Source organism: Dysidea avara, chromosome 2, assembly GCF_963678975.1.
Source record: "Dysidea avara chromosome 2, odDysAvar1.4, whole genome shotgun sequence".
Lineage (NCBI taxonomy): Eukaryota > Metazoa > Porifera > Demospongiae > Dictyoceratida > Dysideidae > Dysidea > Dysidea avara.
In genome coordinates, this window is record NC_089273.1 from 44,528,441 (window position 1) to 44,600,529 (window position 72,089).

The following is a 72,089-nucleotide window of genomic DNA, read 5'->3' on the forward strand; positions in this document are numbered from 1 at the left end:
AAAACTGCTATGACATAATGACTATAGCTCAGCCTATAGCTTCTGAGGGACTATAGATATGCCCACAAACCACCTGCTGTAATGTGCCTACCAAATCTTAGCCCTTTTCAGGCTATTGGTATTATTTGTATGTTGCAGTTGAAGTAACACTGCTCTATTCATATTTTATCATATGTGACCCAGTCTGAGAAAACCGGTCTTATCGCCCATGTCAGCAGATTCGATTTTTCACCCAGGACGCACAGCTACATGAATAATTTAAACTATCTAATTCCACACTTAAACTCAGCTAGACTTGAGTGGTCTGGTTTTGCTGGCTGCTTTTCCCGAGCCCAGTGGCAATCCGTACGTGTGGTGTGGGGCCTTAATGGAGCTCTGGTCAGCCTGGGAATGACTGTATGTGGCTGTACAGCTCTGTGGTGTTGAATAAGTACCTCTGCTGTAAATTTCCTTTCATTTTAGCCAGTTTTGAGACTTCAATAGCTCAAAACTTGGCCTAATTCATCCCTTGGCCTTCCTATTCAATTTTTGAACACCATCTTGCCCGCCTTCTAGGTCCCCCGACTCCCACTCAATTTGCAGCTCGCCTGATACAGTCAACCTCAGTTTAAAAACTATCTAAAATGGCGGGAAACTTAGTTGTTGGCTACTTGTACAGTGGATGCTCTGGAAGGTAAGGAATTGGTGTAAAACGTGTGAAAATTTGGTGCACATAGCTTCAACCATTGGCGAGCTACAACACACTAAATACTTAAAACCGGCATTTCTCGATACTTTTAAATGGGCGGTAAGCCCGGTTTTGTCAGACTGGGTCACATATGAAGAATTTCTATGCACAAAGAAAGACACACAGCACAAAAGCATAATACATTTCTGAATAACATAAAAACAAGCATAATAGGCAGAAAAATTGGGAAATTACAAAAAGCATAATAGGAAAATTCTGGAGCATAATAGACTCAAGCCTACTCACCAGTGGCATGTGCATTTTGGTATTCCGATGAGTGTGTGCTCTCTGCACCTTTTCCTTTCCTTTTATCTTCTGGTTGTCATCTCCTGAATGCATTGAAAACATATCGATGGGCTCATTTTCCATATTAACACCATGCTTAGATGCAAAAAATTAAGAGTGCTTACGTTACTATACGAAGTAGTAGTGGACATCGTGTATTTCATAATAGATTCAAGACCATGCATGGAGACCTCTGTCATGCCTTTGAATAATCTACCTTTTAGCCTATGATACCAGCTATGCTGCAGTCATTTATTGCCTGCACAGCCAGTTGGGGAAGGAATACAGAGTGCCTTCAGAAACCCATAACACCCATATACCAGACCACAAATACAGCTTAGAGCTTCCTTTTGCAGAAGTTTAATACAGACCTGGTTTCTTAGGTACATAGTCAATGATCACTTTTAGCATAGAACTTTTTCTCAAATGCATGGGAAAGTGGAAAGATGCCAACCTTTCTAATCCTTATTGTTTTGTGCTACTATACTATACTATACTGCTAAATGATGCTGCTGTATTAATGAAAACAGTGAAATTAATATTATAATTTGTTTTTCTTTTAATTCTAGGTACATGAACTGAACGCCTTAAAAGAGTCCAACAAAGAGCATCTAAAAAAGCTTATAGTTGTTAAACTTAATGGAGGCCGAAGTAGTATGGGCTTACAAGGACCAAAGAGCAATTTGGGGGTTCAAAATGATGAAACATTTTTGGATGTAACTGTTAGGCAAATAAAAGTTAGTATAATTGTTAATCTATAAATTATTGATGTTTATTGACTGCTTCATGCAGTATTTGAACAATAAGCATAGATGCGATATTCCTTTACTTCTGATGAACTCATTCAACACTCATGCTGATATAGAGGAAATAGAGAAGCGTTATAAAAATGAAGTATGTTTGTTTATGTTTAACCAGAGTAAATTTCCAAGGTTGAGTCGAGAAACTTTACGACCAATTCCTACATCAGGAAATAGCCCTGATGAAGAGTAAGTATATCTTTTGTTGATGCTAAGGGGTCTTCCACACACACCCATTTTTTCCAACTTGATGATTCATAACTTCAGGTTGGAAAGGCATTGACTTTTTTTGAAATTTAGTCAGTAGTAAGCACCAACATAGCTTAATGGATGGAGAGAATTTCAGGTTTATGTGTGGTAATTACTTGAATGCTAAGTTATGGTCTACCAAGTTCATAGAATCAGATGTGTATGGAAGTCCCCTTTCACAAATCCAGTCACATATGTTACTTTCTGGTGTATTGCAGGTGGTATTCACCTGGACATGGAGATGTGTACAAATCACTGTTAAGATCTGGAATGCTTAATAAATTTATGAAGGAAGGAAAGGAGTTTATGTTCATTTCCAACATAGACAACCTTGGTGCTATTGTGGATTTAGGTTTGTCAGTTCCATAAATAGCACCACAATTAGTGAACACTTGTACAAATATAGGAATTCTCACTGCACTGGCTGAAATGGAGAACTCTCCTCAGTTTATAATGGAACTCACTAATAAAACAAAATCGGATGTTAGAGTATGTATGGTATATATACATATATGTGTGTGTGTGTGTGTGTGTGTGTGTGCGTGCGTGCGTGCATGCATGTGTGTGTGTGTGTGTGTGTGTGACTGGATCTGGGAAAACCAATCTTATCACCCATGTCTGCAGATTCGATTTTTAACCAAGAACACAAAGCTACATGAATAAACTATCTATTTACACAATCAAAATCAGCTAGAATTGAGCAGTTTGCTTTAGCTGGCTGCTTTTTCACAAGCCCAGTGACGATTGTATGTGTGGTTTGGGGCCTTAATGAAGCACTGGTTAGCATCGGGATGGTTGTGTGTGTGGCCGTATAGCTCTGTGGTGTTGAATGAAGACCTGTGCTGGGAATTTCCTTACTTCTAAGCCAGTTTTAAGACCTGAATGGCATCCCTATGCCTTCCTTTTCTATTAAAAAAATCTCTAGCCCTCCTTCCTGGCCCCACTTCCCTCCCATTTTAGAGCTTGTCTGATTCAGTTAACCTCGTTTGAAAACTGTCTAAAATGGCAGGAAACTTAGCTATTGGCTGCTTACACAGTAAATGCTTTGGAAGGTAAAGAACTGGTGTAAAATGTGAAAATGTAGTACACACAGCTTAAACTATTGGCAAATTACAGCACACTAAATATTTAAACCGGCATTTCTCCATACTTTTAAATAGGCAATAAGACCAGTTTCCCAGACTGGGTCACATATAAAGTATAGTTGTATGAAAGTACTAGGAATTTCAAGTTGGATTAGGGATAAAAAAAAAGTAGTGAAACAAGTTAATAACTAAAAGTCAGTGTCTATAGTATTGTATTGCATTCATTAATATACAGCCTCTATAGGAGGAAAATGAAAATTTTTCATAAGAAATAATTGTAACCGGATCTGCAATAAATAGTGCATTTTGTAATTTTTTATTAGTGAATATTAATAATTATTTATAATTTACATAGTAAAATATAATATGTTCTGGCATATTCTCAGCCTTGTTTTTCAATAACTTTTGGAGTTACAGCCATATAAATTAGTTACAATGGAAGATCGATTGCACAGCAAGTATAGACTAAATTATCAAGACTCATGGTATCGAGTCTCACGACCTTGATACTACGAAGCACACGCCCATACAAAAGACATGCGGCCACTACTGTGAGTTATTTATGTGTAGGGTTGGTTTCACAATATTAGCGCTGGATTATGCAGCATCTATCAATAGGTTTGTATTTTGTTGCATGACAAAAAATTCTTTAGGAGTCTTCATCATAATTTTATTGTGACCTCATTAAAATAAAAAGTAGGCCTTGCTAAAATAAAAATAGTACATGAGTATTTATACATATTTCACTACCATATGTTGCACCTACCACCATGTTATACCAGCCAACATAGCCATGTTTTTGCAGTCCACTTAGCACTGACTAGGCCAGCGCTGATTATGCCAGCATAATTTGGGGCATAATAGGTAGCCAAAAGCATTGAGCATGATGTCAGCATAATAGGCACAATATTTGTGCATTGGTTATCAGAGAAGCTGAAACTGCCTATTTTTCATGATGCAGAATTGGATAGTGTTAAAAATGGCAAAAATTAGATTTACAGCTATGTTGTGAAGAAAAAATGTGACCGGATTTGCGAAAAGGGGTCTTCCACACACATGCAGTTTATGAACTTTCACATTCCATAACTTGAGATAGGATAAAGTTATTGACTTGAAATTGTGTCAGTAGTGAGCACCACTATAGGTTAATGGATGGAGGAAATTTTGGCTTTGTATCTGTCTTTAATAGAAAGTTATGACCTTCCAAGTTCATAGAATTGGATATGTGTGGAAGACCCCTTTTCACAAATGCGGTCACAAATGTGACCCAGTCTGGGAAAACCAAGCTTATCGCCTATTTAAAGGTATCGAGAAATGCCGGTTTTAAGTATTTAGTGTGTTGTAGCTCACCAATGGTTGAAGCTATGTACACCAAATTTCACACGTTTTACACCAATTTCTTACCTTCCAGAGCATCCACTGTGCAAGTAGCCAACAACTAAGTTTCCCACCATTTTAGATAGTTTTTAAACCAAGGTTGACTGTATCAGGCAAATTGCAAATTGGGTGGGAGTCGGGGGCCCTGGAAGGCGGGCAAGATGGTGTTCAAAAATTGAAAAGGAAGCCAAGGGATGAATTTGGCCAAGTTTTGGGCCATTGATGTCTCAAAACTGGCTAAAATGAAAGGAAATTCACAGCAGAGGTACTTATTCAGCTCCACAGAGCTGTACAGCCACATACAGTCATTCCCAGGCTGACCAGAGCTCCAATAAGGCCCCACACCACACATACGGATCACCACTGGGCTTGGGAAAAGTAGCCAGCAAAACCAGACCACTCAAGTCTAGCTGATTTTGATTGTGGAATTAGATAGTTTATTCACATTGCTTTGTGTCCTGGGTGAAAAATCGAATCTGCTGACATGGGCGATAAGACCGGTTTTCTCAGACTGGGTCACGAATTAGTTAAAGGTCGATGTACTCTAATAGAACAATCACCGCTTGTTGAAATATCCTAATAGAACATTCACAGATGCTTTAAGTACTCTAATAGAGCAGTCAAGACACAATTTTATATGAGCACATTTGGAGCATAATGGGACACAACTGGGTATAATTGGAGCATAATAAGGGAAATTTTGGAGCATTGTCAAAGCATAATAGGAAATTTCAAAAGCATAATAAGCTCAGGCCTATCACTGACATTATCTAATAGGGGTGTACTGATTATTGGCTCGGTCGATATATCGGCTGCCGATATGGAATTTTTGCAATATAGGTAATTGGTACAGTTGTTTACGTTGTACCGATATTTGCTTATGCGTATTGATAATTATTCCTATTAATGCTGTTCGCCACATTTTTTAATGTGAACTGAAATGTCTTTGTCTTCGTGTGGCTCTCCTTTAAGTCCAACACTAGAACCATCGTCGTTATTGTTGGATATAGTTACTGCCACCTCAACAGCCGTTTCCTTCTCAGATGAAACTGTCACCATGACTAATGGTGCTGAAGAACCGCTAGCTAGTGCAACTGCTGTGACTTTGCCGCTTTCAACGCCTGTTGCTCTTAAGCCAAGACTTAAGGCTGTGTGGAGATCACCAGTGTGGGAATTTTTTAGTGTGTGCCAAAACAAAAAAAAATGTGGAATGCGAGGAATGTTCAGAGGCAGTATCATGAGGTGGAAACAACAGCAAGGCATTTACTGCTTCAAATTTCGTTAGCCACCTGAGAGTTAATCACCCACTTGTGTATCAGAAATTCTGTAAAATTAAAGACAAGAAGTAAAGTCAAAGACAAGATGTAAGGAGGGAGAGGGTGGAGTCAGGAGGTTTCACAGCCTTGCATCAGCTGACACTGCAAGGGATTCAAGATCACATTAAGCCATGGGACATCAATGATCCCATAGCTAATTTAAAAGTGATCAACAAGAAATTAGGCAAATTGATCGCTATGGATTGTCAACCCGTCTGTTGTAGAAGATGTAGGTTTTTTACGATTTGTTGGTGCATAGAGCCTAGGCATAAAGTTCCTAGCAGAAAATATGTTACTGAAACTGTACTAAGAAAAATTGAAATGGGGATCAAAGCAGAATTGATGAAGAAGCTACATGCTACTGGTATAGAATACCACAGCTTTATACTACAGATGGGTGGAGTACGAATGTTGCTACACATTCCCTGTTGAGTCTGACGGCTCATTGGGTTGAGCAAGATTTCACAAAAGTATCTGCAGTGTTGTGTGTGAAGGAGTTGGAAGGTTCACATACTGGAAGTGCAATTTGTGCAAAATTTACTTCCATACTTTCAGAGTGGGACATTGAAAAAAGCAGTGTACACTTAGTATTACGTGACAATGCTGCAAACATGGAAAAAGCAATGTGAGGTGCCACCATTCCAAGTTATGGGTATTTTACTCATAGCCTCCAGCTTGTAGTCAAGGATGGTGTGCTGGCTCAATGATTTGCTTGCAATTTGTCAATGCATCGTAGGCCACTTTAAGAGGTCTACATTGGCATATGGAAAGTTTAAAGAGATTCAGAAGAGCCGTGGGTTGCCTGAACATCAACTGAAGCAAGATGAGCCAGCTCATTGGAACTACATGATTCAGTCAATTGTTGAATAAAAAATGGCAATTGCTGCATATGGTGTTGATGGGTCAATACCTGTGCTTACTGCTTCACAACTGGATATTGGTTCCAAAGTTATTCGATATCTTGTCACTTATTGAAGAAATAACAAGAATTATTTCTGCAGAAGCTGCATCAATATCCCAAGTTATACCACTTGTAAGAGCCTTAACTAAGGTATTAGAAAAAGAGGCTGAATATATTGGTGTTTGTGCCATGAAAAGCAAAATGCTAGATTAACTGCATTCAAGGTTTGTTGATACTGAAGACAAAGATTTTCATTCTACTTGCTACATTGTTAGACTCAAGATATAAAGATAAGTTTTTTAGCAGTGGATCAACACATTAATTCAGCAAGAGGTTGCTACTGAAAGAATATTTACATGGTAAAGAGGAGATTGAAGTATATAAACCTGCAGCAAAACAATTAGCTTCAGAAGAAGAAAGTAGTAGCAGCAAGCTTTGGGGTTGTTTGTCAGAAATCATACAAGAGTCCAATCAGTCTGCATGTCAAGCCACACCCACTGGTGAAGACATAGAACCTAGTGAGTCTGAAGTTGACCAGTTCCTTTCTGCCCCCTTGCTAGATTTTAAGAAAGGCAACCTCTTCAAGTGGTGGCAAGATAATTATAAACATTATCCAATATTAGCAAAGGTGTCACGGAGATATCTTCCCTCTCCAGCAACAAGTGTTCATTCAGAGCGTCTTTTCTCTGGTGCTGGTGAGATATACGATGAGAAGCAGTCTTGGCTACAGCCAGAATTAGCTGAGTCACTATTGATGATTAAGTACAACTTTACATTAGTTGGGAATGACTATACTTACAGCAGGCAGTAACTATAATATAACAGTGTGAGTGTACCTTATTTAATTGTTTCACTGTCATATTAAACATACAAAATAAAGTAAATACAGATATCGGATCCATACAAAATAAAAGATATCGGATCGGTTATATCGGTATCGGCTACTTTTAATATCGGATATCTGCAACAGCAAAAAAAAAACCATATCGGTACACCTGTATTATCTAATTCTTGTTTGCCATGCATGTGTTTTCTTCAACCAAACCTCTAATCCATACAATAACTTTTAAAGACATGACATCGACACAAACTCTAATGTCTGATAAAAAAGTTGTGACAGCATGTTGAACTGTAAGTTCCCTAGGGATGACATTTTAAGCAGAACATTTTTAGATTCCAATTAGTGCCACACCTCATGCAAGCATTTATAATTGCCAGGTGTTTTATAAACAAGGTGTCAAGAGTATTTATAATCACCAGATGCCTTATAAACAAGGTGTGAAGAATGATGTCACTAGGGAAGGTGTTTTAGGCATAATCTCTATTTAGCTTTTAATAGATTAACCACAAAGGTAAGGTAAATACAAAAGACAACAAGCCTTTAGGGTTTACCAACTATCACTTCTATGTAGTGTGCACCATGGAGCTTGTGTTATGACTTTTATTAATCATTATGCACACACCATGGCATAACAAAATTATGTAATGGAATGTGATTTGCTGTGTATTAGCTTCTGTTGTGGCTTTCAAGTTTTGTAACAGATAGCTGGAACGTGTTTCGTGGTTTGCCGGTGACTGTGTACATGAGTGGGGGTTGTTCCACACAACTTGCACAATAGTCAAATTTCATGGATAAGATGGCCACGAAATCCATGAAAATTTCTTGCCTGATGGTAAACATACGACAATGCATGCTATTACAACACATAACACAACTTTAATCAACATCAACATCTAGACATTACTAAAAATAGTTTAACACCGGTGATGATTTTTGGATGTCTGCATGATGACGCAGGATTAAGTGAGACCTGTAAAGGAACAAGCAGGCATGTAACTGAACTTTACCTAAAATTAAACACATGTGTAACTAACCTGGAACATTGGTCGCAACACTAAAGACACTTGCTTGGACATCTGAAAACACAATTGGCCTACAAAAATCAACAAGTGAGCATTAAATACATTACGCATAAAATCTGGATACAGGAAAATATCTTTATAAGCACGACATGTAAACTGACCGAGGTATTAGTTTGGTGCCATCATAACAGTACCACTGATACAGTAATAATAAACAACTATATTCCTTAGTATGTATATAGACTGACCTGGAAATTCACTACACCCTTGATATCATTACAGTCGATACAGGTACAGTTGACAATTGAGAACTATAAAAAGAATACACAAGATAATACAATTCCTCTGTGTGTAAACTGACCTGAAATTCATGAGATCCCAGTTATGTTTGTACCATGACCACATCCAACTGCTACTGCATACTATAAACCTATTACCTGTAAGAACTGACAGGCAGGCATTAAATACAACACACCCAAAATCTATGTCACTTTTTACACAAATGAGGATTTACAAATTGGCCCAGCAGTGACCTTAGTAAACAGCGTCCTGATTAGACAGGCTTCTAGTTAGGTAGACCAGTATGCAAAGTGAATTAGTATTTTTTGTACAAGCATCATGTACATTAAGCTTACTTCTTCCACCTACAGTTCTGAGACTTCTATATTGACACAATAGTTAAAGTATTTGGTCTGTACGAGTACACTTTGTCGAAAATCCATCCATGAGATAATTCCTAGCCGGATAATACTGGTATTTGCTGCTGCTACTCAAGTTGGTATCATCAGAAGTTTTCAGCTTGGTCTCAGTGAATTTGCACTAGTCAGTGCAGACTTCTGACATTCTAAAAAGAAATTGCATACACGCAGTTAATCAGTGTGAGGCAATGTGGCACTTTACATAGCTATTAGCTTAATCTTTCTTCACTCCTCCTTTGGTTACTGAACCTCCACTCCTCTTTTTGTCACTGAACCTCCACGAGGGGCTGAGTTCTTGACTTTTTATTATCCATTCGAATTCTGGGCAAGCGGTGTACATATTATAGTTTTAAATTGAAGTTTTTATGCTTCACCAATCCAACAGTTATATGACTATTGTTTATCATTCATACCTCCCTCTCAAGATATGGACTACCATCAATAATTAATATAAACCGTGTATCACATGTGTTCACTTGAGGTGTTACAGGGACTTTCCAAGAGATTTACCCTAATAGGTCACGTAATCATTTTAGTCATGGCTGCAGTACACAAGCTTTCAATCATTTGTGTACTGCTGTATGAAGTTTTTTGTGTTTGTGCACTGTTGAAGAAATGCTTAATTTATTTTATTCATCCTTCCCTCTCAAGACATGGACTGCCATCAATAATAATATTACAAATCATGTATCACGTGTGTTTGATTTTTGCTTGAGATGTTACTGTACAGGGACTTTTCAAGAGATTTCCCATAAATACAGTAAGTCACGTGATAATTGTCAGTCAGGTGGAACTTATTTATTTCCATTAATGTACCATGGAGTTTGCGTACATGTTGTGGCTTTCATTAATCATTATGCATATACCATGGTGCAACAAAGTTTGTAACAGGCTGGAATACGGTTCACGGTTTGCCGGTGACTGTGTATGAGCTTGTGTTGTAGCTTTCAACTTTTGTAATGGATTGCTTGAATGTGGTTCATGGTTTACCAGTGACTGTATATAAGGAGTTGGGGTTGTTCCACACAGCTTGCACAGTATTCAAATTTTATGGATGTCAGCATGATGGCACAAGATTAAGTGAGACTGGTAAAAGAATAAGAAGGCACTAAACTTAACCTTAAATTAAACACATATGCAACAAACCTGGAACATCGGTAGCTAAAACCAAATACATTTGCTTATATATCTGACAACACAGTCTAGCAGGCACTGAATTAAAAATAGAATGTACTAAAAATCAATATTCCTGACTGGTACATCCTCATGGCTTAACTATGGAGTAAATGGCACTAAACATACTGTACAACACAATTTTCTCTTCTGCAAGAACTTTTTAACACCTAGTAAGCACACTACCAGCTCATCTACAAGAGCATTTTAAGAGATGTGATATTAACCTCTTTACATCAAGTACAACCTACAGTACCTAGCAAAGTTTCAGCATCACTGAAGACATTATTGCATTGTTGTATCACCTCAAGTACGCCAGTGTTAGCAAGACGTGTGGCAGGGAACTCACTGCAGGGTTAAATACTCCATCCATATGGTGAAAAGACAATAACATGAGGCAATTGCCACTACTGACAAACACTCCATTCGCACTCGCCTCCTCTTGGAGCCGCCATTTTGAATGTTTCATAGCAGAGCGCCTGTGGCTTGTAACAGGCTATATGAACAAGTGCAGTGCATAATAGTAAGCATTTTAAGCGATTGCAGGTCTTCCTTTTGATATATCAATGTCTATCAACGGGTCTTTAGTGGTGAAGCCTTGTGCTGGAGTTTACTGAATTATCCCAAAGTATTTGGAATATGATGCAACACTATAACACAGTGCATTTTGAAAGGGCAATACAGCATTAGATACTCTCCCTTCCTATAGAGAGAAAATGTCTTGTTTTATTAAGACAACATACATACATACATATGTACAAGGAAGGAAATGGGGCCTTGACTCAGGGGTACACAGCTAGCTGAAACACAGGGAGCTGGATCCCTGGAAAGACAAACAAAAAACCTACAATACAATATACATACAATAATATTATTAACTAAAAAACAGTTAGAAGTTCCTTAACATCCCACAGTCCTTATGCACAACTGATTATTATGAACTCTTGCTTGTTCCTAACTGATCTCTCTACATGGTGGTTTGTTTCCAACACATATTTCTACTGGGTTATTTGTTTGTACCTGATTTCTATACGGGTTACTTCTTTCTATCTGATCTCCCTTCAGGGTGACTACTCTATTATAGTATCTCGATCTTGCACTTCCTACACTAAGTTGGATTTTATGTTATACCTCTGTGGCTTTAAGTATGTTACTTCTACATCATTGAAGAGCCTTTCTAAGATGATTACTCCATCTGTACAGCGATTTTCAAAGCATTACTCCAAGCGATTTTTCCGGTATGCGTGGCAAGTGGTCGTTTTTTATTAGCTAATCTCGATTGTGTAATTCCTACATACTGTTGGTCTTTTTGCTGTATCTTTGTAGTTTTTAGTTCGATTGTGTCAAATCACAAAAGGTTTGAGGTTCAATAGTTAACCTATACACGCACCAATCTTCAGCTTCTTCCCATCAGTGGTTTACCATGTAGGCGTGACAATATATTGGTGTTATTTTTTGTGAAGAATCGCTAATAACTCCTAGACTGTTTACTGTATTCCAGCCAAACTTGGTATCAAGATGCGCCTATATACCCCCTTCTGTGTGCCAAATTTCAAGGAATCGGATAATGTGTTCATGTTTTATGACAGTTTTTGTAAGTGTGCGAAAAGAGGAAGAAAAATAAGAAGCAGAAGAAAAAAACAAAGACACTAAGCCAATTTTAAAATTGCATATCTCAGGAACGCTTGAAGCAATCTCGCTCAACTTTTGAAAGTGGAGTGCTGAAGTTCATGGGCGTGTCCACAGCAAATATCGTCTTGTTTTATCAAGGCAGCACAGAGCTACGGGGATGCAAAAATTGTATTTTCTTGTCAATATACCCACGGGTGTTGTGCACCGGCTTCTTGGGCCACATGACACACTACTGTGTGTCTTGATTTGTAAATACTGTAATTTAGCATATTTCATAATTTGAGGATTATTTTGTAGGCAGTGGATATCTGTCCAAAAGTCATGTGAATAAAATAACTTAGACAAAAAAGGGTCCCCAAACAAAAAAAGAGCAAAAATCATGCCCTGACCTGGAATCAAACCTGGTACCTCCAGTGTGTGAGCCAAGGATTGTAACCACTGTGCTACGTGGCTCCCAGCTACCCATCTCTCTTAGTTTCTACCTTATATATGCCATTCAAGAAGAAACCTATATAGGATGAATACCCAGTGAAAAAGAATCCAAAGCTGAAACCGACCCTATCCTAACACTAACATGACATTTGCCTGTTAAGCTCAATGATGACTTTCACTGTCTGTATGAAGGTAATTTTTGAGTGAGTTCTAGGTGGGCTAGGGTTGGCCTGGCTTCTCCAGGATGCTCACTTCACTTGCTCCAACCCTAGCTCACCTCAAACTCACCCAAAAACTTACCTTCATGCAACTAGTGTGTTTGATACCTGAGTTATGGGTGACACTGCCGGACAGATATCAAACAGAAATAGCGTCCGGCTGCCAGATGAATATCCACTGCATATTTTGCAATTCGGTAATAATGTTGCTATGCACTGCTAAGGAAGCATAACAATAACAAACCACTTTAATATGCAAATTATGCATAGAATATCTTCTCAACTGTTTTATAGTGTGTGTTTATCGTTTTTTTTACAACGAATTGTTTAGAGAAAGCCCTTCATCTTCATTCGCATAAGAACGGGTTATACCCCCCTTTTAACCCAAAGGATACGCTACCTCTGGTAGCCTAAGAGGCCTTCAGTGTTGTTAAATGTCTATAAATCTAAAAGGGAAGACCATTCAAGAAGTATATGAAGAGTCGCCGTACCAGTATTTCAGACCGCCGAGAAGAAACCACCTCAGAGCAAAGTTTATGTGTGTGGAAGTTTAATATAGACTTAATTTAGCTTTCATTTCTTATGTGCTGGCTGCTTTTTATCATTTTCAACGTTTTTACTTACGTTGGTGCATACAGACAAACAAACATAGGTGGGTACACACATTTTTTACAAAAAAAATTTCAGTAAACCAAGCGCAGCCGGCCGTTTGGCTGGCTGTGGGCATGCTCCTGGTTTAAAGAAGCCCAAGTATATAGTAGTAGTAGTGAGTTTTTGAATGTTAGTGTAAAGATATTATTATAGTCACCATACCAGAATAATAATTATATTGAATCGTTAGCCATTTTGTTTTGTTGTAATTCATTGGTATGTGCTTCTAACCATCAACCTTATATTGTAGTAGCAAGTTGGTTGAAACCTTACATTTCTACAGCATGAAATATAGCAGCCTGTATACAAGATTTGCTGAGTTACAGCATCCTCCCATAAAAGTTGTCCAAGAATATGTAGCTTAATCTATTTAGTACTAATATTTGCCTTTAAACTTCATCATCTGTACTTAATTTCAAAGCCAAATGATAAGGGGTTTACTATTAACGTTAGCTGAGTAAAAAGAAAAAAAAATGGAGAAGTTAAACTGATTTTTGAAGTCTTGTATTTCAAGAATGTTTGAAGTGATAGTACTGAATGTTGGTATGGGGACTACTAAAGGTAGAGGGTATTGTCATATTAAACATCATCTCATTTAATAGTGGCAGCACAGAGCTTTGTATGTGTGAAAATGTGAAAGTATACGCTATCACCCAAATCCAGGTATCTTCGCTATTTTAGAGACCTCAGGAATGGCACAATAACCACCAAGGGAAAATAGCTAAGATACGTGGATTTGGGAGATAACCAATTTAGATTATGGCTCGTATGGCTCTGGTCACTGCCGTAATGGCGTTTTCCTGATTAGTGCTAAACTTATTCACTGGTAGGCTTCCTAGATGAATACTGTCATCTTTATGATCCATCAATGCTCTCTTACACTCTGGAGATGATTTCTGATGGCTGTTGTGACTGGAATACAGCAAAGCACATGACATGCATGACAAATGATTTTGTCACAGGTATCTAACCAGTTTACGTAGATACCTACCTATGGGTATCTATTGGATTTAAATACCTAATTAACGACTAAACTTCAAAGCATACTATGGATGCCATAATCTAAATAGTGTTATTGTTTTTCCTGTCAATAACACACTTCAGTGGTGTGCTACTTTCTTGGGCTACATGATGCACTACCGTGTGACTTAATACTAAACTTCAAAAAAAAAAACTTGGTTTGGATATAAAATGCTTAATATGATTAATATTGTTTCTTGTAAGGGTGGAGCATTGGTTAAATATGGTGGCAAATCACGACTGTTGGAGCTGAGTCAAGTTCCCGCAGATAAGGTTTGTAGAGTATTAATATCCCTGAAGTACATTTAATTATATACGTGCATTTTATCAAATTTAAAGGTTGCTGATTTCCATTCAAGGTTTAAGTAAGTGATATTTATTTATGTGTTATTAAAATAATGTGGAAATAAACTTCTTAGGCTATTTAATACTAACAACCTTTGGGTAAATCTCAAAGCTCTGAAACCTAAGCTTGACAAAAATAAACTGACCATGGAGGTGATAGTCAATAATTTGGTATGTTAGCTGTCAATGTTGTATATTAAAGACAGAATGGTTATAACTACTGTACATGTATTTCTGTTTGCTGTCTTATGCTAGCTTAATAATATGTACTGTAGCCTGCAGATAAACATGGTATTACCATCTTGCTAGAAACAGCTGCTGGTGCTGCAGTCAGCAACTTCTCTCAAGTCCTTGGTACGTACTGTATGAATGGTTGTTAATATGGTGAAACCTGTGTGGGACTGACCAAAAGACTGCGTCCTGATTATCAAGAGTCCTTATTAACACATTGCACTATAATATGACTGGATCTGTGAAAAGGGATCTTATAGCCTTTCCAAATGCATGTACATAGCAATCCATACCTTGACTTGTAATATGGTACCAGCCTGAAATTTGGTCACTTTCCACTCTTGCCATAGCACTATTTCTGGAGGCAATTGTAAGATGATAGGTTAAACACATGATGAGTTATTAGTCATCAAACTTGGAACTTTGGAAAGGCTATAAGATCCCTTTCACAGATACAGTCACATAAATTATTATATACATTGAACCAGTGGTGGACCCAAGGGCGTTCTGAGGTTTCATGAACAGGATGAACCTTTTCTACCACTATTGATTAGTGCATCCAAAATTAATGTATCACTTAAGATAATGTTTATATTATAGTATAATTATATTGTATGCTTTGGTAGCTAAAGCACACATTTTACTTAATATTGTTTTGCTAAATCACCTGCAAAACAACCCCCAATATGCCGAGCCTGCAAAAACAGGGGATGTTGGCACAAACTACACCCTGTCACACTACAGCCCATAACTCAGTATTGGAACAGGATATTTGCATTCTGTAGCTTGCATCATAAAGCCTATTAAATGCTTACTAAGAGCTGAAGATTGCATTACCAGTATAAATAGTTATGAGTGATGGAAATTTGAATAAGTAGGCAAAAATATCATCTGCCCACATGCCCTATATTTGTATGCCCAGTCCTAATGTGTTAAGCATGTCTTAAAGTAATGATTCTATTGTTTGGTTTTATAATTCTTTAAAGCTTCTGTAATTGATTTACAGGTAATATGCAACAATACAATATTGCTGAAAAGAGATTTTTTTTTTCTGTCACATCAACTAGATAGCTGTACTGTAGCTTACCATGTCAGTCAGAGTGGAACCTCTCTTTCATAACTGGTTCCAACACTGCAAATTTACTATGCTATACCACAGTGTGTCCATAATGTACATGGCATGTAACCAGTTTTCATATATGAATGCATTATATGAATATATCACCAATTCCCATCATTCCTGTGTTGTCTGCCACCATAATTATGGAATGGTGTAGAGATCAAAGATTATGTTTTTGTCACCTAGTATAAAGCAATTGAATATTACAAAGTATAATGTAATTAGCAATATTTAGCCACAAAACTTTTATCACTGAATGTTTATTAGTGCTGTACACCTACAAAATTTTTGTCACTGGTTAATTGCCTACCAGTAATTGGCAGTAACAGGTTAATTGGTTTGTTTGTATATTGGCAGACATAATGCAACTCAACAAGCCTGCTGGAAGGTTTAGGGTGGTACCAAAGTGACCATCAACATCCTGTCTTGCAATGACAGTTATTACAATCACATATTAACACATTCTTTGAGGTTATGTTAACACTTGTCAGTAGGGGTAATTTGTGACCAAATTTTACAGAACCGATCCAAATCGCACATCAGGCAAAATCAAACTAACACCACCAGTGGATAGCTACACTATCGTACTACAAGTTTTGACCCTCAGCACTACTCAAACTACACGAGGCTGGTTTTTACACACGTCTTTTCTGGGTGGTGTGGAGTGCTCAAATGGCGGTTTCAGGCCTTGTGAAGGACCTGGCTTGGCAAGAGTCAGTGGTTTACTGGTGGATAGCCTTATAATGTTGGCCAGACGTGTTCTCTGCTGATTTTGCTACATATCAGCCACTAAGGAGCCAGCACAGCCCTGTAATCTCGTGTCTGGACTCCAATCGTGGTCTGCCTCCATTTTGAGGTCTAACTTTTGCCCTCCCTGCCACCCCCCAGCCTCCACCCCTTTGTGAGCACTCGTGATACTACTTCGCTCGTCCAACTGCTCAGATTTTCTATCTTATTTGGCGGGAAACTGTACAAGCAGCTACAAGTACTGGAAGTGGCTTGAAAGGTAGCAGATTGATGCATCTTTTGTGTAAATTTCATACGCGTGCTTGCTATCCTTGGAGAGTTATGCTGGCTTGAATTCTTTAAAACCGTTTATCTCGGAACTTCTAATGTGCGATTTGGATCGTTTTTCCAAAATCCAGTCACATTTATGGTTTACAAGTGGGTGGACAATAACCGGTTTAAAGGTTTCTTCACCAGTTATTGGCTGACCTAGGCAACACTGGTTAATAACCAGTTAATTGGACACCGGTGTATAGCACTAATGTTTATGTGTGTAAGTATAATATAGTGCACTTAAAATTACTAGTAGAAATGTATGCAATGAAAATACTAAGAGTAAGACTTAGAAATTCAATCTTATTACATTTTCTTTATGATGATTAGATACCAAGACCAAGGGAACTAAACGATTTAGTAACCCCAATAGCCTGAGGCTGTAGCGTCCCGAGCGCAGCAAGGGCACTACTAAGGGCCATAAGGGTTACTAAATCACTTAGTTCCCATTGGTCGCAGTGTCTAACTTGTTTAGACTATGGTTTAAAGTACATACCTTTATAGCCAGAGCATTAGGGTGGGATGAAAGAGCAATGCAGAACAGCAGAACAGTTTCTTTCTGAGGTCCTTACAGTACCCACAAAAATAATTATTTGACTGGTAAGCAGAGTAACAACTAGAGCTACAGTAGATATGCTGCTTAGTCTGCTATTTGTCCAGAATTGTTTACAGAACATGGAGAAGAATTGTATTGCAGTATTATCAAGTATTCCAGTGTACCTTTCATGTTATAATTATTTTTCACGCACAAAATTTCCTGAGGGTGGGTTACTAAATGAACATGTGTAGGATGTCAGGTGACTAAGGGATTTAGCAACTCTCTAAATGAGCTGTACCATAGTCTAAATCTAGATAGCCAATGGAATGGCCAACTAAAGTTTCAACAGTAGAAGCCAAGATCTTTAAAAGTTATGGACCTACAAAGTGGTAACAGTAGAAAAAAAAGCAACAATACAAAAAATAAGGTAGTGTCTTTGTCATTTTCACTATTCATCTGGCACTTCCTGTTTAGTCACGAGACGCTGGGTATTGCAGTATTGTGAGCACTTATAATTATTTGTGTGTACTCTATAGTTTGTAAAACTCCTGGACAACCATAATTATTATGTTAGTTAGACTAGCAACACCTTAACTATGGAGGCACAGCCATGTGTTCAAGATTTGGGCAGTGACTTGGTTGTGCCAAATAAAAGTAACTACCTATTAAATATTTTGATTTTTACATGCTACAATCATAGTCATAGCCCTACATCCCTTACTCAAGTGAATGATTTCACATGCTTACAGACAGCAAAAAATAAATAAAATAATAAAATAACAATAAAAAATAAAATCGTTAGTACAGTGACTATCACATGAACAACAAAACCAGTGGTTGGATATTAAGTTACTTTTCCTTGTTCATTTATACTGGTAGCTACCGAATTAAGGCAATTATAGAATGTTCCATGTTGGTTTCTTATTATCCTTGCACATGCAGTGGTAGCAGGTATATAGCAGCTACAACTCCTTCAAATCCCAGCCATACTTACATATGTTTTATGGCATGACATGCAGGCACATGTTTTCGTAATCTATAAAGATGCTGACACTGTCTCTGGTAAAATCTCAACCTGGTCTTCATCTATCTGGATAGTGCCACTTCAGCTACCGTGGGATGTACAAACCAAAGTAGTATAGTTTTTGGCAACTAATGTAGTGTACACAATGTCAGTATGCATAATGGCATAGCAACCTCAATGGGCTGCTTATTTGGGACAGCCTGTTGGTTTGGTTGTCTTCTTAGTGCCAATCAATGACAAGTCTCTTTGCTGCCTACCCCTGTTTTTCTTTTAGGTAGCAGTTTTAATGTAATTTGTTGTAACACAATAAATTTATAAGTCAACATGCCTTGGTGTGGACATAAATTATAACAAACATGACCCAGTCTGGGAAAACCGGTCTTATCGCCCATCTGAAAGTATCAGGAAACTCTGGTTTTAAATATTCACAGTGTTGTAGCTTGCCAATAGTGGTAGCTACACGTACCAAATTTTCACAAATTTCACAACATTTTATTACCTTCCAGATCATCCATTGAAGAAGTAGTCAACAGCTAAGTTTCCCACCATTTAGATAGTGTTTAAACCAAGGTTGGCTGTATCAGGTGAGCTCCAAAAGGGGTGGGACACAGGGGGCCTGAAAGGTGGGAAGTATGCTGTTTAAATGCTGAAGAGGAACATTTCAGGATGAATTAGGCTACGTTATGGGTCATTCAGGTCTCAAAACTTGCTAAACTAAATGGGGAATTCACAGTAGATGTATTTATTCAACACCACTGAGCTGTATAGCCACAAACAGCCATTCCCAGGCTGACCAGAGCTCCATTAAGGCCCCACACTACATGTACAGATTGCCACTGGGCTTGGGAAAAGCAGGCAGCAAAACCAGACCACTCAAGTCTAACTGTGACATTAGATAGTTTATTTATGTAGCTTTATGTTCTGGGTGAAAAATTGAATCTGCTGACATGGGAAATGAGACCAGTTTTCCCAGACTGAGTCACAAATACAGTGTAAACCTATGTACCATAGCACAGTAAATGAAGCCAATGTGCTAACTGATAAAATAAGACAATATAAACTAGAATTTTGTTGTAAAATGAAGGTGTAGGGATGAATTAGGCGTCGTTAGGCCTTTATTCAACACAGCAGAGTCGTACAGCCACATACAGCCATCCAGAGTTCCATTTGTACCCCAGACCATTTATATGAATCACCACTGTGCTTGGGAAAAGTAACTAGCAATAGCAGACCACTGCTGATTTTGAATGTGAAATTTGTTAGTTCAATCGTTCTTGGTGAAAGAACAAATCTGCTGTCATGGGCATTAAGACCAGTTTTAAGTCACATACAACTGTATACATACAGCTGCATCACATGAGATCATGTGATCTAGTCAATAATAAAAACATAAACTTGCTGCTGTAGCTGTTTTAAGTGGCTAGCACTGCTTCTGGATGTGTTTAATGTGAAACATAGGCGATTCTAAGGGGGGGCCATGGCCCCCCCTGTTAAAAAATAACTTTTAAAAAATCTTGGGGGAAAGTTGCTGTATAGATTGGCATTGTTATTTTTAGCATTTTTCATGTTTTTAGAACAAATTTTAGGCTGTTTTCAAGCCTTTAAATTGCAAAAATCCTGCAGCTTCTGGGGGTTGCACCCCCAGACCCCCCTGAAAATTCTACTTTATACTATAGCCAAACAACAATAGTTATGCTGTTCCCTACTGGCCCCCCCCTGTAGGTCAGGTCTAGAATCGCCACTGATGTGAAATTAGTAAGTTAGCTGTTCTAGAGTACCTAGTTATAAATCTTTAGTTTTACTCTGGGAAAACCAGTCTAATCACCCATTTGAAGTATCAATAAATGCCAGTTTAAGCATTTAGTATGTTGTAGCTCACCAATAGATGACAAGTAGCCAACAACTAAGTTTCTCACCATTTATTGTGATAGTTTTAACTCTATGTTGACTCTACCAGACTAGCTCCTAAAGGGATAAGAGGTAGGGGCTCGGAGGAGGGTAAGATGCTGTTTAAAAATTTAAAGAGGAAGGCATAGGGATGAATTAAGCTAAGTAGCTTTGTTTTCTTGTGGAAAATCAAATTTAATGTAATGGGCGATAAGACCAGTTTTTTTCTGAACCAGTCACATATTATAGTGACCAGTCACATATTATAGTGGTCAGTCAGATATAGTACTCAAAGTACTATAAAGAGGTAGTTCACCAATAACTGGATTGAGAATCAGATTAGCTATATACTGACATGACAAACATCAGTAAATAATGTTTAAAGACCCCAACAAGCACATACATTGCTACTGATAGTCTGCATAGTCACCTATTAGCATTTTTGCTCATATCAAAACACCAAGCTGTCAGAAATACTGCTGCATTGCTTGTCACAAAATGAGCTGTGTGTTGATACAACATAGCATGCAATAATCAATGAAAAATCAAACAACACCTGACCAGAATTGGGGACTTTACTCTAAAACTATAAGTTGTTAACATTAATGTTGTTAGCTAAATTCTCTACAGGAGGACTTGATTGAGGCTGAACTTTCCACAAGGTGACTTGTTTGTAGCTTAAGGACAACTTCTTTGTAGTAGAACTCTCTACACAGTGACTTGTTTATTACTGAACTTTCCGTAGTGTGATTTGTTTGTAGCTGAACTCTACAGTGTGGCTTGGTTGTAGCTGAACTGGGACTTTTGTTGATCAACTCTACAGGTGACTTGTTTGTGGCTGTACTCTCCAAAGGTTATTCATAGCTGATCTTTCCACAGGGTGATATATTTGTAGTTGAACTCTCTACCGGGTGTCTTGTTTGCAGAAGAGCTATGTACAGTTTGTGGCTGACCTCAAGACTTGTTTGTTGCTGAACTCTCTACAGGGTGACTTGTATGTAGCCGAACTCACTACAAGCTCACTTGTTTGTAGCTGAACACTTCACAGGATGATATTTTTGCAGCTGAACTCTCTACAGGGGGTGACTTGTTTAACCTGATCTCTCTACACAGTGATTTGTTTGTAGCTAAACTTACTATTGGATGACATGTTTGTGGCTCAACTTTCCACAGGGTGATTTGTTTCTAGTTGAATTTTCTACATTGTGATTTGTTTACAACTAAACTCTTTATAGGGTGATTTATTTACAGCTGAACTCTCTACAGAGTGACTTGCTCGTAGTTGAACTCTCTGCATGGTGATTTGATTGTAGCTGCATTTTCTAATAGAGTGACTTATTACGTAGCTAAAATTAATTTTCTATTAGGATGACTGCACTATCTGAGTATCTCGATCACACACTTTTACACCTAGTTGACTTACATAGTTATTAGTATTTGATGAGTTGGAATGCCCTAGCAAAATCGATTTGCCAAGGCTAGGCCTGCATTGAGTGGAACTCAATTGTCTTTAGTCTGATTCTTTTAAACTACTGAACGATCATTCTAATATAATTAATTTATCACTCTACCTATTTTCAGCTGATTCAATATGCTAGTTTGGCTGGTAGGTATGAAAAGTAATATATATATTTTTATTAACCAACTAAATTGTGCACTTTTTACACATGGCTGCCATTTTTGTTATAACTCCACAACTGTTTGTTTGATTTCTTTCAAACCACAAATGGTTTGCACTACAATATTTACTCCATGTACTGGGTATTTTAGTACAGGAATTTTGCATGATGTTGTAATCATGTTAATTAATTTAATTTTAATTTTTATCAGTTTCACCACAAAGCCAAAGGTAAGGTGAATACAATAGGCAACAAGCCTATCTTTAAACTTGTTGACGTTATCACACAAACAGTATAATTTTCAAATGAAACAAAGATTAAAGTTTAATTTTCTATAGAGTATATAAGTATTTGTTCAATCTACCAATTAAAATAAGTTTACGGGCTAATAGATTACAACAAACAACTGCACTAATTACAAGCTACTAAACTATTTACGAACTACTTTTCAAATTAATAAAACTACCTTAACTATATACCATAACTACAAACCCTAATCAATGCTTATGCCATCCTCTGGACACAGAGCACAGTATCTGAGAATCATGTTGGCATTATGCCTCCAAAGGGTGACAGACAAATGTTGTAGTTGCTTCCTGGCTAATTTTTGGGACAGACTTCTTTTAACAGTGGTACGGTCATCAATTGTGAATAGGGTGGATAATGCAAAGGGTGACCAAACACCAAAAGACTCACACACCAGGAGAATGAAGTCACCTTCATGATCATTAATAATGGTTGTCCTTGGCTTCCTCACTGGCAGCAGCAGCCACTCCAGCCTGAGAAGCAGCAAACAAAACAAAAGAAGGCTGAGTTGTGCACCTGACAGAGCGGTCGAAGTAACCTGACAACCTGAAGTAAATCAGAATTATATATGTCCCTAGGACGAGACTGATCAAAGGTAATACTTTGCTCCCAGAGAGCACCAGGATGGTCTTGGAGTAGAGCATGGTGTATTACAGTAACAAGAGCATCATGACATTTGATACGTAGCGGAACATAGGAGATGGTAACCAAACTGATCAATTACAGATAAGCAAGTACAAAGTGGTAACAATGGGAAAAGAAGAACAACTAACTATAAGCAGAGGGCAATGACAAAGTTATGTGGTGAAAAAGCCAAGTTACAGATCGTTGGGGGATTGCCTTCAGCCAGCCACTGCTGGTATCAGAATAATGGATGACAGAGTGCAGATGTCACGAATTGTGGTGGTCTTCAAAATGGCTAAGGAAAGCCTGTAGCTCATTTTGGGAGGATACGCTAGATGACAGTATACAAAATAAGATAGAGCACAATCTTCTCCAGGAAAGAACTGACCAACATTAAAATTTGGTACTAAACGAGACAAAAAAAATCCTGGATGAATTACATGTGCCTAGAAAAGCTGAATGTTAAGTGGGTTGTGAGTCACATAAACCCAAGCATCCCATACAAAACAGTAAAGTGGCTTGAGACCAAGCACTATCAAAAATACTACTGCACATAATTCTACAAAGGAAGTTGCGTATGTTAGAGTCGAACAAAGATGGAAAGCAACCTAAAGAAGAAGAATGTACACAACAGTGCTGTCAAAGTATTCCGCTGTCAAAATGTCAGGACAAAATCTCCAATGACGTGTCATTAATTGTGGTTGTCCAGTCACATTCAAAATGTTCTTTAGCATGCGAAGCATGATCATTCTAGGAGGGTCTGGGGGGATGCTCCCCCAGGAAATGTTTTAGAATTACAACATTTGAGATCACATCTGGAAGCATTTTGAAAGGGTAAGTTTAATCTGTGAATCACTTACAAACATTGATGTATGATTAATTTATTATTGACAGGAAACAAGAATTGATCAGTTTGTGTTATTGTATTTGTAATATCTTACATGTAATATCACAATAAAATTAATGTTACAAATATTGAAAAAGTATTATTACACTGATAATTACAGTGAGTGATACGGTCATGAACAGTCATAGCTATATATAGCTAATTCCGTCAGTAATGTCAAGCTCACAAATAACTCCCATCTTAGTTAAGGTTTTTTTAGTGATTGTGTAAACAATATCCATTTTTCTTTTATTCTTCAACCTGGCAGCCTCGCTAAGGTTGGCTTGAGCATTTCCCTTGCAATTGGTGCATATTCCATCAAGCTACTGGCTGCCTCCTTGGCCTCTATAATGCCATTGCTCGCTTGTGCATATATTCTTGCATAATTATATACCAGGTCAAAGCATGAATATTGGTTGTGCCTTCAATAAAGGCTGGCCTATGCTATCGCATCAAGCAGAGCTTACCATTAAACTTCACATTTTAGCCTACATGCGGGTCACGTGCTCCCGATCACCGGACGCAACCAACGTATAGTCTGAAGACTTTTATCATTTCAAACACAAACTTCACTGATTGCTCCACTACCACATGATTCTTAGTGCCTCCGCAGCCATTGTTAGCAGTATCTTCACTGAATCTCCTTTGTCCGGACAATTTGTTCAGATAAATAGAAACTTATTCAGACACTCCGTGTATTGTCCAGATAATGTCTGGTTGTTGAATGTTATTTTGAGCACTGGTACACAACATAGATATGAGTGTCCTTATGAATACTGAGCCAGCTCCTAAGCAAATGCAACTTGACTTGAGGATTTTCAAGTTCAGCAAGTTTTTCCTGAAAAATACATAGTATTTTCAAGTTTAGCAGACAAAAATGAATCAAAAACTTGAAGAGGTCTCCAAAACAAGAGACCCCAATAGCTCCAGACCACTGCTTGCAGGATTAATGCATTTGATTGCAAGAGGAAAGTTAGGAAACCAGATATCTCCAGAAGGCTAATATAGCTCATGCTTGGACAATTTGATATGCAGCCCAAAACATGGACGACCAGGATGAGTGAAGAAAGGCCGTACAACAAGAAGAGAAGACCTAGACCCAACAAATGTACCATCATCCAATTACCACAAACTCAGGAACAGTTTTTACTAGGAGAATTTGAGCCAATAAACTGAAGCAAAACTAACAAGAACATAGCAAAGGGTCAAGAGGGTCACCCTCCTGTACACCGATGGAAGCAAGAATGCACCGGTGACCAAAATGTAATTCTGCAGGCTGGCTATAACACCAGTACACTCAATAAGAGATTTCAGAAAAATCTTTAGAAACACAGGCTGTACAACTACATTATTTATAAAAGCATTTTTCATAGCAATTTTAGCAGAGTTAGTAATTCATCATTACCAAGCTGGGAAAGAGCAAGATGGACAGCCTGAATATAAAACTAACTCTTTTCCTAGCAGCATGATGATGAAAGTAAATGTTCACTCAGTTGATGCAGCAATTTTGAAATTAATATAAGATTATTTGTGACCCGGTCTGCGAAAAGGGCTCTTATAGCCTTTCCAATTGTCCAAGTTTGGCAAATCATAACTCTTGATCAGCTAAATCTATCATCTTGTAATTACACCCTCAGCTAGTGCTATGTTAGGAGTGTACAGTGACCAAATTGTAGGCTTGTATCTTATTCACAAGCTAAGTTATTGGTTACCATGTTTACATAATTGAAAAGGCGATAAGAGCCCTTTTCGCAGACCAGGTCACATTTGCAGTTTGGATGGTAGCAATAATATTTTCATGAAAATGCAAAATTCAACAATTGGGCAGCAGGGCTATTTAAGAAGAGAGAATCCATCTTATCTTCCTCACAGTATTGTGATCAAAGCTGATGTTCCCTCAATCTGTATTGCAAGTTTGAAATAAATTTGTAATTGTATGTTCTCTGGCAGGTTGCAATGAAATTTACACCAATAATAGTCTAGCACAATGAACGTGAGGGTATGGCTGTGTCATCGCCACCAGCCACATAGCAAATAACCTCATCTTAATTCCAAACTTGTAGTTGCATCACCATGTTGTGAGTAAGAGCTGGTTTCTCTATTCTAGAATGGCAGGGCAGCCCAAACATAAATTATTCAGAATTTTACCAAAATAAGCAACTGTGTGCAGCACATACATCTAGACATAAGCATGCATGTTTGTTGAGCACAACAAACATTTAACTAATGAGAACATTCGAACTTGTTCTGCAGAAGTAACTGTGTTAATGAACCACACATATTTAATGTCAGTAGTTATTGAGACATACAAAAATTTATGGTGGTTATTTCTCTGATTAAAACGATTTTGCCACTGGTTTTATAGTGGGTCAAACATCAGTGCAGTAAGATAAACACCCTGCAGTGGTAAAGAAGTAAATTTCAAAGTAAATTTCTTCATTGCGAACCCTGAGTTCTAGAAAAAAAATTATCACAGCCTCACTGGTCTGTGAATCAACACTCCAATGGATCAATCTGGGGCATCATCATGCTCACCTGTTCACAGGGAGTTCCATAATGCTTATTGCAGCTCCATACATGGGAGAAGTTTAGATGTTATAGACATTTATTTATGTTGTAGTGACAAAATAATGTACCGATGATCTTTCTTCAGTGAATTCCCTTTCCTTCTTGAACACAGGAGGTATGATACCTTGGGAGAAAGCAATAGCTTGGTGGCTTCATAAATTCATGGCGCCCACAATGAGCCAAGATACATAATGTTATAATTATTCTATGTATGTAGATCTATGTTAGTAGGTCCATTAGCCAAGGTGATGTACTTTGTGCCATCGCGAGAAGGAGAGTGATACTTAAGTGACTTTAGCATAAAATAATTTTATAAAGTTCAAAGGTACAGTTTACATTTTAGAGTAGCAAATTCACTAGTTCCACAATTTTCCTGGATAGCACAGCTGTAAAGCTTACTAAGTAACTCATTATGGGAAATACTAACTCATTATTGGAAATATTGTCAAAATTGCTTTCTTAATATCTAAATACATCACATCAACTAGACTTGTTGTAATCATAATCCAAAATTTCTCATAGTTGTGATCCAGTCTGAGAAAACTGGTCTTATCGCGCATGTCAGCAGATTCGATTTTTCACCCGGGACACAAAGCTGTATGAATAAACTATCTAATTCCACAATCAAAATCAGCTAGACTTGAGTGGTCTGGTTTTGCTGGCTGCTTTTCCCAAGCCCAGTGGCAATCCATACGTGTGGTGTGGGGCCTTAATGGAGCTCTGGTCAGCCTGGGGATGATTGTATGTGGCTGTACAGCTTTATGGTGTTGAATAAGTACCTCTGTTGTGAATTTCCTTTCATTTTAGCCAGTTTTGAGACCTCAATGGTCCAAAACTTGGCCTAATTCATCCCTTGGCCTTCCTTTTCAATTTTTGAACACCATCTTGCCCGCCTTTCAGGGGCCCTGCCTCCCATCCAATTTGCAGCTCGTCTGATACAATCAACCTCGGTTCAAAAACTATCTAAAATGGTGAGAAACTCAGTTGTTGGCTACGTGCACAGTGGATGCTCTGGAAGGTAACGAATTGGTGTAAAACGTGTGAAAATTTGGTACACATAGTTTCAACCATTGGCAAGCCCCTGAAATATTTAAAACCGGTGTTTCTTGATACTTTTAAATAGGCGATAAGCCCGGTTTTCCCAGACTGGGTCACAATTTTTAAAGAGTTAATCTGCCCTTGAGTGTACCAAATTTTGCTAACAAAGTCAAGGCTTAGAAATAAAATTGATTATCTTATCATTCACAAGTTTTTCAAGGACTTTTGATGCATTGCATAAAAGTGATAATGGGCTTGTAGTTGTTAACTAAGTTCTTTTCTCCAGACTTTATCACAGGAATGACAATCTAATCAAAAACAGCCAAGCTGTAAAAAAAGGAGTGCGGCCCTTGAAAAGGCTATAATGAAAAAAGATGTGAAATCCAAGGTGGCAGCCAAGAAATGGCTGTGATGGTAGGTTAATGCTAAAAATTTTAATAACAACAATTCAGGTGAATTTTGTGCCAAGACCAAGCGGCACTAAATTCACCTGAATTGTTGTTATTAAAATTTTTACCATTAACCTACCATCACAGCCATTTCTTGGCCGCCACCTTGGATTTCACATATTTTTCATTATAGCCTTTTCAAGGGCCGCACTCCTTTTTTTACAGCTTGGCTGTTTTTCATTAGATTTCACTTCTTTTTGTATTTGTATACCCCAAAGCTGGCCTATGGCCAGCTTTGGGGCTTTTTAACCTATATATTTTTCTTTACCACAGGAAAAAGAAAAATATGAAACAGATTTTATAAATACTTTAACTCATTCTGATTTTATCAGTAAATGTACAAATTATATATATAATGCATATATCAAGAGTTCATTATATTATGAACTCTTGCATATATTTATTACATGTCAATTAATGCCCGCAGGATAATTTACAGCTGATCTCTCTACTGGGTGGCTTGAAATGTAGCTGAACTCTCTACAGGGTGATCTGCTTGTACGTAGATGAACTCTTTACAGGATTCTCTCTACAGGGTGACTTGACTCTAGCTGAACTCTCTGCAGGGTTATCTGTTTGTAGTTGAATTCTCTACAGGGTGATTTGTTTGCAGCTGAACTCTCTACAAGGTAACTTCTTCTAGCTGATCTGTCTACAGGGTGACTTGTTTCTAGCTGGTCTCTCTACAGGGGATTTGTTTGTAGCTGAATTCTCTACAGGGTGATTTGTTTGCAGCTGAACTCTCTACATGGTGGTTGCTTTGTAGCTGAACTCTCTAAAAGGTGACTTCTTATAGCTGAACTCTCTACAAGGTGATCTTTTCATAGCTCAACTCTCTACAGGATGATTTGTTTGCAGCTGAACTCTCTACATGATGATTTCTTTGTAGCTGAACTCTCTACAGGGTGATTTGTTTGCAGCTGAAATCCCTACAGTTGATTTGTTTGTAGAAGAAGTCAGATTGTAGAGAGTTCAGCTACAAAGAAACTACCATGTAGAGAGTTCAGCTGCAAACAAACACCCTGTAGAGAACTCAGCTACAAACAAATCGCCTGTAGAAAGATTAGCTAGAAGAAGTTACCTTGTAGGGAGTTCAGCTACAAACAAATCACCCTGTAGAGAGTTCAGCTACAAAGAAATCATCATGTAGAGAGTTCAGCTACAAACAAATCATCCTGTAGAGAGTTCAGCTATGAAAAGATCACCCTGTAGAGAGTTCAGCTAGAAGAAGTCACCTTTTAGAGAGTTCAGCTACAAAGCAACCACCATGTAGAGAGTTCAGCTGCAAAAAAATCAATCACTCTGTAGAGAGTTCAGCTAGAAGAAGTCACCTTGTAGAGAGTTCAGCTGCAAATAAATCACCCTGTAGAGAATCCAGCTACAAACAAATCACCCTGTAGAAAGATCATCTAGAAGAAGTTACCTTGTAGAGAGTTCAGCTACAAAGAAACCACCATGTAGAGAGTTCAGCTGCAAGCAAATCACTGGTAGATGGTAGAGAGTTCAGCTAGAAACAAGCCACCCTGTAGAGAGATCAGCTAGAAACAAGTCACCCTGTAGAGAGTTCAGCTAGAAGAAGTCACATTGTAGAGAGTTCAGCTACAATGAAACTCCCATGTAGAGAGTTCAGCTGCAAACAAATCACCCTGTAGAGAGCTCAGCTACAAACAAATATGACCTGTAGAAAGATCAGCTAGAAGAAGTTACCTAGTAGAGAGTTCAGCTACAAAGAAACCACCATGTAGAGAGTTCAGCTGCAAACAAATCACCTGTAGAGAGTTCAGCTAGAAACAAGTCACCCCGTAAAGAGTTCAACCAGAAGAAGTCACATTGTAGAGAGTTCAGCTACAAAGAAACTACCATGCAGAGAGTTCAGCTGCAAACAAATTACCCTGTAGAAAGTTCAGCTATGAAGATATCACCCTGTAGAGAGATCAGCTAGAAACAAGTCACCCTGTAGAAAGTTCAGCTAGAAGAAGTTACCTTGTAGAGAGTTCAGCTACAAAGAAACCACCATGTAGAGAGTTCAGCTGCAAATAAATCACCCAGTAGAAAGTTCAGCTATGAACAGATCACCCTGTTGAGAGTTCAGTTAGAAACAAGTTATCCTGTAGAGAGATCACCTAGAAGTATCACCTTGTAGAGAGTTCAGCTAGCTGAACTCTCTACAGGGTGACTTGTTTCTAGCTCATCTCTCTACAAGGTGACTTGTTTCTAGCTGAACTCTCTACAGATGATATGTTTGCAGCTGACCTCTCTACATGGTGGTTTCTTTGTAGCTGAATTCTCTACAAGGTAACTTCTTCTAGCTGATCTTTCTACAGGGTGATTTGTTTGTAGCTGAATTCTCTACAAGGCTATTTATTTGCAGCTGAACTTTCTACAAGGTGACTTCTTCTAGCTGAACTCTCTACAGAGCGATTGATTTTTTTGCAGCTGAACTCTCTACATGGTGGTTTCTTTGTAACTGATCTCTCTACATGGTGATTTGTTTGTAGCTGAACTCTCTACAGGGTGATCTGTTTGTAGCTTAACTCTCTACAAGGTAACTTCTTCTAGCTGATCTTTCTATAGGGCATATTTGTTTGTAGTTGAGTTCTCTACAGGGTGATTTGTTTGCAGCTGAACTCTCTCCATGATAGTTTCTTTGTAGCTAAACTCTTTACAATGTGACTTCTTCTAGCTGAACTCTCTACAGGGTGACTTGTTTCTAGCTCATTTCTCTACAAGGTGACTTGTTTCTAGCTGAACTCTCTACAGATGATTTGTTTGCAGCTTAACTATCTACATGGTGGTTTCTTTGTAGCTGAACTCTCTACAAGGTAACTTCTTCTAGCTGATCTTTCTACAGGGCATATTTGTTTGTAGCTGAGTTCTCTACAGGGTGATTTGTTTGCAGCTGAACTATCTACATGGTAGTTTCTTTGTAGCTGAACTCTCTACAATGTGACTTCTTCTAGCTGATCTCTCTACAAGATGACTTGTTTCTAACTGAACTCTCTACAGTGTGGTCTGTTCATAGCGGAACTTTCTACTGGGTGATTTGTTTGCAGCTGAACTCTTTGCATGATTGTTTCTTTGTAACTGAACTCTCTACAAGATAACTTCTTCTAGCTGATCTCTCTACAGGGCAATTTGATTTAGCTGAACTCTCTACATGATGGTTTCTTTGTAGCTGAACTCTCTATTAGGTACCTTCTTCTGGCTGATCTGACTACAGCGTGACTTGTTTGTAGCTGAATTCCCTACAGAATAACTTGCAATGTAATATAATTGAGTAAATTATAAATGCAGCTGAATACTTTATTAGGGTGAGTGAGAGAACCATCATTAATAATTGATGAGAAAACATGCATGATTACAAACAAATTATATATTATGTGTCCTCGGACAACATGCGACCACATGTCTGACCAATAGTGGACAGCAGTGGGCATGGCAAGGAAAAAATATATATATTATAAATTTAGGTACAAAAATGTTCTATTAGAGTATCTCGATCTCGCATTTGTTACACGTAGTTGTCTTTCGAATCATAACTCAGTGGTTTGTAATCCGATTCTTCTGTACTACTGCAAGGACTTTCTATGATGATTATTCCAGCTACATACTGATTTTCAGCTCGTTGCTCTAAGCGGTTTTCCTGGTAGACACGAAAACTATTAGTTTTTTTTATTCATAAAAATCCATCGCGTAATTTTGACACAGGTCGGGTTTTGTGTCATATCTCCATGGTCTTTATCCCGATTCCTTTTAAACCACAAAAGGCACTCCTACGATGGTTGCTTCATCTACATATCAATTTTCAACTGATTCTTCAAAGGAGTTTACCCTGTAGGCGTGACAGACCTTCGACCTTATTTTACGCAAATAATCGGTCATAACTCCGTTAATGTTCATCGGATTCCTACCAAAGTTGGTGCAGAGATCCGCCTTAATGAGCCCTTTAAGTGTGCCAAATTTCAGCCCGATCCGAGTACGCATTCGTGTTTTATGGCGGATTTTGTGAAGTGTGCGAAATGAAGTAGAAGAAAAAAAACCGAAGAAATTAAAACGAAATTTTGTTCGCTCGTTTCTCGGAAATGGCTGGAGCGATTTTCTTCAAATTTGGTGTGTAGACTCCCCTTGCTGGCCGGAACCTCTTTAGCAAATTTGGTTCCAATCGGATAAGGGATCACAGAGCTACATAAGTGTGAAAATTGCGTTTTCTTTCTTCCTGTTATTATACTCACGGGTGGCACGCCGGCTTCTTGGGCCGCACGACACACTACCGTGTGTCTTGATTCTCCAGACTTTATCACAGGAATGACAATATGGACCACCCATTCAGATGGTATTGCACAATTTACAAGGAACTTTGTAAACAGCTGATGGAGAGGATTGCACAGTGATGGAGCACAGCTCTTGAGTATTCTTGGCCCTATTCCATCAATTCCCATTGCCTTTGTGGTTCTGGAACAACTTTAAACAGGCTTAATACCAGAATTCCTACAGACCTTCAGCACTCGTGCTGTAAAGTCTTCATAAATAATTAATAATAAAATCTAGACTAGCAAGGATGTTGTAGACATCATACTGAGTAAATTCCAGTTCTGTAAGAGGACTTAGCAAAATTGAAGTAAAGTTGTTCGCATCAATTGGGACAGTAGAACTTTGAGTAAATATTGAATAAAGGAATTTGTTGAACAAGTTTGTAGTCTGTGCATCACTGCTCCTACACTGGGTGTTAAAATAAACCAATTCTACTTGTCTTTGTGGTGTTGCAAATTATATTGATGTAACATTATGTGACTGAGTCTGACAAAATCAGTCTTATAGCCAGAAAATACATGCGTTCACTTAATATTGTGTATCTCCATACTTGTGTAATCTATAACAATTCTGCAAGTTTCAAGAAAATCACCATGTATTTCTACATAAGTGGTAAAAACAAATTAAGTAGTTATTATGTTCACAGAAATTTTTAAACTTGAAATTGAGGTCAAAATTTGACATGCTATAAGACTGATTTTGTCAGACTGGGTCACATATAGTTTTAGTATTTTGAGAAGTCACTTAATAGTTTTTTTTTCAAAGCTAACTCTAGCTACAATGATGGAATTCTGAAGTCTGTCTTCAGCATCTTGTAAATGCTTTATCTTATCCAAGTTGAACCACGATTTGGTTTCCTTCCCAGTGTTTTCAGACATTAAAGTTGATGTCTTATATCATTGTTGAACTATTATGGTTTGCTGTTATGTGTAGCTGTTTTGGTTTTAGGATCAAATAGCTCAAGGACATCCAGAATAGTACCCAAGCATAAGGAAAAATAGGCAATTTTTTATTTGATTTGGGATAACAGTAGTGAAATAAGGGAGGTCGCATACACATGAAGATAAACTAGTGAACATTTAATCCCTTCTTGAAGATGAACCGGTGAACATTTAATCCCTACTTCAGTGATTGAATTGGGGATTATATGTTTGCTAGTATATCTTCAGGTGCAGTATAGGCGACCTCGCTCCATTGTTTCACTACTTTTTACGCTAATCTTAAAATTCCTATACAGAAGAAGACTTTAGAAAGTTTACTTATGGCTCACAGAGAACTATTGTGATACTATTAGTAATACTTTTAGCATAATTACGATTACTTTTTACAGTTGCTTTAGTAATTACAATAACAATTGTGACTGTCTCTGGGAAAATCGGTCTTATCGCCCATTTAAAAGTATCGAGAAACATCGGTTTTAAATATTCAGTGTGTTGTAGCTGGCCAATGGTGGTAGTTACACATACCAAATTTTCACGCGTTTCTTACCTTCCTGATCATCCACTGAAGAAGTAGTCAACAGCTAGGTTTCCCACCATTTTAGATAGTTTTTAAACCAAGGCTGTCTGTATCAGGCAAGCTCCAGAAGGGTGGAAGGCAGCCAAGATGGTGTTCAAAAATTGAAAAGAAATGTGCTGGGATGAATTAGGCCAAGTTATAGGCCATTCAGGGCTCAGAACTGGCTAAAATGAAAGGAGACTTACAGCACAGGTCATTGTCCAACACCACGGAGCTGTACAGCCACACACAGCCATCACCTGGTTGGCCAGGGCTCCATCAAGACCCCAGACCACTAGTATGTCTCGCTACTGTGCTCTAAAAAAGCAGCCAGCAAAAGCAGGCCGCTTTACTCTGGTCGACTGTGGAAGTGAAACTTGATAGTGCATTCATTAGGCTTTGTGTGTTTGTGAAAAAATCTAATTTCCTGTCTTGGGCGATAAGAACGGTTTTCGTAGATCCAGTCACAATTACAATTGCATACAGCTTGTAGTACTGTGTTACTACTGTTTGTTAATTGACTGCTACATGATAGCAGCAGCAGTGTTACAAATTTCACTGCTATCAAGCCTGTTAAATATGCATACTTACCCAAATAAATTGTTCTGTCTTTAGTTGTGTACACAACTGACAATTAAACATGTTTTGTTGTAAACATGTGAACATAATGTAATTACAATGTTTTTGGTAAAACTGTTAAATTACAATGGTTTTTACAAAACCAAATAATGTAAACTTTTTAAAGTCACCTACTGTACTTCTTTTGTTTACTTTTTTTTGCAACATTGTTATGACTGTTAAACCCACACACATCAAATGCATTAGAAGAAACAATGTCTCCAGGCTTACTGTTTTCATTTGATGTGCGCCCCAATAGTGATGTAGCTATTGTACTTCATTTTCAGCTATATATGTTTAACCCATCATACACAGTGTTACAAATGAAGAACACTGTGAAAAAACAGCCTTTGTGGTTAATCAAGTCACAATGGATAACTCAGACGATACTCCAGTAGGGAAGCCATCATACTCTAGCCAACACACGTGTAAGGACAGCCCTAACTTCAGTATGTGGGGATATCCCAACACGTGTGTGAGGATATACCTGTACCAACACACATGTTGGAAATTCTGCACGCGTATACTGAGTGTATCCTTGCATGAAGTGTAACATGTAAATTTTCACACATGCATTTGTTTATTACATGGGTTTTCATGTTCAATACTCATTAGCATAACTGGTTGCAATATGTGTGCACTAAGTTCTATTTGAACGGTACTGTAGCAAGGATAAACCTCTTTAAAGCAAAGCTTACATATATACCTGATCAGAAAATTAATACCAGCACTAGTACTGTACAGCCTTCTTTTCTTACAAAACATGCAGGTGCTTTAGTGTAAAATGTTTAACTCATGTGAGTTGGAAAAACACATGTGTTTGGGTATCAGATCCAGGAAAGCAGTCTAGCCAGCTGTGAACACCACAGGTTAAAATCACACTTGTAAAGTTATAAAATCATTTGTAGCTGACATAGCAGTGCATTATGTAATGTTAACAAAAATCAAAAGGTAAATGCACTGTATTATAATTATGTCCTTTGTACCCTATAAACTTGAAGTGCATCAAATAAGCACAAACCAAGTTGATTTGTTGAGTCCTATTTCAAATAACATTATCTAAAATGTTGCAGACAGAGTGGTTTTACCCATGATAAAAATTGTGAGTAAACCCTAATAGTTTAAAACAAATCCACTAATACAATTGTGAAACTTTTGTGAAGATTGTATGTGAACAAGCCTACAAAATAGGGCATGTGAGCACAAACTATACCCCATCACATAACATGTCATATCTCAGCACTGGGATAGAATATGTTTATTCTGTAACTTGTATTTTATAGCCAACTGAATGTTGAACAACTGCCAAAAACTTCATGGCTACAGAGTCATGGAACACAAAGTTATGACACATCAACCTTTGAAAAAGTAGGCAATTTTTATGTGCCCACATGCCCTATTTTTGCAGGCCCAGTCATATATAGCAAATCTATGAGGTGGTAACACTGTAGCAAAATAATGAAAACTTGTTGCACTTCCATTAAAGCATGTGGATGACAATGGGAATCAAGGAATTTAGTTGTTTTTACCTACAATACAACCTGTGTGTACACATTATGACAGTTTGTAAAAGGAAAATAATAACTATGACAATAAAGATTATGTGACTGGAAGATAAATTCAAAGACAGTAAGACAAAATTTGAAAGTACTTAGCCTGATTGGCCTGATTTAGCTCAAAAGAAGGTATCCCAAAAACATTTTTACTACAAAAATTCATGACTTAGCTACAGAGGTGGATCCAGAATAGTCTGGAGGAAACAGTCCCCAGAAGCTGAAATGTTGTGGGACTGAAATTTTTGATGTTTTTATGTAGAGCAGTTTTATGTACAAATATCGCATAATACTGCTTTCTAAGTGGACTGTATAATATAATATTTTTAAAAATTGTTAATTTGGAAATGAAGTAGGGATCTATGTAACAAAAAGTAGTGCAACAAGAGATGAATGATGACATTGCAGCATAGGTCAGTGGGAAAGTCCTTACTTTGGCACATTAGTTATTATTTTGTTCAATGCCAAAGTAGGGACTTCCCACTGAGCTATGCTGTAATACCATCATTCATCTCTTGTTTCACTACTTTCTATTGTATAGATCATTACTTCATTTTTAAATTAACATTTTACTAGATTGTTTAGTTTTTTGTTGTGGCACAACTAGCTACAATGTAACTTGCATTAGTCCACTTGTATTTTCCATATCTGTAGGCATGGGGAGGCAAATGCCATCACTTATAATCATCTTTTGCCATTTGCTCAGTGAGAAGTGGAGTTCCCATATTCTGTGGTTATGGGCTGGCTTTGCTGTAGTTTGGAGTTCTCCTTGCAGCGCTCTTCAATAATATGTATCAGGGTATTGCATTCTAGATCCAAGCATCTCTGTGTCCCTTCAGCTGTTGACCTTGCTGTTGCTGAGGGGCACCTGTCTCCTTTAGATCAGTAGCGTTTTTATAATGTGTCTGCTTCTTTTTCTTATAATAATATGTCTACCAGAACAATGTAACTTGTAACTGTTCTATCATACATGACTGTTGTATTAGAGTAACTGTTGTATTAGGGTATCTAATGCAAAACAACCAAGCTGTAAAAAAAGAGTGCGGCCCTCAAAAAGGCTATGGTGAAAAAAGGTGTGAAATCCAAGGTGGCAGCCAAGAAATGGCTGTGATGGTAGGTTAATGGTAAAAATTTTAATAATAACAATTCAGGTGAATTTGGTGCCGCTTGGTCTTGGCACAAAATTCACCTGAATTGTTGTTATTAAAATTTTTACCATTAACCTACCATCACAGCCATTTCTTGGCTGCCACCTTGGATTTCACATCTTTTTTCACCATGGCCTTTCTAAGGGCTACACTCTTTTGTACAGCTTGGCTGTTTTGGATTAGATTTCACTTCTTTTTGTATAAGTATACCCCAAAGCACCTTAGGGCTTTTAACCTATCATTTTTTTCTTTACCACAAGAAAAAGAAAAGATGAAGCAGGGCGATTTCTTTGTAGCTGAACTCTCTACAAAGTAACTTCTTCTAGCTGATCTTTCTACAGGGTGATTTGTTTGTAGCTGAATTCTCTACAGGGCGATTTGTTTGCAGCTGAACTCTCTACATGGTAGTTTTTTTGCAGCTGAACTCTCTACAATGAAATTCTTCTAGCTGAACTCTCTACTGGGTGACTTGTTTCTAGCTGATCTCTCTACAGGGTGACTTCTTTCTAGCTGAACTCTTTACAGCTAATTTGTTTGCAGCTGAACTCTCTTACATGGTGGTTTCTTTGTAGCTGAACTCTCTACAAGGTGACTTCTTCTAGCTGATCTCTCTACAGGATGACTTGTTTCTAACTGAACTATCTATAGGGTGATTTGTTCATAGTGGAACTTTCTACTGGGAGATTTGTTTGCAGCTGAACTCTCTACACGATGGTTTCTTTGTAACTGAACTCTCTACAAGGTTACTTCTTCTAGCTGATCTATCTACAGGGAAACTTGTTTATAGCTGAATTCTCTGCAGGGTGATTTGTTTGCAGCTGAACTCTCTACATGATGGTTTCTTTGTAGCTGAACTCTCTATTAGGTACCTTCTTCTAGCTGATCTGAATACAGGGTGACTTGTTTGTAGCTGAACTCCCTACAGAATAACTTGCAATGTAATATAATTCTATAATGGAGTAAATTGTAAATGTAGCTGAATGCTCTATTAGGGTGACTGTTCTGTTAGAGTATCTCGATCTCGTATATGCTACAGGTAGTTGGCTTTGGAATCATAACTCAGTGGTTTGTAATCCGATTCTTCTGTACTACTGCAAGGACTTTGTACAATAATTATTCAATATACACACTGATTTTCAGCTCACTGCTTTAAGCAGTTTGCCTGGTAGGCGTGAAAACTAATAGTTTTTTTATTCGTAAAAATTGATCACATAATTTTGACAAAGGTTGGGTTTTGTGTCATGGCCTTTAACTAGATTCCTTTCAAACCACAAAAAGGCACTCCTACGATAGTTACTCCATCTACATAGCTATTTTCAGCTCATTCCTTCAAGAGGTTTACCCTGTGGTAGGGTCCGCAATCCGAAAAATCAACTTCTACAAATCAATCCCCCTACCATTGTGGGATGTTCATTGTAGTATCCCATTGCTTGATCCACCATGAAACCGGAGGCATGATTGTTGTCTTCACAGAAATGTTGTTTTCAGTATCCCACAAGATGCAAAATTTATTTTTTAAATTTCGTGCTCCACACAAAGGACCGGATGAAACTTGCTACTTAGCCAAATCGTATCCAGAGTTGTTGTAGTTGAAAAATACGCACAAAAATAAGTAAATGATTTGCTGGGTGCCCGGCACAGGGTTGCTTTCTTTGAAAAAACAGACAAAGAGATACGAAGTTTCGAATTCAAACTGCCCTACCACCCAGGGCAAGAGAAGTCAACTCTTCCTCATAGTGTTTCGATACGGTTGGGTGCATAGTCTGTCTATACTGTTAGTTTGGAAAGGATCTGAGACTTCTCACCATCTGGGTGACGAGCGTCAAAATTTTCTGCAGCATCAAAGAATTGTGTCACGCTTTCTAGTCATTTCCAGCGCTTCTGCAGCCACAATAATCATCAATTATAAACTAAAACTATGGCAAAAAAGATGTCCCTGAACATTTGGTAGCAGCGGTTGTCAATTATTATTTCATCCACGGCTTCCACGCCTCGCTCTAAGCTATGTATCAAGGGAGGTATCAAGGGAGGCAGCAAAATCGTCCTAATTTGACTTCACCTCTCATGCTCCACAGCAGCTTCAAATCTTCACTAGATCACCCTACATCACCATTATGCTGCAAAACATCCAAAAACAAACCGAAAAAAGCACAAAATCTTTCATTTTTGATTCGAGCTGGGTGGAGCTCCTGGTGAGCTGCTGGTATACTGCATCATATGAAATCACAGAAACACTAACTACTATACTACTACCAAACGTTTTGATCCATCATTTATCATCATTCTAAACAAAATTAAGTGACCATTGTGGCATCAGAAGTACTGGAAAGCACTTTGGTACCATTGAGAGAATCCCTTGAAATGAGGCACGAAAATTTTGACGTTCTTCACCCAGATGGTGAGAAGTCTCAGATCCTTTCCAGACTAACAGCATAGACAGACTATGCATCCAACTTTATCACATCACTATGAAGAAGAGTTGGCTTTTCTTGTCTTGGTTGGTAGGGCAGTTTGAATTCGAAAATTTGTGTTTCGTTTTCTGCTTTTCGAGAGAAAGCAACCCTGTGCCGGGAATCCAGTGAATCATTTGCTTATTTCTGTGCGTACTTTTAAACTACATTGACTCTAGATAATATCTAGCTAAGCAGTAAGTTCTATCCTGTTCTTTGTGTGGAGCACAAAATTTTAAAATAATTTTTGCTTCTCACGAAATACTAAAATTGATATTTCTGTGAAGACGACAATCGTGCCTCCGGTTTCATGGTGGATCTAGCAATGGGATACCACAATGAACATCCCACAATGGTAGGGGGTTCGATTTGTAAAAGTTGATTTTTCGGATTGCGGACCCTACCTGTGGGCGTGACAGACCTTCGACCTTATTTTACGCAAATAATCGGTCATAACTCCGTGAATGTTCATCGGGTTCCTACCAAACACAGTACTGAGACTCGCCTTAATGAGTCCTTTAAGTGTGCCAAATTTCAGCCCGATTGAAGCTCGCATTCGTGTTTTATGGCTGATTTTGCAAAGTGTGCGAAAAGAAGAAGAAAAAAAAACAAGAAAAAAAACCCTAACTTTGGCCGCTCGTATCTCGGAAATGGCTGGAGCGATTTCTTCAAATTTGGAATATGGACTCCCCTACCTAGCCGGCACATCTGTAGCATCTTTGGTTTCAATCGGATAAGGAATCACGGAGCTACAAAGGTGTGAAAATTGCATTTACTTTTTTTTCCTGTCAATATACTCACGGTGTGGTGTGCCGGATTCTTGGGCCGCACGACACTCTATCGTGTGTCTTGATATCTCTGGTCAACCAAGGGAGTGTGCAGCTAGCTAGACCAAAAAGGAATGAGGTGATCTTGTTTACTGTTAAGTATAGCTAGAATGTTAAGAGGTGGGGTCTCCATAATCTTTTGCCATTAGTCCACCTAGATCTTAATTTGAGGGGCATTGTACAAACATTTCACAAACAAAATCCCAATTGTTAAGTTGCAGATATCTAGCTAGTGTATCTCTTATAGTAGTGCCGGGAATGAAGCACTTCTGAAATCCAACTCTGAAATAACTTTGTGGCATCTACATAAGCTGCTGAAAGAAGGTGTTGATATGGAAAATTAATGTATTGATATGATTTTGTTGGATGAAGAAGGCAAGCAGCCTGATTGAAAGTAAAAGAAAAACAAGGCGCAGAAGGCCTACACTCGTCAGAACCCCAACAGACACATCCCACTGTTGAGTTTGTTATTGTGGCATAAATGGTGGCCGTGCACCGCTTTATTTGGCCTCTAGTCTTGTGACTGTGGTCAGTGAGGCAGTGAGACAGTGAGACTAAAATTCAAGTTCTGTCAATTTTTAAAAATTCTATATCCAGCCACCTATGTTTTGTTATATTTAATCTAATCCAAAACAGCCAAGATGTAAAAAAAGTTTGCGGCCCTCAAAAAGGCTATGGTGAAAAAAGATGTGAAATCCAAGGTGGCGGCCAAGAAATGGCTGCGATGGTAGGTTAATGGTAAAAATTTTAATAATGATAATTCAGGTGAATTTTGGTGCCGCTTGGTCAATTGGCACAAAATTCACCTGAATTGTCGTTATTAAAATTTTTACCATTAACCTACCATCACAGCCAGTTCTTGGCCGACACCTTGGATTTCACATCTTTTTTCACAATAGACTTTTTGAGGGCCGCACACTTTTTTTACAGCTTGGCTGTTTTGGATTAGATTTCACTTCTTTTTGTATTTATATACCCCAAAGCTGGCCTATGGCCTGCTTTGGGACTTTTTTAACCTATCTTTTTTTCTTTACCACAGGAAGAAGAAAAGATGAAGCAGATGTACTTTAAATATTTCTGATTTTATCAGTAAATGAACAAATTATATGTATAATACATATATTTATTACAGAACTGTCCATGGTGGTTTCTTTGTAACTGAACACTCTTCAAGGTAACTTCTTCTACCTGATCTCTCTACAGGTTGATTTGTTTGTAGCTGAACTATCAACAACGTAACTTCTTCTAGCTGTTCTCTCTACAGGGTGATTTATTTGTAGCTGAATTCTGTACAGGTGATCTTTTTGCAGCTGAGCTCTTTACAGAATGGTTTCTTTGTAGCTGAACTCTCTACAAGGTAACTTCTTCTAACTGATCTCTCTACAGGGAGATTTGTTTGTAGCTAAACTCTCTACTGGTGATTTGTTTGCAGCTGCACTATCTAGATGATGATTTCTTTGTAGCTGAACTCTCTACAAGGTAATTTCTTCTAGCTGAACTCGCTACATTGTGGTTTCTTTGTAGCTGAACTCTCTACAAGATAACTTCTTCTAACTGATCTTTCTACAGGGCAATTTGTTTGTGGCAGTATTTTCTACAGGGTGATTTCTTTGCAGCTGAACTCTCTACATGGTGGTTTCTTTGTACTGTAACTGAACTCTCTACAAGATAATTTCTTCTAGCTGATCTCTCTACAGGGTGATTTGTTTGTAGCTGAATTCTATACAGGTGATTTGTTTGCAGCTGAGCTCTTTACAGAATGGTTTCTTTGTAGCTGAACTCTCTACAAGGTAACTTCTTCTAACTGAACTCTCTACAAGGAGATTTGTTTGCAGCTGAACTCTCTTCATGATGGTTTCTTTGTAGCTGAACTCTCTACAAGGCAACTTCTTATAGCTGAACTCCCTACATGGTGGTTTCTTTGTAGCTGAACTCTCTACAAGGTGACTTCTTCTAGCTGATCTTTCTACAGGGTGATTTGTTTGTAGCTGATTTTTTTACAGGGTGATTTGTTTGCAGCTGAACTCTCTATATGGTGGTTTCTTTGTAGCTGAACTCTCTACAAGGTGACTTCTTCTAGCTGGTCTCTCTACAGGGTGATTTGTTTGTAGCTGAACTCTCTTCATGATGGTTTATTTGTAGCTGAACTCTCCACAAGGTAACTTCTTCTAACTGAACTCTCTACAGGAAGATTTGTTTGCAGCTGAACTCTCTTCATGATGATTTCTTTGTAGCTGAACTCTCTACAGATGATTTGTTTGCAGCCGAGCTCTCCACATGATGGTTTCTTTAAATTTGTAGCTGAACTCTCTACAAGGTACCTTCTTCTAGCTGATCTCTCTACAGTGTGACTTGTTTGTAGCTGAATTCTGTACAGGTGATTTGTTTGCAGCTGAGCTCTTTACAGAATGGTTTCTTTCTAGCTGAACTCTCTACAAGGTAACTTCTTCTAACTGAACTCTCTAAAGGGAGATTTGTTTGCAGCTGAACTCTCTTCATGATGGTTTCTTTGTAGCTGAACTCTCTACAAGGTAATTTCTTCTAGCTGAACTCTCTACATTGTGGTTTCTTTGTAGCTGAACTCTCTACAAGATAACTTCTTCTAACTGATCTTTCTACAGGGCAATTTGTTTGTGGCAGAATTTTCTACAGGGTGATTTCTTTGCAGCTGAACTCTCTACATGGTGGTTTCTTTGTGCTGTAGCTGATCTCTCTACAGGGTGATTTGTTTGTAGCTTAATTCTATACAGGTGATTTGTTTGCAGCTGAGCTCTTTACAGAATGGTTTCTTTGTAGCTGAACTCTCTACAAGGTAACTTCTTCTAACTGAACTCTCTACAGGGAGATTTGTTTGCAGCTGAACTCTCTTCATGATGGTTTCTTTGTAGCTGAACTCTCTACAAGGTAACTTCTTCTAGCTGAACTCCCTACATGGTGGTTTCTTTGTAGCTGAACTCTCTACAGATGATTTGTTTTCAGCTGAACTCTCCACATGATGGTTTCTTTAAATTTGTAGCTGAATTCTCTACAAGGTACCTTCTTCTAGCTGATCTCTCTACAGGGTGATGTGTTTGTAGCTGAACTATCTACAAGATAACTTCTTCTAGCTGATCTCTCTACAGGGTGACTTGTTTGTAGCTGAATTCTGTACAGGTGATTTGTTTGCAGCTGAGCTCTTTACAGAATGGTTTCTTTGTAGCTGAACTCTCTACAAGGTAACTTCTTCTAGCTGAACTCCCTACATGGTGGTTTCTTTGTAGCTGAACTCTCTACAAGGTGACTTCTTCTAGCTGATCTTTCTACAGGGTGATTTGTTTGTAGCTGAATTCTGTACAGGTGATTTGTTTGCAGCTGAGCTCTTTACAGAATGGTTTCTTTGTAGCTGAACTCTCTACAAGGTAGCTTTTTCTAGCTGATGTTTCCACAAGGTCACTAGTTTGTAGCTGAACTTTCTACATGGTGGTTTCTTTGTAACTGAACTCTCTACAAGGTAACTTCTTCTAGCTGATCTTTCTACAGGGTGATTTGTTTGTGGCTGAACTCTCTACAAGGTAACTTCTTCTAGCTGATCTCTCTACATGGTGATTTGTTTGTAGCTGAACTATCAACAAGGTAACTTCTTCTAGCTGATCTCTCTACAGGGTGATTTGTTTGTAGCTGAATTCTGTACAGGTGATTTGTTTGCAGCTGACCTCTTTACAGAATGGTTTCTATGTAGCTGAACTCTTTACAAGGTAACTTCTTCTAGCTGATGTCTCTACAGGGTCACTAGTTTGTAAATGAATTCTCTACATGGTGGTTTCTTTGTAACCCAACTCTCTACGAGGTAAATTCTTCTAGCTGATCTTTCTATAGGGTGATTTGTTTGTAGTGGAATTCTGTACAGGTGATTTTTTTTGCAGCTGAGCTCTTTACAGAATGGTTTCTTTGTAGCTGAACTCTTTACAAGGTAACTTCTTCTAGCTGATGTCTCTATATACAGGGTCACTAGTTTGTGAACGAATTCTCTACATGGTGGTTTCTTTGTAACTGAACTCTCTACAAGGAAACTTCTCCTAGCTGATCTCTCTACAGGGAGATTTGTTTGTAGCTGAACCCTCTACAGGTAATGTGTTTGCAGCTGAACTCTCTACATGATGGTTTCTTTGTAGCTGAACTCTTTACAAGGTAACTTCTTCTAGCTGATGTCTCTACAAGGTCACTAGTTTAAATGAATTCTCTACATGGTGGTTTCTTTGTAACTGAACTCTCTACAAGGAAACTTCTCCTAGCTGATCTCTCTACAGGGAGATTTGTTTGTAGCTGAACTCTCTACAGGTGATTTGTTTGCAGCTGAACTCTCTACATGATGGTTTCTTTGTAGCTGAACTCTCTACAAGGTAACTTCTTCTAGCTGATCTCTTTGCAGAGCGATTTGTTTGTAGCTGAACTCTCTACATTGTGGTTTCTTTGTAGCGGAACTCTACAAGGTGATTTCTTCTAGCTGGATTATCTCTTTCTGTAGTTGCACGAATTCCCTACAAGGTAACTTCTTCTAGCTGATCTCTCTACAGGGTGAATTGTTTGTGGCTGATCTCTCTACAGGGTGACTTGTTTGTAGCTGATCTCTATACAGGTTACTTGTTTCTAGCTGATCTCTTGAATTCTCTTTGGGTGACTGCTCTATTAGGATGACTGCTCTATTAGAGTATCTCGATCTCGCACTTGCTACACCAAGTTGGATTTCCTGTTATAACTCCGTGGCTTTAAGTCTGATTCTTCTACACCATTGAAGAGCCTTTCTAAGATGATAACTCCATCTGTACAGCGATTTTCAAAGCATTACCCCAAGAGGTTTATCTGGTAGGCGTAGCAAGCAGTCGTTTTTATTAGCTAATCTCGATTGCGTAATTGTTACACACTGTTGGTTTTTCGTTGTATCTTCCTGGTTTTTAGCTCGATTTCTTTCAAACCGCAAAAGGTTTGAGGTTCAATAGTTAACCTATTCACCCACCGATTTTCAGCTTCTTCCCATACGCGGTTTACTCTGTAGGCGTGACAACATATTGGTGTTATTTTTCGTGAATAATCGCTCATAACTCTTTGCCTGTTTATCGTATTCCAGCCAAAGTTGGTCCAAAGATGCGCCTTTATACCCCCCCCCCCCCCCCCCCCCCTTCTGTGTGCCAAATTTCAAGGCGATCGGATACGGCGTTCGCGTTTTATAGCAGTTTTTGTAAGTGTGCGAAAAGAGGAAGAAAAATAAGAAGGAAAAAAAAAACGAAGAAACTAAGCCAATTTTTGAAGTCACATATTTCGGGAACGCCTGAAACGATTTCGCTCAAATTTGGAATGTGGAGTGCTGAAGTTGGAGGAGTGTCCACAGAAAAAATTGTCTTGTTTCATCAAGGCAGCACAGAGCTACGGAGGTGCGAAAATTGCGTTTTTTTTCTTCCTGTCAATATACTCACGGGTGTTACACGCCGGCTTTTTGGGCCGCACGACACACTACCGTGTGTCTTGATACTGTTTTATATATTCTGTGGTATTATATGGACTAGTGCTATTCTGTAAAGGTGATTTTCGTTTCGTAAAATGTCTCTTGGATGATTTTTAAAGGCAGAATTTTAGGTGGTGCGCAATATTTTCACCACAATCCCTACTTAACGGTACTACTGTACCATTTGATACCAGTACATCAAAAGTTGTGTAGAGATAGGTGACGGTCATGAGTATAGTTCAGCTAGCTATATATATGTGACTGGATCTGCGAAAAGGGATCTTATAGTCTTTTCAATTGCATGTACTTGACTTGTGAATGCGGTAACAGCCTGAAATTTTAATCATTTTACACTCCTAACATAGCACTATTCCTGGGTATAATTTTAAGATAATAGGTTTAACACGTGGTGAGTTATGACTCATCAAACTTGGAGAAGCTATAAAACCCCTTTTTGCAGATCCAGTCACATAATGAGCCTACAGGATGGAATACAAAGGACCATGTGTAATTCATTTGAAAATATTCTTAGCAGACTAAGTGTTCCCATACACAAGCATGGGATAGTGCAGCAGTTGCTAGTTTCCATACTCACTTGGAAACTGGAGTATTCTCAATAGTGTTGTGTGATGACTGTTCTATTATAGTATTTGACTGACTGACTGACTGACTGACTGACTGACTGACTGACTGACTGACTGACTGACTGACTGACTGACTAATTGATTTCTTACAGTATCTCAATCAGCACGTGCCCCCTTTCCCCCCTCCTTGGTTCCACCACTGAGCTATGAATCCAAATGGATAAAAGCCACACAATTTAACTTCATGTGTCCACTCCATCTTTCTTGGCCATGCAATAAGCCAAGTGTCTTGGCATTGCATTCTCTGACTACATATCATGTATAAACTCTGCCATAATTACATAATATGATTCTATGTACTTATATGCACATTATAATTATGTACATTTATTGCATTAGCGGTTACAGTGCCACGATCAAGATTTTTACCTGTAAAGACCACCTCAGACTTGTTACTAATGAGATCTAACTTTTACATCATCGGAGATGATGGTTCATTGGAAATAAATCCTAAATGCTACGAGCCAACACAAGATAACTTGGATAATCCAAAGACAGCACGGTCAGCACCACAGATCAAATTGAGTGATGATTACTTCCAAAAGGTCTACATGTATACTTGTAACTTGTTAATGTCCATGGTGAAAAAAAATGTGACTGGGCTGGCAAAAACAGGGCACGTGGGCACAAAATACATCTCATCACATAACAGACTATTTCTCAGTACTAGTATAGAGTTTCTGCATTCTGTAAATTTTATTGTAAAGACAATTACATGTTTAATAAGCAATGAACATTGCATGGCTGGCTATAGCATAATGAAATCAAAACTTATGATGCATGAAAGTTTGACAAAGTCAGCAAAAATTTTATGTGCCCACATGTCCCTGTTTTCACAGGCCTGGTCACAAATATGGATGAACTAATGATGAAGTGTGCAGTTTATTAGACAAGAATGTAATTAGGCACATGTTAAAGATTTATTACACAAAAAAAGTTTAAAAGAAAGTTTGGAATATTATAAGCTACTGTAGCATAAATCATTGCAATTAAAGGTACTTAATCAAATATACAATTTGTACAAATTTAATTCGTATATACTTGGGTCATACAATTAATCAACAATTTTCCTTGTTGACACCTCAGATCAAAGGAAACCACAAGACTATATTCCACGCATTTCCCTGATATCATGATATTGCCCTGTGGTTAGGGTGATATCATGATAGTCCTGACCACAACTGCCTTTGATGCTGAGGCAGTTACAAGGCATTGGTTCCTTTTTATTATTTATTTAGAGCTACTTAAAGTTTTGTATTGTGGATTTGAGTTTAGCATGTTGGTTTAGTTAGGCTAGGCATTGTTTTGAAGGAAATAGAATTGAGTGAGTCAGCATTGCATAGTTCAGTTACTAGATGTCACTAAATCATCATTTTTGCAATGTGGAGATTGTTTTTATATATAGTACATATCTCTAGAATTCCTATGGATATAATTACATGAAAATAACAAGGAGAAAACATCCTGACCACCTGGTAGACTCCTGTAAGCGTTCGAGCGTAAATCGGATGGCTGCAGGTTCGAGGCTACCTAAGTCCAGTCATGGATATTTTCTCCTTTCTCCAACTTTTCAAACACATCTTCTGTAGCTAAAGTCCTTGAGCAGGCTGTAGGACCAGGTGTCCTACAGACCTTCAGCACTTCTGCTGTCCTACAGACCTTCAGCACTTCTGCTGTCCTACAGACCTTCAGCACTTCTGCTGTCCTACAGACCTTCAGCACTTCTGCTGTAAAGCATTAATAAATAAATAAAAATGAATATCAACTGCATGAAAAGATGCCTCAGACATTCCCAACCCGCACACCTACGTAAGTATTTACAAAAAATCAGACATCAGCTAGAAACTAGACACAATGTAAGGAGTTCAGCTACAAGCAAATCACCCTGTAGAGAGTTCAGCTAAAACAAATCAACCTGCAGAGAGATCAGCTACAAAAAAATCAGCTTGTAGGGAGTTCAGCTACAAACAAATTACCCTGTAGAGAGATCAGCCACAAACAAATCAACCTGCAGGGAGATCAGCTACAAACAAATCACCTACTGTAGAGAGATCATCTACATAAATCAACCTGTAGAGAGATCAACTAGAACTAATCACCATGTAGAGAGATCAGCTAGAAACTAGACACAATGTAAGGAGTTCAACTACGAGCAAATCACCCTTTAGAGAGTTTAGCTATAAACAAATCAACCTGCAGAGAGATCAGCTAGAAGGATCACCTTGTAGAGAGTTCAGTTACAAAAAAAATCATCCTGCAGATAGTTCAGCTACAAGCAAGTCATCCTGTAGAGAGATCAGCTAGAAGGATCACCTTGCAGAGAGTTCAGATATGAACAAATCACCTTGCATATAGTTCAGCTACAAACAAGTAACCCTATAGAGAGATCAGATCACCCTGTGGAGTGTTCAACTACAAACAGATAACCCTGCGGAGAGTTCAGCTAGAAAAAGTCACTCTGTAGAGAGAATCTTGTGGAGAGTTCATCTACAAGTAAATCACCCTTTAGAGACTTTAGCTACATTTCAAGTCACCCAGTAGAGAGATCAGCTGCAAACAAGTTATCTGTAATAGGGAATAATTGACATGTAATAAATATATGTGACCAGATTTTACAGAACCGAACTGACCAAATCGCACACCAGGCAAAATCAAACTAACACCACCAGTGGATAGCTACACTATCGTACTACAAGTTTTGACCCTCAGCACTACTCAAACTACACGAGGCTGGTTTTAACAGACGTCTTTTCTGGGTAGTGTGGAGTGTTCAAATGCCGGTTTCAGGCCTTGTGAAGGACCTGGCTTGGCAAGAATCAGTGGTTTACTAGTGGACAGCCTTATAATGTTGGCCAGACATGTTCTCTGTAGATTTTGCTACATATCAGCCACTAAGGAGCCAGCACAACCCTGTAATCTCGTGTCTGGACTCCAATTGTGGTCTGCCTCCATTTTGAGGTCTATCTTTTGCCCTCCCCGCCACCCCCCCAGCCTCCACCCCTTTGTGAGCACTCGTGATACTACTTTGCTCGTCCAACTGCTCAGATTTTCTATCTTATTTGGCGGGAAACTGTATAAGCAGCTACAAGTACTGGAAGTGGCTTGAAAGGTAACAGATTGATGCATCTTTTGTGTGAATTTCATACGCGTGCTTGCTATCCTTGGAGAGTTATGCTGGCTTCAATTCTTTAAAACCGTTTATCTCGAAACTTCTAATGTGCGATTTGGATCGTTTTTCCAAAACCAGTCACATATATATTGTATATAATATAATTTGTACATTTAGTGATGAAATCAGAATTAGTTTAAGTATATAAACTCTGCTTTATCTTTTTCTTCATCCTGTGGTAAAGAAAAAAAGATAGGTTAAGAAGCCTCAAAGCTGGCCATAGGCGGCTTTGGAGTACACAAATACAAAAAGAAGTGAAATCTAATCCAAAACAGCCAAGCTGTAAAAAAAGAGTGTGGCCCTCAAAAAGGCTATGGTGAAAAAAGATGTGAAATCCAAGGTGGCAGCCAAAAATAGCTGTGATGGTAGGTTAATGGTAAAAATTTTAATAACAACAATTCAGGTGAATTTTTTTGCCAAGACCAAGCGGCACCAAATTCACCTGAATTGTCATTATTAAAATTTTTACCATTAACCTATCATCACAGCCATTTCTTGGCCGCCATCTTGGATTTCACATCTTTTTTCACCATAGCCTTTTTGAGGGCTGCACTCTTTTTTACAGCTTGGCTGTTTTGGATTAGATTTTCATGTCATGCACGATCTCATGCAGGTATAACCTTACTTACTATTATGGTATCATTGTATCCTTTTTGCATGATTGTTGAACTTGTGTATTGTCACATACACTACTGGCTTTGTGGGAAAATGTTATGTGATTAGCATTACGAAAAAGAGTATTCAATGTAGAGCTTGGTGCAGTGGAAGGGTGGATAGCTAGGTAAATAAATGTATGGTATATATGAGCACATATGTGTAATTTAATCCTCTATAAATAGTGGCGGTTGCCACTATTCCCAGGGGTAGGCCCCAGCAACCAAAATGTTAACTTCATTTCATAACAAAGGATGGGAATATCCTACCAGAAATTTTATGGTGAGTGCAGTGGTTTTTGTCTGCTGATTTTTCAACAACCCAGGACAGCTGGGCACCACCAATATACTACCAAAACTTAGTAATCAGCAGTTTAGTATCAAAACTACTTAGATTTATGATCATTATACTAATTAACAGGCCTAGCCTGTTGTACTCTACAAGGAAGCTAAAACACTAGCAACATTGTGAACATAGTCTATTCACAATCATCTGGACTACATTGTTTACATGTGTTTGCCATATAAGTGAGTTTTGTGTGCTGGGCTTCAACACACATTATGGAATGTGCCATTAATAATTTAAAACATTTTCTTGCATGCTATATGAATGACAAAGCACTCGATGCTTGACCTCATTGCTAATAAGCATGTGGCTTCTTTAAAAGTATCTTGGACACACATCTCATGCTTTATTGTTTGTAGCAATGCTTTAACATGATACATAGTTTCATTTCCACTACACTTCATTCCAAAATTAAGTAAAGATTACGTCCATGAATTGTGTACTTGCTACTCTAATTATGCCACATATTTTCAGGTTGCAATGCTTGAATCAAGAATTCAGCAAATTCCCAACATCTTAAAGTTGGACCGTCTGGTAGTCGCAGGAAATGTAACAATTGGTATAAATGTTACCTTGAAGGTACATAATAAACAGCATGTGTACAGTTAACTTGTTGTTTAATTATCAATCAAAATATTTCCAACTACAGGGTGTTGTAATTATCATCGCTGATGATGGTAAATATATTCATATTGAAGATGGAGCAACACTAGAAGACAAACTAGTTCTTCAATCTAGAACATTAGAGTATTACTGAATTAATTAGTTAAAACTTGTGTGCTGAAACCTAGGGACTATTTATATGCATTTTGGCTAGTTCATGTAACAGTATTTTTGTACATGATCATTTTTGTAATACCCTTATGATAATCTTAATTTACATGCCCCCAAGCATTATAATTTTCTGTAAAGTGCTTAGAATTTTTGCATAAGTCATTGTTACACTATCAATCTTTTACTAGCTCACTAGATATATGTGCACTGAGTAAACTTGATAGATAACTAGCTAGTTAACCAATTCATATATACCCAATTATAAGCTTTGATATTATAATTTTGATGAGAACTTTAGCTGTAAAAAAAGAGTGTGACACCCAAAAAGGTAATAAATAGTTTCTTAACTGCATATTTGTAAAATTAATCAAAGTCATTAATATTGGTCCTACAAATTGTTTCATAAGGACATGTTTAAAAATAATTTTCCCATACAATAAATTACGTACCTTTCATATTCCAAAGCAACCCACGCACATGAAATACAAGTAAGTTTCATATCTGCTTTCTTTTTCGGTTGTGTCAATATATTAATTGCCAAGTTTGATAATTCATAACTCCTCACCTGTTTAACTTACCATGTTACAATTATATCTAGTAATAGTGCTGTGTTTGCTGTGTAACATGATCAAATTTCAGGCCGTTACCTTATCCCAAGTCACGTAATGGATTGCATGGTATATATGCAATTGGAAAAGCTGTAATACCTCTTTTGCATATCCGGTCACGTTTAGCCTATATGGATGTTCTTTTGAAGCACAGTACATCAGCTGCTTCTTGGCTGTTTTGGATTAGATATCACTTCTTTTTGTATTTGTATACCCCAAAGCCAGCCTATGGCCAGCTTTGGGGCTTTTTAAATCTAACTTTTTTTTTCTTTACCACAGGAAGAAGAAAAAGATTTAATCATAATCAAGATTTAAAGCAGATTTTTAATACTTTAACTATTTTTGATTTTATCAGTAATATTATACAAATTACATATATTTATTACATGCAAATTATTCCCTACAGGATAACTTGCACTGCTTGAAGTTTCTTAGTTGACTAGAGTGGTATATCCACAGTATATGGAACAGTTAATTGTTAGGAATTTCAGTAGCTTTTCAGTAAACCTGCATTCACTGATGTAAAAAAAGGTGCGGCCCCCAAAAAGGCCATGGTGAAAAAAGATGTGAAATCCAAGGTGGCGGCCAAGAAATGGCTGTGATGGTAGGTTAATGGTAAAAATTTTAATAACGACAATTCAGGTGAATTTTGTGCCGCTTGGTCTTGGCACCAAATTCACCTGAATTGTCGTTATTAAAATTTTTTACCATTAACCTACCATCACAGCCATTTCTTGGCCGCCACCTTGGATTTCACATCTTTTTTCACCATGGCCTTTTTGGGAGCCGCACCTTTTTTTACAGCTTGGCTGTTTTTGATTAGATATCACTTCTTTTTGTATTTGTATACTGCATAGCCGGCCAATGGCTGGCTTTGGGGGTTTTTTAACCCATGTGTTTTTTCTTTACCACAGGAAGAAGAAAAGAACTTAAAGAAGATTTTTAATACTTCAATTATTTTTGATTTTATTAGTAATTATACAAATTATATACATATATTTATTACATGCCTATTATTCCCCACAGGATATTATTTTGCAGCTGATCTCTCTACTGGGTGACTTGAAATGTAGCTGAACTATCTATAAGGTGACCTCTTCTAGTTGATCTCTCTACAGAGTGATTTGTTTCTAGATGGACTCTCTACAGGTGATTTGTTTGCAGCTAAACTCTCTACATGGTGGTTTCTTTTAGGCACCGGCCGATTATGCCAGCATAATTTAAAGCATAATAGGTGACCAAAAGCATCAAGCATAATGCCAGCATAATAGGGACGATATTTGAAAATTTAATTAAAATGTGGAATACGAGTGCCTGAAAAAAACAAATAATCACTGCCAATAGTATTATTAGTGCATTTCATATTTATAAACACGTAATATAACTTATTAAACCGTTTCTTTGTTGGTTATTCACACCTTACAGAAATATGATCTAGATACTCTATTAGAGCAGTCACTTACTATAACACAGCAGTCAGGAAAGGCTGATATACTCTAATAAAACAGTCAGTTCTAGAGCATAATCTTGATTTTGAAAGCATAATTTTGAGCATAATAGGCTTAATTTTTGAGCAATGCTCAAAAGCATAATAGGCAAAATTTTGGGCATAATAGGCCGGTGCCTAGTTTCTTTGTAGCTGAACTCTCTACATGATGGTTTCTTTGTAGCTGAACTCTCTACAAGGTGACTTTTCCAACTGAACTCTCTACAGAGTGATTTGTTTGCAGCTTAACTCTCAGAGTCTACATGATGGTTTCTTTGTAGCTGAACTCTCTACAAGGTGGCTTGTTCTAGCTGAACTCTCTACAGGGTGATCTTTTTGTAGCTGAACTCTCTACAGGGTGATTTGTTTGCAGCTGAACTCTCTACAGGTTATTTGTTTGCAGCTAAACTCTCTACATGGTGATTTTGTTGTAGCTAAACTCTCTATACGATGGTTTCTTTGTAGCTGAACTCTCTACAAGATAACTTCTTCTAGCTGAACTCTCTACAGGTGATTTGTTTGTAGCTTAACTCTCAGAGTCTACATGATGGTTTCTTTGTAGCTGAACTCTCTATAAGGTGACTTCTTCTAGCTGAACTCTCTTCAGAGTGATTTGTTTGCAGCTTAACTCTCAGAGTCTACATGATGGTTTCTTTGTAGCTGAACTCTCTATAAGGTGACTTCTTCTAGCTGAACTCTCTTCAGAGTGATTTGTTTGCAGCTTAACTCTCAGAGTCTACATGATGGTTTCTTTGTAGCTGAACTCTCTATAAGGTGACTTCTTCTAGCTGAACTCTCTACTGGGTGATCTTTTTGTAGCTGAACTCTCTACAGGGTGATTTGTTTGCAGCTGTACTCTCTACATGATGGTTTCTTTGTAGCTGAACTCTCTACAAGGTGACCCCTTCTAGCTGATCTCTCTACAGGGTGATTTGTTTCTAGCTGAACTCTCTACAGGTTATTTGTTTGCAGCTAAACTCTCTACATGGTGGTTTCGTTGTAGCTGAACTCTCTACACGATGGTTTCTTTGTAGCTGAACTCTCTACAAGGTGATTTCTTCTAGCTGATCTCTCTACAGGGTGATTTGTTTCTAGCTGAACTCTCTATAGGTGATTTGTTTGCAGCTAATCTCTCTACATGGTGGTTTCTTTGTAGCTGAACTCTCTACATGATGGTTTCTTTGTAGCTGGATTCTCTACAAGGTAACCTCTTCTAGCTGATCTCTCTACAGGGTGATCTTTTTGTAGCTGAACGCTCTACAGGGTGATTTGTTTGCAGCTGAACTCTCTACACGATGGTTTCTTTGTAGCTGAACTCTCTACAAGGTGACCTCTTCTAGCTGATCTCTCTACTAGGTGATTTGTTTCTAGCTGTGTGAACTCTCTACAGGCGATATGTTTGCAGCTGAACTGTCTACATGGTGGTTTCTTTGTACCTGAACTCTATAAAAGGTGACTTGTTTCTAGCTGATCCCTCTGCAAGGTGACTTCCTCGAGCTGATCTCTCTACAAGTTGATTTGTTTGTAGCTGAACTCTCTACAGGGTGATTTGTTTGCAGCTGAACTCTCTACAGGGTGATTTGTTTGTAGCTGAACTCTCTACAGGATGGTTTCTTTGTTACTGAACTTTCTACAAGGCAACTTTTTCTAGCTGACCTCTCTTACTGGTGACTTCCTCTAGCTGATCTCTCTATAGGGTGACTTGTATCTAGCTGAACTATCTACAGGATGATCTGTTCATAGTTGAACTCTCTACAGGTTAATTTGTTTGTAGCTAAAACCTCTTGTTTCAAACTGATCTCACTGTAGTATAACTTCTTTGTAGCTGAACTATCTACAGAGTGATTTTTTTTTGTAGCTGAACTGTATATAGGGTGATTTGTTTGTACCTGAACTTTCTACAGTGTGATTTGTTTATAGCTGAATGCTCTGCAGGGTGTTTGTAGTTGATTTCTCTACAGGGTTTCTTAGCAGCTGAGTTCTCTACAGGGTGACCTCTTCTAGCTGAACTCTCTCTTGTTTCTAGCTGATCTCTCTACAGAGTAACTTGTTTGTATAGCTGAACTCTTTACAGAGTAGTATTTTGGTTGCTGAACTCTCTACACGGTGACTTGTTTGTAGCAAAATTCTTTAGAGTGACTTGGTGGTAGCTGAATTCTCTACGGAGTGACTTATTTGTAGCTGAATTCTCTACAGATTGACTTACTTGTAGCTGAACACTGTATAAACTATAAAGTGACTTGTCTGTAGCTGAACTCTCTTCAGGGCTACTTGTTTGCAGTTGATCTCTATAGAGTAACTTGTTTGTATATATGAACTCTTTACAGGATAGTTTCTTTGTAGCTGAACTCTCTCCACAGTGACTTGTTTGTAGCTGAATTCTCTAGAGAGTGTAGCCGAACTCTCTATAGGGTGCATGACTTGTTTATAGCTGAACTCTCTTCAGTGTGACTTGCAATGTTATGAATCACTACAGCGATATATTTGTAGCTGAACTCTCTATAGGGTGACTTGCTTCTTGCTGAACTGTCTATAAGATTAACTGTTTGCAGCTGAACTCCCTACAGAATATGGTAATAGAATTCTATAATGGAGTAAATAAATTAGCTGAATGCTCTATTAGGGTGACTGTTCTATTAGAGTATCTCGATCTCGCATTTGCTACACGGAGTTGGCTTTCGAATCATAACTCAGTGGTTTGTAATCCAATTCTTCTATACTACTGCAAGGACTTTCAATGAAGAGTATTCCAGCTATACACCGATTTTCAGCTCATTGCTCTAAGCGGTTTGCCTAGTAGGCGTGAAAACTAATACTTTTTTATTCCTAAAAATCGATCGCGTAATTGTGACACAGGTTGGGTTTTGTGTCATATCTCCGTGGTCTTTATCTCGATTCCTTTTAAACCACCAAAAGGCACTCCTACGATGGTTACTCCATCTACATAGCAATTTTCAACTCATTCCATGAAGCGGTTTACCCTGTAGGCGTGACAACAAATCGATCTTGTTTTACGCGAATAATCGGTCATAACTCCTGAATCATTCACCGGATTTGCACCAAATTTGATGCTAGGATTCACCTTTGTACTCCCCTTCTGTGTGCCAAATTTCAAGGCGATCGGAGTACGCGTTTGCGTTTTATAGCAATTTTTGCAAAAGTGTGCGAAAAGACGAAAAAAAAAACGAAGGAAAAAAAACCAAACTTTGGCCACTCGTATCTCGGACATGGCTTAAGTGATTTCCTTCATATTTGGAATGTAGACTCCCCTAGCTGGCGGGAAATTCTGCATCAAATTTGGTTCCAATCGGATGAGGTATCACCGAGATACAAATGTGTGAAAATGACGTTTTCTTTCTTCCTGTCAATATACTCACGGTGTGGCGCACCGGCTTCTTGGGCCGCACGACACACTGTCGTGTGTCTTGATGCTCATTGTTGGGGTCCACGGGGACATCGATGATCATTTACCAGTCAGCTGTAAGTAATGTCACAACAGAAGGAAAGGAACCATTTCCATACCCCTATGGCATGCTGATTTTCCAGGTCAGTTTATGTACACCCAACCACAGAAATGTAGAACTTTGGTTGCAGGTGGAAAATAAACACCTTTTTACTCAGTTACAAGAGATTAACCCAGCTGGGATAAAATGTTGAAGTGAATGTCATTAGTACCAACTTGTTCATCAGGTATTGGACAATTCCAAGTGTCCAGATTATGCAGTTGTCCTCATGTTCAAGTTTACACGTTTAGGTAAGTTCCACAATAACATCCTATAATCTATTACTATATCAGTGTGGAATAATGCATATTTTCATATTCCAGGCTTTAGGTGTATTGTATTTAGCAGGCCATCTGGTCATACTGGTTTATCCACTAGTAGTTGAATGTGATCATGGTACATATGTAAGTTGAGACCATGCAAGAACAAAGATACAGGTGTCATGAATTTCAGGTCAGTTAATGTTCAGAGGAATTGTATTATTGCAATTGTTCTTTTTGTAGTTATCAATTATCAGTGACCAGTTTGTGATAGCGTACTTTTGTTTGACTAATGACCTGGTTTACATGCTTACTCAACAGTTATGTTACTCACTTAACCTGCATATGGGATATATTTTTTTAGTTCATTTTGATTATCCATCCTTTATTGGTACAGCCTGGCATATTGATTTTTTGCACATTCTCTTTTTAATTCAGTGCCTGCTGGATTGTTTCATCAGATATCGAAACAGGTGTCTGGTGTTGCGACCGATGTTCCAGGTCAGTTTGCATGTGTGTTTAATTTAAGGTTAACTTCAGTGCCTGCTCAATTCTTTTACAGGTCTCAGTATCAAGTGTCATGAATTTCAGGTCAGTTGACGTACAGAAGAATTCTATTATTGCAATTGTTGTTTTTGTAGTTATCAATTATCACTGTATAATAGTGATGTGAATTTGTAGGTCAGTCTACTCAGATGTATCGGGCATAGTGTTGATGGGTTCAAACAAATATCCAGTGTAGACTGTAGTGGCATCAAGGGTGTTAATTTCCCGGTCAGTTTACATGTTGTGATGTTACTGATTTTTTCCTAGTACCCAGATGTTAAGTGTGTTGCATTTAATGCCCACCTGTTATGTTTTTAAGTTATGGTATATCAGTGTAGACAGTGCAACAGTAAGCCTTCTGTGTTGTAGTAACTATTTGTTTCATAATTATGCTGTTGTCCCGGAATGGCACAATTTTTGGGCAACCAGTGTGAAGTCCAGTGGTACAAACATTGTATTATGACTAAGTTGTGATAGCGTACTTTTGTTTGACTAATGTCCTAATGTTCAGGTTTGACATGTTTACCCAACAGTTATGTTATTCATTCACTTAGCCTGGGATATAAGTTTTGTTCATTTTGATTATCCATGCTATTATTGATACAGCCCGGCATATTGATTTTTTGTACATTCTCTTTTAATTCAGTGCCTGCTGGATTGTGTCATCAGATATCGAAACAAATGTTGTTGATGTTGTGACCGATGTTCCAGGTCAGTTGCATGAGTGTTTAATTTAAGGTTAACTTCAGTGCCTGCTTATTCTTTTACAGGTCTCAGTATCGTCATGCTGACATACAAGAAATCATCACTATTGTTGGAACTATTTTTAGTCAAGTCTTGATGTGATGTTGATTAACGTTGTTACACATTGTTGTATGTTTACCATATGGCAAGAAAGTTTCATGGCCATCATGAAATTTGAATATTGTGTAAGTTGTGTGGAACAACCCCAACTCATACATGGTCACTGGCAAACCACGGACCACATTCGAGCCACAGCACCACCAACCACATTCGAGCAATCCATTACAAAATTTTGTTGCACCATTTGTGTGTGCATAATACTTAATGAAAACCACAACACAAGCTACATGGTACACACTACATAGAGGTGGTAACCCTTACCGGCCTTTGTGGTAAAAATTACATGTAAATAGAGAATTGAAGAGTATGCTTAAAGCACCTTCGCTAGTGATTTTTTTCTTCACACCATAAGACAACTGGCGATTTATAAACGCTCGCATGGGGTGTGGCACTAAATGGAATTTAAAAGATGTTTGCTTAAAATGCCATCCCTAGAGAACTTACGGTTCAGCACGCTGTCACAACTTGTTTATCAGGCATTAGAGTTTGTGTCCACGTCGTGTCTTTAAAAGTTATTGTAGGAATTAGAGGTTTGATTGAAGAAAATACGCGTATAGGCAAACCAGGATTGGATAATGTCAGTGCTAGATGGACTATACAAACACGGCTATGTTGACTGGTATAAGGTGACAGTAGTTGTAACATAAGGTAGAGAAATAAAGTGAAATACGCCTATTTTTTATTTTGCGATGGTTACTTTTTTATTTTAGCGAGGTCGCAAGAAAACTATGATGATGATAACGACTCCTAAAGATTTTTTATCACGTAACGCAATACAAATCTATTGAGTGTTGTTGCGCAATTTAGGACTAATATTGCGAAACCGGCCCTACACGTAAATAACTCACAGTAGTGGCCGCGCGTCTTTTAATTGGGCGCACGCTTTGTAGTTTCTTGGCCGCGCGACTCACTACCGTGAGTCTTGATCTTTCTTTAAAAAGCTTAAGAGAGTGGCCCCTGGTGGTAGCAGTATTTAAAGTGAAAATGTAGATGGGTCCAAGTCATAATGTCGTTCAAGTATCTTATATGTTTCAATTATATCACCCCTTTGACGCGACAGAGAATAGAGATCCAGAATTTCAAGACGACTTTCATAAGTCAGGTGGGCTAATCCGCAAAGGTGTTTAGTTGCACGTCTCTGAACCTTTTCAAGGGTGTCAATGTCTCTGGCTTCTCTCGACAAAGCCTCAAAGCTGCTTTTCATTTTTGTTCGCGTACGTAGGAGATACGCCCCCTTTCCAACTCGAAGGGATAAGCTATTCCTAGTAGTCTACGAGGCATGTACGGTTGTTTTTCAGCTGACTAAATTAGAAGCATATGGTGTTAATGGCTCGGTATTTCTTTGGATTATAGCTTTTTTTAGCAAAACTACAGCTAGCTATAGTTTCCCCCTGTAGCTAGCTGTAGTTTATGTAGTTGTAATAGTTGTTTGTAATTGTAATCTGTGCTCATTATGCACTTACCCTTCCCATTTCAAATTTGAGCTGAAAAAACATTTTTTAGCAAACAAACAGGAAGCAACGAGTGGTTCGTGGAGCACTCTCTGAATGGTCTACTGTCACTAGCGGTGTCCCACAGGGTAGTGTGCTGTAAACAGAGCTATTTGGGTAGCTTTGCTGACGACACAAAACTTTATCGCCCCATCTGCTCATCTGCAGATTCCTCTATTCTGCAAGAAGACGTTGATTCCGCTTTGCAATGGTGTGACACATGGCTATCCTTCCTAAATGTCACTACAGGACAATTGGACATTCTTCATCAAACACAGAGTATTATTCCCATCCGAAAATGAAGCAAATATAATGTCAATGATTGTGGAGGGAACAGATCTGGTTGTAGCATTTGATAAAGATTTGAAGTTTACATCTCATGTTAATCAAATTGTAATGAAAGCTAATAGGGTATTGGGAATTATTAAGCGTACCTTTGCCTCCAGGGATGCCAACACAATAAGATTATTATACGTTACTTACTCTTGTTCGCCCAATTTTGGACTATGCGTCAACTGTCTGGAACCCTCATCTTATGAAAAACATCCGTAAATTAGAAGCAGTCCAATGCAGGGGCGTAGCCAGCCAATATTTGATAGTTGGGCATAACATCCAACTTTACACACACACAACGAACACGCTCACTTTCATGTGAGACATCAAAGAAAAATATGAAAAGCGTACGCACACAAGGCCTACAGCTACTTATGCTATAGTGTAAACAAATGCTGCTTACATACAAACATTTACTAGCTATACGCTATTCTATTAAACTTGTAGGAAAGGCATTCACCGACGATCGTCATAGCCGAGCATCACGTGACATCGAACTGCTGAACCTACAAGAACCAACAATGTGAATAGTTCATCACATATTTACTGCCATCAACTGGCAGTATAGCTTACAGACCAACCACCACAGCGATGTGTAATGCTTTTTCAAGTAAATGCCACATGGCCCAAATGAAGGCTGGGGCGCTAATTATATATATATATATATTTGTTAATGTACAAACTCAATCATGAGTATATTCGTACATATATATGTAGTTAGCTACTTATTTACAAATTTATATAATTGTTAAATTAATCAAGAGATGGAGCTTGGATAATATGATCATCTAGTTGGTTCCATAATTTTATATATTGTAAAAGGAAAGAAGGAGTTCATATAAGCATCTACCCTTGTTGGTAACTGCAGAAATCTTTGATAGTGACCTCTAGTTGTGGTGTTGCTTGGTCTAAACTGTTGGTACACATTAATATCTACCATGTCATTAATTATTTTATACATTAGTGAGGCTCTCAAATTATTTCTTCACTTCTCCAATGTGTGCCATTGTAAACTGTTCAACATTTCTGTCACACTAGCTGTTCTATTATAGTTATTCATCACAAACCTTGCTGCTCTTCTCTGTACCATTTCTAATTTATAGATGTTATGTTTATGGTATGGGGACCACACTGTACTGGCATATTCTAGAATGAGGAGAACAAATGTATTATAGCAGTAGCATTTAACTGTTGCAGGACAATTTGCTAGATACCGTTGTAAAAGACTTCTTACTGAGTTTGTTTTTGCAGTGATCACGTTAACATGTTGTGTCCATTTAAGATTTTTGTCGATAATGACACCCAGATACTTTGTATGACTTACTGATGGTATTAAGGTATTAGATAGGTAATAGGATGATTGAACATAATTCATTTTATTGGTAATTCTCAAAAAAAAAAGAGTCTTATCGCAGTATCAGCATGCCAAGAATGCTTCGTCCCAGACTTATAGCGGCCAATGTACATTTTGCATGAATCTAGTGTAAACCACAACTAGGTCAATTAACCAGCACAAATTATGCACGTGACACTTTATAATGACTTGACCTTTTCTTCATTTCCAGCACCATTTGCATCAGCGTTGAAACCGGGTCACTACTGCTGACCCGGATGACCCACTGACCCGGATTGACCCGGATTAATTAAAGCCGAGACGTGTTTCGGCTAGTCTCGGGTGAGCGAACGAGTCTACAGTTTGAGCGTTCGATTCGTGTTGAGTAAATATTGCAACTTCAGCCTAGCTGTAAGTTGAAGACCAAAAAAAAGAAAGAAAGAAAAAGGTCTTCACCTACTGACAATAGCTACCCCTCACCATAGATACCTTCAGTTTCGTGCTACATACTGCACTTACTAACAAATAGGCGTGGCTGAGCATATGTTGGTAATTCGATAAGTGGGCGTGGCTCACGAAAGAGCTACGCGATAGCATTTATAAGTTCCACGTCGTCAAACGAACAATTTCGTTTCTCACGTGATCCAATCCGGGTCAGACCCGGATAAATTGTAAACCGGGTCAGACCCGGATGACCCGGAGAAAATGTGACCCGGATGACCTGGATGACCCGACCCGGTTTCAACGCTGATTTGCATATGCCATTATTGTTATCTAGAGTACGTTTTCCGTTTTCTTTCATCAGCAGTAAGTTAGATTTTCCTTATCAAAAAAAATACGCTTGAGAAGTCCACTCGGAAACGAAATCTTTTGCTGCTAGCACCATCCACACTGGATCCTACTGACAATTATCACTCACTGTGACTTAGAGATACAGTACCACGCTTCGACTCCATTTTAAAATCGAATTTAACCGCACCAACGGAGCATGGCACGTGCGTCTACATGAGGTGTAATTATAGGGACTTCCCAATGGACTTCCTCGCAATAGATCACGTGATACACCATCTATCTCAATCCCTTCTTCGAAGTCATGATTCAACAAATGAGGTACACGTTTACGCTTTATAGTAGTAAAGTATTATTGTAACTTAAACTAGGCACTTATGTGTACGTACCTTGTACATTAGCGTAAAAACCCTGTTGGGTGTTTGCTAATCAATAAATAAATAAATAAATAAATAAATAAATAGGGTTCTTTTGTGTGCTGCTCTGAATGTGCTCAGGTTTGCCCAAACACATGCAACACAATTACAATAATGATTGTAGTCCGGTTTTTAAAATGTCAGCATCTGCAACTTCAATAAGATCTACTGGTAAAGAGTTCCAATCATTAGTTGTTTTTGAAAAATAACTATTTTGGTGTGCTGTGGTAGATACATGTGGTAAGATGTAGTGCAGTGGATGGTACTGTCTCGTGGATAGTGATGTTGGTAGGTAGTATGGAGGAATTGTAAATGATATCTGTTAGTAAAAAACTTTGAGTAGTCGAGATAATTTATAATCAGATCCATTCAGATGTATTTGAGATTGATTTTTATAAGACCTTGTCTTCCTTGTACCAATTAACAAATAATTATATAAATAATAATAATAATAATAGTTGTTACACGCCTATAAACCCGAAGGAAAGGTAATTCACAAAGCCGAAGGAGAGTCACCATACCCATATTTCAGACCGCCGAAAAGGAACCACCTCAGAGCAAAGTGTACTGGTGTAGAACTTTAATACAGACTTCATTCAACCTTTAATTCTTACGTAAAAGCTGCTTTTCCATTTAACGATTTTGCTCATGTGGGTGTGTACGGACAAACATAGGTAGGTAGGTACACACACACGCGCGCGCGCGCGCGCACGCACGCACACATACTCGCAGACATTATAGATAATGTATGCGTTCCTAATGGATTGGAAACTCCCGTTAAATTATTTTCCTATCCTAGTTACAGTGCGCCAATACATTGGGAATTTTGTTGAGTGGCTGTTTGGCTTTCTCTTGCTTGTTTGAAGGCTGGTTCGAAGGCGTGGACATCCCTTTTACATTGTTTATTGTGTTGCGTTGTGTACTGAACAAGAACACAGCGTGTCTGTGGCAGACTGTGGGTACTGTTTATTGTACGGTTTCTGGTATATTCGTATTCATTGTACGGTTTCTTTTTGTTTTGTTGGGGACCACTTTGTACAGGCACTTAGCCTTTTGTGTACCCTGTCATTGACGAAATTGATAATTACACTGTTAGGCGCAATCTGTGAATTTGCGCAGTTTATAAATTGCGCTGCGCATTTTGTGAATTCATAAAATGCGCAACAATTTATAAATTGTTGCGCAGTTTGTGAACTACCGTAAGAGCTGCGCATTTTATGAACTGGGTACCGCCGTTACGTTCTTGGCCGATTCAAGGACGTATCACAGGGAGGAATGACAGGCTTCTCATTTTACCCCCTTTTACTAGCTGAAGGGACATGGATAACTGAACTGAACTGAAGACGCATTTAAGTCTACCCGACTATCTCTCCCTCCAAGGTTCCTTTGCGGCGTACTCTGCAGCTGGCCTGGATAAGGTGCACTGTCTTTCTCTCTCAGTGTTGCGCTACGTATACTACAGCATTTGTGGTAGGCTAAGCTATTCGTTTTGATCAGCTGATATTGATGGGCACAGTCCAGCCTGCATGTTTTACTTTTCCTAGCAGTTGTCCAGCACATGCAAACACTGCACAAATAATGAAATGAATATCAGCACATAAGGTTTGGTACATTGTAACTCAAGTCCAACATCATATCTTTAATGTCCAGCCTTAAATGGTACACGTAGTTAGTTTCACTCTCACATTATCCCATGCATCCAGATGTAACACAACACGTGGTTAGCTATATAATGTCACCTCTGCGTGATACAGTTATTAGTGCAAACATATAGTGTTTGGAATCAGGTATGCTGTGTTACACATATAGCTAAGTATGCTCCAATACATGAGTTACAAAGGTACAGCTCCATTTGATGAACAGCAAGACCCAGAAAAGTTGTATCCATTTTCATCTTGCCTGGCTATAACCACATGTCTTCCTAAACACCGTTCATGGTACCCCCCATGAGCAACTATTGCACCTGACCTATGGAATCCATACATTAATTTGTATGCATAACTAGACCTCACCATGTCAGTTGTATCATCATCCAAACTAATCATTCCACAAGATTGACAATAGTCATCCAATGATTCTAAATAAACAAACATCATAATTCATGTGACACATCATAACTCATCAGTACAATACAACAGAAGATGAAGAGAAATTTACTGGTTCACCAAGAAATCCAACTATTCATCAAGTTATTTAAGCTAATATACATACATTTTACCACAACATGAACGAACACGTACATGTTTACTTAATGGTACAAATGACACAATGTGATGATGTATATCGAACTGATTGCTGAAGCAATTAATAGGTGCATAATTATAATAATTTTTGAGGGAAGCGATTACATATAGTGCTAGGTACCACAAATCAACACCATCCACTGTCAGCAAAGATACATAAAGGAGGACTCAAGTAGGTCCATGGTGTTCTCATTATATGTACTGCATGCAGTATGCCAAATTAAGGTACCAAGCAACGTTGAACAGTGAAGACATCAAGCCCGTAGCAAGGGGTCTGTTCCAGGTAGTTGTAAAGCTGAGTGCCATGTGCAAAATACACACATGGTCTTACTGGGGGATCTGGAGGGATGCCCCTACAGATTCCTTCTGAGATCACTTACTGACTGCTCTATTAGAACAAATGACTGTTCTATTAGAATGTTATAATCTTTTTGCTAACTAATATATCAGAAAATTGATAGGTGAGCTCCATAAATTGATAGGTCGATGGGGACCACAAAGGTTTGGTCTCTTGCAAAAATATCAGCTAAAATCCAGCCTGACTTGTCCTTCACAACTTGGCATTATTACAAACTTGGGAACTGGACTACTTGTTCATGCAGTACAGAATATTGCTATCACCCATCTTCACAACGTATGACTAGTGGCTATAAATTTTTGTGATGCTTGAGAATATGATAGCATACATAATTCACTATACTTCCATATCTTTGCAAGTATTTTCTTGTAGTCTACATGTCCATTTTCAGTTGAATGCACACGCTCTACTATGTCATAAAATTTCTCAACTGTTGCAACTAAATGATGGTCATTCTCATTCTGTAATTACAAAATTTTGTGAAGGGCAGGCACAAAGTCTCTTACCCTTTGTTTGTTCCAACTTCAGCTCTGGGTAGTTTAACAAAACAAACTTCTTTGTTGTAGTAATGAAAGGCAGGGCTAATTAGAGCATAACTTCTTTCCACTCCATTCAAAATGGTCTGATATCAAACATGATCTTCTGCACCTTCTCCTCCGTTACTGTTTTGTTTTGCTTTTTGGAGGTGTGATTGGGACCAAGATATTTTCCTCTACAGAACCTTTCGAATAGCCGGCTCTCTGTGACCCTCTTTTGACGTACCTCACAAACTCATAGTGAAATTCACACCTCGCATACACTGCCAGTAGGAAATCTCGTGATCCAACACTTGGAATGACAGAAGGTCGGCAACCGATACAACAGGCTGTACAGTCGATTGCAGGATCCTTGAAAAAAGTATGCCGTACCGTGAGTGTTTCCGTAAGCCTCCTTGTGAGTAAATTTTATTGTCCTTGCCACGGATTCAACAGCAATTGAACCACACTAATCTTTTTCCTCAATCCGGCTAATCCGGCGTCACTGCAAATAGTTTTCTAGCCCACGGAATGTTTACGGCACGGGAAGAGAAATTTCAACAATTCTGCAATCGACTGTACTTGTCGCATCTCGCCTTGCCATAAGGCAGCGCGACACCTGCGCAATTTATAAATTGTTGAGCATTTTATGAATTCACAAAATGCGCAGCGCAATTTATAAACTGCGCAAATTCACATATTGCGCCTAACAATACAACCAAGTACTAAGAATAATACGAAACGCGGTTAAAATTACGTCATAAATAAATAAATAAATAATAATTAATGCTTGAGAAAACTACGAGGCCTAGAGACATGAACTAACCGGGGATAGATTCGCCTGTGAATGAAGGCACAAACGTATAATCGTCGCTCCTGTTCGTGCTGATGACTTGACCATACGTGTAATTCTATCTAATCCAAAACAGCCAAGCTGTAAAAAGTGTGCGGCCCTCTAAAAAGCTATGGTGAAAAAAGATGTGAAATCCAAGGTGGCGGCCAAGAAATGGCTGTGATGGTAGGTTAATGGTAAAAATTTTAATAATGACAATTCAGTGAATTTTGTGCCAATTGACCAAGCGGCACCAAAATTCACTTGAATTGTCGTTATTAAACTTTTTACCATTAACCTACCATCACAGCCATTTCTTGGCCGCCACCTTGGATTTCACATCTTTTTTCACCATAGCCGTTTTGAGGGCCGCACACTTTTTTTACAGCTTGGCTGTTTTGGATTAGATTTCACTTCTTTTTGTATTTGTATACCCCAAAGCTGGCCTATGCCTTGCTTTGGGACTTTTTAACCTATCTTTTTTTCTTTACCACAGGAAGAAGAAAAGATGAAGCAGATGTACCATTTATCAGTAAATGTACAAATTATACATATATTTATTACAGAACCGTCCATGGCGGTTTCTTTATAACTGAGCACTCTTCAAGGTAATTTCTTCTAGCTGTTCTCTCTACAGGGTGATTTAGTTGTAGCTGAATTTTGTACAGGTGATTTTTTTTGCTGCTGAGCTCTTTACAGAATGGTTTCTTTGTAGCTGAACTCTCTACAAGGTAACTTCTTCTAACTGATCTCTCTACAGGGAGATTTGTTTGTAGCTGAACTCTCTACAGGTGATTTGTTTGCAGCTGAACTATCTAGATGATGGCTTCTTTGTAGCTAAACTCTCTACAAGGTAATTTCTTCTAGCTGAACTCTCTACATGGTGGCTTCTTTGTAGTTGAACTCTCTACAAGGTAACTTCTTCTAACTGATCTTTCTACAGGGCAATTTGATTGTGGCAGTATTTTCTACAGGGTGATTTCTTTGCAGCTGAACTCTCTACATGGTGGTTTCTTTGTACTGCAGCTGAACTCTCTACAAGGTAATTTCTTCTAGCTGATCTCTCTACAGTGTGATTTGTTTGTAGCTGAATTCTATACAGGTGATTTGTTTGCAGCTGAGCTCTTTACAGAATGGTTTCTTTGTAGCTGAACTCTCTACAAGGTAACTTCTTCTAGCTAAACTCCCTACATGGTGGTTTCTTTGTAGCTGAACTCTCTACAAGGTGACTTCTTCTAGCTGATCTTTCTACAGGGTGATTTGTTTGTAGCTGATTTTTTACAGGGTGATTTGTTTGCAGCTGAACTCTCTATATGGTGGTTTCTTTGAAGCTGAACTCTCTACTAGGTGAGTAAAGGTGACTTCTTCTAGCTGATCTCTCTACAGGGTGATTTGTTTGTAGCTAAACTCTCTTCATGATGGTTTCTTTGTAGCTGAACTCTCTACATGGTAACTTCTTCTACACTGTTAAAATGAAGAGTAACCACAACTCTCAAGGAGTTCCCAGTGTAGGGAGGATTTAACACCCCTGGAGAGTAACCATTACTCCAAAGGAGAAACTGGGGAGTAACACATGCTCTGAAGGTGGTGTCACTTACTCTTTAGAGTAATGGTTATTCTCTTCAGAGTGTTGGTTACTCTCCATGGGGTGTTAAATCCTCCCTACACTGGGAACTCTCAGAGTGGTGGTTACTCTTTATTTTTAACAGTGTAACTGAACTCTCTACAGGGAGATTTGTTTGCAGCTGAACTCTCTTCATGATAGTTTCTTTGTAGCTGAACTCTCTACAAAGTAACTTCTTCTAGCTGAACTCCCTACATGGTGGTTTCTTTGTAGATGAACTCTCTACAGGTGATTTGTTTGCATCTGAACTCTCCACATGATGGTTTCTTTAAATTTGTAGCTGAACTCTCTACAAGGTATCTTCTTCTAGCTGATCTCTCTACAGGGTGATTTGTTTGTAGCTGAACTATCTACAAGATAACTTCTTCTAGCTGACCTCTCTACAGGGTGATCTGTTTGTAGCTGAATTCTGTACAGGTGATTTGTTTGCAGCTGAGCTCTTTAAGAATGGTTTCTTTGTAGCTGAACTCTCTACAAGGTAACTTCTTCTAACTGAACTCTCTACAGGGAGATTTGTTTGCAGCTGAACTCTCTTCATGATGGTTTCTTTGTAGCTGAACTCTCTACAAGGTAACTTCTTCTAGCTGAACTCCCTACATGGTGGTTTCTTTGTAGCTGAACTCTCTACAAGGTGACTTCTTCTAGCTGATCTTTCTACAGGGTGATTTGTTTGTAGCTGAATTCTGTACAGGTGATTTGTTTGCAGCTGAGCTCTTTACAGAATAGTTTCTATGTAGCTGAACTCTTTACAAGGTAACTTCTTTTAGCTGATGTCTCTACAGGGTCATTAGTTTGTAAATGAATTCTCTACATGGTGGTTTCTTTGTAACTGAACTCTCTACGAGGTAACTTCTTCTAGCTGATCTTTCTATAGAGTGATTTGTTTGTAGCGGAAATCTGTACAGGTGATTTTTTTTTGCAGGTGAGCTCTTTACAGAAAGGTTTCTTTGTAGCTGAACTCTTTACAAGGTAACTTCTTCTAGCTGATGTCTCTACAGGGTCACTAGTTTGTAAACGAACTCTCTAAATGGTAGTTTTTTGTAACCGAACTCTCTACAATTAAACTTCTCCTAGCTGATCTCTCTACAGGGCGATTTGGTTGTAGCTGAACTCTCTTCATTGTGGTTTCTTTGTAGCTGAACTCTACAAGGTGATTTCTTCTAGCTGAATTATCTCTTTCTATAGTTGCATGAATTCCCTACAAGGTAACTTCTTCTAGCTGATCTCTCTACAGGGTGAATTGTTTGTGGCTGATCTCTCTACAGGGTGACTTGTTTGTAGCTGATCTCTATACAGGTTACTTGTTTCTAGCTGATCTCTTGAATTCTCTTTGGGTGACTGCTCTATTAGGATGACTGCTCTATTAGAGTATCTCGATCTCGCACTTGCTACACCAAGTTGGATTTCCTGTTATAACTCCGTGGCTTTAAGTCTGATTCTTCTACACCATTGAAGAGCCTTTCTAAGATGATTACTCCATCTATACAGCGATTCTCAAAGCATTACCCCAAGCGGTTTACCTGGTAGGCGTGGCAAGCAGTCGTTTTTTATTAGCTAATCTCGATTGCGTAATTATTACACACTGTTGGTTTTTTCGTTGTACCTTCCTGGGTTTTAGCTCGATTTCTTTCAAACCACAAAAGGTTTGAGGTTCAATAGTTAACCTATTCACCCACCAATTGTCAACTTCTTCCCATACGCGGTTTACCCTGTAGGCGTGACAACATATTGGTGTTATTTTTCGTGAATAATCGCTCATAACTCTTTGCCTGTTTATCGTATTCCAGCCAAAGTTGGTACAGAGATGCGCCTTTATACCCCCTTTCTGCGTGCCAACTTTCAAGGCGATCGGATACGGCGTTCGCGTTTTATAGCAGTTTTTGTAAGTGTGCGAACAGATGAAGAAAAATAAGAAAAAAACGATGAAACTAAGCCAATTTTTGAAGTCGCATATCTCGGGAACGCTAGAAGCAATTTCGCTCAAATTTGGAATGTGGAGTGCTGAAGTTGGAGGGAGTGTCCACAGCAAAAATCGTCTTGCTTCATCAAAGCAGCACAGAGCTACGGAGGTGCGAAAATTGCGTTTTCTTTCTTCCTGTCAATATACTCACGGGTGTTACTCGCGGATTCTTGGGCCGCACGACACACTACCGTGTGTCTTGATATAACGCCCAGTACCACACCCTTGCTTGATTATTTACAGCTTGCGCGAAGAAGATTAGCAATGCCCGTGCAGGAAAGCCAGAAGCCACTTGTGTAAACAAAAAGATTACAAGTAAGATTTTATGTTTGTAACATCTCAAGTCTCCATGCCAGCTGCCAGTGGATTCATTCACGTAAATAAACAATACAAGAAAACATTAAAACATATGCCACGATCTTTACAATACAGTTACATATTATTATTATTATTATTATTATTATTATTATTATTATTATTATTATTATTATTATTATAATTGTGATTTTGCTGCTGAAAGACATGGATACAAACTGGGGGGTTGGTATAAAACTAAACTAGACTATAAAATACACCAGCTGCAGTGCTGATAAGAGCTATCAGCACCCAATTATAAGTTAAGATTGCAAGGGAGCAACTAAAAATTACAAGTAAACTAATTAATTAACAAAGGGGTAATTGGGGTGGAACTACACCTATGACAAGGACATACAACACGATAAGTACAGTAATTATTGTCATCAAAGTTCGAAGTGAACATGGCCCAGAAGATGTTGTTTAACTGTCTCTTTAGTGTTGCTATAGATAGATCTAGATTTAAAGGTGGCAGTACATTCCATAAACGTGGTAAACGGTTAAAATAAAAGTGGCGGGAGGTGCTATATTTCGTATAATTATGAACTAGCTTGGAATGGGTTGATGATCTTGTAGAACTGTTGTTGTTAAAATGGACCCACTTGGAGATGTCAAAGTGTAAAGATGGATTCTTGATGGATTTAATAAAAATAACAAGTCATTTAGTTCGTAAGTAAACATGAGGGGAAGCATCGACAACTTTAATAGTCTAGTTTTATAGGATGAAGTATAATCAATAAGAATGTACTTTGTGGCTCTCTGCTGAACCCTTTCCAAAAGCTGGATATCTTGAACAAGATTGGGTCGCCAGATTTGGGAGCAGTACATAAGTTGAGAACGCACCAAGGAGATGTATAATTGTTTCTTTGTCAAGGTACAGTTGGTTGTAAAACTACGACGGATTAAGCCTAGCTGTTTGTAGGCTCTGGACACAACCATATTACAATGAGCAGACCAGGAGAGGTCAGTAGATATCATGATCCCA

General features: G+C 38.3%; 1 protein-coding gene and 2 long non-coding RNA genes across 6 annotated transcripts; 2 read left to right on the forward strand and 1 right to left on the reverse strand.

The window, feature by feature from the left end:
• The first annotated feature begins 1,595 nt into the window (after positions 1-1,595).
• On the forward strand, positions 1,596-51,786 carry LOC136245590 (UTP--glucose-1-phosphate uridylyltransferase-like). Its single transcript, XM_066037094.1, has 11 exons — positions 1,596-1,749; positions 1,805-2,001; positions 2,280-2,413; positions 2,468-2,550; positions 14,632-14,700; positions 14,767-14,792; positions 14,847-14,943; positions 15,048-15,126; positions 46,988-47,193; positions 51,291-51,395; positions 51,466-51,786. Exons 1-11 carry the CDS (start codon positions 1,669-1,671, stop codon positions 51,571-51,573), a joined length of 1,185 nt encoding a protein of 394 aa, XP_065893166.1. The 5' UTR covers positions 1,596-1,668; the 3' UTR covers positions 51,574-51,786.
• A 5,329-nt stretch (positions 51,787-57,115) lies between these two features.
• On the forward strand, positions 57,116-58,916 carry LOC136245599 (uncharacterized). 4 transcript variants are annotated; one of them, XR_010695977.1, is made up of 8 exons: positions 57,116-57,230; positions 57,279-57,438; positions 57,536-57,640; positions 57,886-57,948; positions 58,010-58,038; positions 58,089-58,221; positions 58,640-58,704; positions 58,764-58,916. It is a non-coding gene; the product is annotated as an uncharacterized lncRNA (long non-coding RNA). The 4 variants fall into 4 exon arrangements; XR_010695974.1 differs by having other exon boundaries at positions 58,129-58,221; positions 58,764-58,915; XR_010695999.1 differs by lacking the exons at positions 58,010-58,038; positions 58,089-58,221; positions 58,640-58,704 and having other exon boundaries at positions 58,764-58,915.
• A 5,884-nt stretch (positions 58,917-64,800) lies between these two features.
• On the reverse strand, positions 64,801-66,668 carry LOC136245609 (uncharacterized). Its single transcript, XR_010696012.1, has 3 exons — positions 66,326-66,668; positions 65,231-65,295; positions 64,801-65,186 (listed from the first exon to the last, which is right to left on the reverse strand). It is a non-coding gene; the product is annotated as an uncharacterized lncRNA (long non-coding RNA).
• Between the last annotated feature and the right edge of the window lie 5,421 nt (positions 66,669-72,089).

Coding starts and splice junctions, on each gene's coding strand:
- LOC136245590 (XM_066037094.1), top strand. CDS start 1,669: ATGGGCTTACAAGGACCAAAGAGCAATTTGGGGGTTCAAAATGATGAA. Junction 14,701..14,766: donor GTCAAGTTCCCGCAGATAAG/GTTTGTAGAGTA, acceptor TCAAATTTAAAG/GTTGCTGATTTCCATTCAAG. Junction 14,944..15,047: donor AGGTGATAGTCAATAATTTG/GTATGTTAGCTG, acceptor TATGTACTGTAG/CCTGCAGATAAACATGGTAT.